Genomic DNA, 54466 nt, shown 5'->3' with positions numbered 1-54466 from the left:
ACAAAGGTACAAATGGTATTTACATAGGAAACTAAGATCCTAATCCATTTTCTTTTTAAATACAAGGTGTGGTGGTAACATTATAAGCCAGTTAGCAACTTCCGGAGAGGAGTGTACACTTTTGTCTAGTGGCTTTGTTACCCGGCTACGAACTCTAACGTTGCGAGTTCGAACCTCAACCTGCACATTGGTGACCCTGGTTCTGAACAACCGCATCCTTGATTCAGCTATCATGGCGCCATCTACCGGCAGCAACCACTCACACACGCTCGCCGTTGCCCGCCATAATTCTTGGCGCAATATCAACGTTCGTCGCTCGCCATAACGCCTGAAGCGATAATTACGTTCGTCGCTCGCCATAACTGGCGCGATAAACTCTACCGACTCACTGGTTGGGGACTGTTGTGGTGGTAACATTATAAGCCAGTTAACAACTTCCGGAGAAGAGTGTACACTTTTGTCTAGTGGCTTTGTTACTCGGCTACGAACCCTAACGTTGCGAGTTCGAACCTCAACCTGCACAAAGGTGTCTCAAGCAAGATGTTTTATTTCTAACTTCTACACCATTTTTAACAGCGGCGTAGTCCCTCGCCCCCCCCCCGATCTCTTGAATCAAGCAACAATTATCTTTCTGGGGACATCCGAAGAATCTTATTTATAAGATTCTAGTTAAGTCAGCTGAAGATCTCGTTGTTCGAATATCAGTAGCAGCTGCTCTAGTGCGAGAAATTCTTGGCATTTTTGGCAGTGTACGCCAATTGCTCCACCGACGCCATCAAACATTTATCGCTGTGGATGGACGCAATTTTGAACAATTGTTGCAATCATTGCACTTATCAACGACACAGCCATTAACTGCTTTCTCTTTCTTTCATTTCTTATTTATGTCATTTGAGCCCATGCATTCAAGTGCAATTAAGGATTGTTTTAATTGTACAATAAATGTACCACTGTTGAAAATTTCATTAAAATATCTTCATTCTTGTAGAGGTTAGAAACAAAACCTCTTATTTCAGTTGAATTGAAACACCCTATATTTATGTATTTATGATTAAAGAAATGAATTGCTATGTGGGTCTTTGACGATCATAATGCTGTGTGAACCAATTTGGATGAAATACATCTTATCAAAATAAAGGAAATATTATTTTAAATTATGAAAGCTTTATAATAGTAGGGTTTACTGTTTAGTTATCTATGTTTGCAAAATGGCGAACTTAACTGGCGACAAAAATGAACAATATCGGCTTGGTTATTAAAGGCACGGTTTTTATTTTTTTAATTTCACAAATATCTTTGAGAAAAAAGAAGAGGAGAAGGTAGACGATTCTTGATAACGTATCTAAAGTCATGAACTTTCACAAGAAACAAAAATTGCAACAGTGGCTGAGGCAGAAGGACTCTGTCATAGTTTTATGTTTTTTTCCCTATAAATAATGTACTATGATACTATATTTTTGAGATTTTTCACAAAATTCTGTTTCATGGATTTTTGATGGCTATTGATGATGCATTTAATTGTCATTACTTTCATATAAAATAAAACAATTGACGAAATCAGCGAAATGTTTGAGGCTGGGGGACTTTTATTTCAGCTATTTTAAATATATAGATGTTGGTCGAACAGCTGATCTCCTAAAAGGGGTTAGCTAGAAAAAGTCTTAAAAATAATTAAGATGTCAAGCACCTTTCCTAACTCGGCTACGAACCCCAAGAATCACGTGATACTTTTGAGATCACTACGTGATTCCTGATTGCTTCGCTGGCTCGCCGTGTGGTTAGTAATGGGAAATTATAAGTATATTAATAATTTAAAGTAAATATACATTATTTTAAATTGCATAAAAGGCTATCATTTGAATCCATGAATAATTAAAAATTAAAAAAGTGACTGGATACTTTTTAACTTTTTCCAAAGTTTTTGTGGTAGATGCCGTTCACTACATTGCAACTTTTACGCAAAGAGTTGTTGTTTATGTAGATGGCCTAGAGAAGTTATCATTTTTCTTATTAATCTTTACTTACTAGTATTGTCTCCTGTTTTGAGTCCAATTTATTATGAAAATAATTTCCTAGATGTTTCCAACCGAATTTAATATTTGCTGATCCTGTAATTTTCTGATATTATTTGAAATGAACGCTTACTCATGTAGGAGATAATACCATACTGGGAACATCCAGACTATCGAAAAAAAAATCTGAAATTTTTTACCAATTCTACCATATAAACAATAGAAATTTGCGAACTGTTTCCAAGTGGCAATTAAAAAATACTTGATTTTGCATCCACATAAAAGTTTTATACCTATACTTTTTCATGATTCCGGTTTCCTGATTTGGTATTTTGCATAATCAGGGAAGAAATAAAATATCTGCTAGGAGAAATTTTATTTCTTCGCCTTCTAGATCAGAAAAAAAAAAAATCTTTGAACTAATCTAGTAAATAATTAATTAAAAATCAATCAATAGAGATATTTTAATTTTTTTGTTTAAAGTTAGAAAGAAATATTCAAATAATGACCTCGAACAATTTGAAAAAGAAAACTGAGTAAGAATGTTGAATGCAACAACTTTGCAAAGATTTCTTTTTTTTTAAAGCCTCAGAAGTCATACTGAGGGAAAATACATCCAAAAAATCTTCCAAAAATTAAAAAAGCATTAAAATTCGAGTTTCGAAATGCATTTAGTGTGGCTTACCATATTCAATGGCTATAAGTTTATTAATGTTGTCTGGATATTGTTGATGCCCACACATATATAAGCACTTCCTTTATAAGTATAAACACTTAAAATCTGCTTAAATAATACTGTGCATTTTCTGATATGGTATTTTAAATCATAGTAAATTGATTAAAATAATGCATTTTCCCAAATTACTAAAATAAAATACATATATACAAAATAAATCATTGATATATTTATTAAATTAAAAATGAATTTAAAAGTGCAGCCAAATTCATCATTTTATTAAACGAAGTGCTTCATAAAATACACTGCTTAGGGGCTCAAAATGCTAAAATACGTCCCTAGTGAACCCTTACAATTTTAGTAATGTCATCCGTTCCTGGTGAATACTAAAATTTAAGTAAGATTGTTATCAATTATTGCTAATTTCTCATTGTAAGTTATTCGATTTTGTCTACACAACAATGAGCATTTTTTCCTCTTTTTTGTAATTATTTAATAAGTTATTCTGGATTTTTACATCCAAGTGATTAAACAAATGATTACATTGCATGCATATATTTACAATATCGATTCAATTCGCGCAGATTCAAAATTACAGTTTCATATCAACATCAGCAGAGAGATGGCGCCATGAGCTAGGTGATTCTCATGTTAAAATAGATTGTTAGGAACAAGTAAGAAAATTACTCAGAAAAATATTATCGTTTATAACGATAGCATTTCATTAGAGTACACAAATAATTCAAAGGATATAATTTTATAAAATCGTTTGAATTAAAAATGCAGCACTTAATAAAACTCATAATCGAACTGACTTTAATTACATTGATTCTTTAACAGTTTGAATGATAAAACTTAAAACAAATTGTAATAAAAGGTATATATATATATATATATATATATATATATATATATATATATATATATATATATTCCTTGTCTTTTTATTCACACTAGTGTTTCAAAGCGTTTTGAAAGGAAATTTCGAATTATTTAATTGTTTGAAATAATACTGATAACTAAGAGCAAAAATATATCTGATCATTGAGACATTCAACCATATTTGCCGCAATACTTTAAGAATAATTAAATACATGATGAAATTATCTCACGTTATTTCAACTATTAAATAATTACCAAAAAACATTTTAGTCTAGTGAAAATTTCAATTTAAGAATAAATATTTCATCATTAACTTCCTTTGATCAGTGCCGAGCCAGTGGCCTGGCATAGAGGTAGCGCGATTTCCTCGTGATCTGGGCGTCCTGGGTGCGAGTCCCGGTTCCGGCATGGTTGTTCTTCATCTGTTCTATCTGCGAGATGTGTGAATGTGCCCCTCTGTAAATAGGGGTTGTGTAAGCGAATGTGATGCGTAAGTAGCTTAGACGTACTCTTGGTCCTAGTTGGCGCTACTAAAACAAGAGACGCTGCCTTGGCTGAAAATCGCTGACGGACTTCGTCAGGGAGCTTGTCCATGGCAAGTGCCATTAAAAACAACAACAATCAGTGCCGGACCGGAATGCCATTGTTGATATCCCCTTTCTTTTCTTAAAACCAAGTTTTTTTTTTATTATTATTATTCATTTAATATTTGTAAAAACAGTTTTTAAGTAAAAAGTCAAACTGAAATTGCAAAACAGTTGATGAGGATAAATGTTAAAATAATTAATTTCAGTACCCTGCGTACAAAAAAATTTAAATTCAAAAATAGTTTTCAACAAAACAATCAGAAATAGCATAATATTTTTAAAACATTCTAAATAATAAAAGTTTACTTTTGTTTGTGACACGAGAATTAGTCAACCGAATGTAAAAAAACTTGGACCACTCTGATCTGCAAATATATTTTAAAATGTGAAGAAAAAATCCTGAAAATAATGTTGAAATTTAAATTACAGTGAATAAGTCGAATATATAGGCCTTACAAGGGAAACTTCAAAAGTAAATTACTCTGAAAAGAATGCGAAAAATCTGAGGGCTCCAGAACCAGATTAAACTCTATAGGGACACAGGCAAAGCAAGCTCCATGCCCCTCCTCATTGCCCCTCCCCAAATTTCGAAACCAGATATTTTTTATTGATTTTAAACCAATATATATGTATATATATACAAATATTGTGATGAACTGAAAAATCGAAGCATCTAAATGTCAGTCACCTTCCTGAAAATCAGTTTTACATCTCGCATTTAAAAAGCATAATAATTTTTAGTTTAGCACAAAATAGAGACAAAAATTAAAAAATATTTCTACCACAATCTAAATATTACAATGTGATGCTCGTAAAGAGAAATAAAAGCCACACTGATTTGGAAGCAAAAAAAAAAAAAAAATGTCAGAAGCATAACATTCTTAAATTTAATAAATACAGGATTATATTTGAAAAAGTTGAAATACGTGGCCCTGATACCGCAAAACGAAAGCACAACATTGAATATCCTGAGGATACTACAAAAAAAAAAAATCTGAAGATCTTTAACAGTTTTCTATTTTTTCCTATTTGATAATCCCACCCTGATTTCAATAAATACCAATTTATTGGTAAAAGATTTCGCGTTTTAGAAACATGATCAACTGACAACACTTGAAGCGTTATCTCCTCTCCCGTCGCTATAAACATCTGCACCAAAACAATCGGACTTCATTCGGCTTAATATGACAAAGTATAACCATAAATGATTGTTATAGCCGTCAGAAAGGCAGAAACTTTGAATTTATTTCGAACTTTACCAAAGTTAATGTTTTATTATTAGTGTTTTACTTCTTTTTCTGATGGGAAAGGGGATTAAAATGCTATAAGAGTCGGCTCTAGTAAAAATCTTTAACGACTTAAAAAAAAATTGTTGTATTTCATACAGACATGTATTTTTACTGTCATATACAGGTGGCCGTAAAATAACTTCCTCTGTTTGGAGGCATCTGCAATTAAAACTAAGGAATGGAATGAAATTAAATTTCAAAACAAATGTAAAAAGCATAAAAAAAATGAAATCCGGATTTTACACTAGAAAAGAAGGATCAACGTATTAAAAATATAACGCTAAGTGATGATTAATAAAAAAAAAAAAACTTTATACGAGTTTTATGATGTACATGCATTTCTTATCATTCGAACATTCATGAAATTTTGCAAACTCCAATTTTTCCTTGTGTTTGTTGCAATCATAGATTCCGTTTTTTTGTTTTGATACTATCCAAATCTCTGTCGGTGATTTTTGCTACGAATTTTCATATTGTGAATTTGTTATCCTCAGCGAAATTCAATGGCAATATGTACATTAAATATGGTTTCCTTTCATACATTAGTTTTAGCTAAAATTGTCACCAAACAAGAAAAGTTATTTTCCTCCTTTCCTTTTAAAGAAACTTCACGATGAAGTTCTAAGAAATAAATGATCAGAAAAATCATATCTAAATAAAACTGCTGTAACAGTACTGAGAAGAAAGTTGTCGAAATTTGAGTAGCTATTCATAACCGTAGCTGTTCAAACCACCATTTTCCAATCTCCACATTCTAAGGGCGTTATTACGTTAGATTATTCTATAATCTCTCAATAAATGATCAAATGCAGTTCATCTGTGAAGGAATAGTTCTCATTGTTAGAATCCTTCTAGGAGATGCCTTGAAATGGAAAATAAATGATACTTCTCGCACATAGTTGCGAAGAATGCATGCGCAGACAACCAGCTGAGGAAAGTAAAATCTTTATTTGAGTAACGCAACAAGTTGATAGTAATCTGATGACCCCTGCTTCAGCATTGGCATCTGCCCTGGCCATAAACAGATTGAACCAGTGCTGTCAACACTGGAGGAGTTCAGCCCCCAAATACTATCAACTATTATACTATATGCTATCATATTATCAATACTATACTATTGAATTCTAATAATTGTGGACTGCAGTTGCAGCTTTTGTTACTTTAATAAGTGAAAATAATTGCCTTGACGATAAGTTTTCAAAAACATAGAATTAATATCATATATTATTTTCAAAATCAACTGACAAATATGTATAAAATTCAGGCTTTCACTATTGCAGTTGAATTCTAATGATGTAGCATTAATTATTTTATAATTAGGAGATGGGCTTATTTAGACGGGTTAAAACTATCTCAGATCTGATTGTCACACATTAGCTAATGAAAATTGCTGAGGAACCATGAACATTGGTAGAATGCTTAAATTTTTTAAGTGTTATTTAAAGCGCACTTTTAGACTTAAATATTTAATAACATTAGAAGTTTTGCTCCCTTCAATAGAATCTTCTCCATCGATAATGCCTATGGACACTTAAATCAAAACACTTACATCACTAAAATCATATTGATACAAATAATGACCCATTAAAAGAAAATTATATAATGTTGAATACAAAATAAAAAATGCTGAAAGGAAATATTAGGAATAACCTTCAATTTGATCAAAGAAGGGAGAATATAATGAATCAACATAAATATAACATAATAAAAATTGCAGACCACATCACATTGGCCTTTGCTATTTATTCAGAGTCAGGTTTTTTAGCACATGGATAAATTAATCAATTTAAACTATAAAAAATACCCATTTTAAGTAATTGAAATAAGTGTTTGTTACGTTTGCATTTATGTTTACCAAAACGGAAGTTGAGATTTCTGGTAATGATACGACCCAAAAGGGCAGGGAGGTTTTTGAACTCCACCTATCGTTGTGAATAGTAGAAGACGATAATATAATACGGAGTTCCTAAAATATTCACTGTTATTGGAGAGAAAAATGACACATCGATGCAACATGGTTAACATTCTGTTATTAGAGAATGTTGTGATTCGTCAAAATAATTATAATTAATTTAGAATTTTAAGAATTAAGCTACAATATTTTTATTAAATATTTTGTTATGTACTGTTATGTTAACTCGGTTGTAAATGTATTAAATATACGCTGTGAGTTTGGCATTCCTCATTAAAAAGAATATCTTGTTTTATCTCTTTCTTATATTCAAAATATGCAAAGGGAATCTATATCATTTTCTGATGAGGCTCCCATGAAACACGTCATTTCATTATAAGATTTGGCAACATATACAGCAATTTTTTTTCTATCAGAATGCAAACGATCATTTCAAAAAAAATGTATTCTAGTAGAATTGTGGTACAATTTAAAATTCTTTTCATCAGAGTAGAATATTCTTTTTTTTTTTAACAGAACGCAGGCGATTATTAATAATTTGTAAATGTATTGTAGGATATTATAAACATCGTCAAAAGTGACTTGAAAATTTCAGCGAATCTCCATATTTTAGGTTTTTTTGGCCAAAAAATTCGCATTTTAAGAGTTGTGTTATTCCGCATGTGAATGCAACAACTTGAAAACGCGGAAATTGAAACCTATGAAAATTGTTTTGTGATAGTAATACCAAAATTGTTATCAAGTTTGTTCATTTTTATCAAATGTTGGACACAATTCGCCAAAGAGGTCTGTCCGATCATGTGTATGTTGCCACGGTAATTCAAAAACGCAAAAAGCTAAAAGGATTAAATTTAGCATTTACTTTTATTATCGTCATTATAGTCTAAACACAACAAATTCATCAAAAGAATTTTGACAAATTTTGAACAAATTCATCAAAGGAATATAGTCTCACAGTAATTCTTTTCTTTTTTTTAAAGCGAATACGTAGTAATTGTAAATCAATTTGAAACAAGCCAATTAAAGGAAATTTGGCTCATTATTTTATCTGTGAAATGGTAAGTCTGTATCAGATTTTTTTTTCCAGTCAAAAGAAAGGAAGATTCCAAAATGTAAAATCATGTGTATTTTATTCTAGTTATCAAGCATGGAACGTGATATGTGTTACAATGTATAGAGTCGAAATGAGAATACCCTTACTAAATTTTCGTCATTCAAAACATTTAAATCCTTTTTTGAAAAAAATGTTAACCAGAATAGTTTTCAATTGCTTTTCTCATGGCGTTCAGCATAAAAATTATCATTTGGATCTTGAACCGATATTTATTTATTTTTTACTTTCTCGTATACGAAGTGTACAAAGCGAAAGTATAGTAATCATTAAAAAATAGTAGTTCGTCAATCGTCGTTCCGTTTCGAAATTTTGTCATTTCATACCTCTCTGAGTCCTAAACCCAGACATTTGGAATTATGCCTATCTATTTGTGAGAACGTTTACTCTAAAACCTCTGTGAGATTGTAAGATGAAATTTGGCATGTGACGTGGCATTAAACTAAATATCTAGATTTCTTTCCGATTTTGAAAAAAGAAATTCATCCATTCACAAAAATTCTGGTTGTCCGAGTGAATACGATTACTACAAAATGTAAAGAGATGGATCCATAAACATTTGGTTCATTGATTTAACATCTGGGTGTAAATCCGTTCAAATTTGGAGCCAAATCATTAAAGTGTCATGCGCCTAGATTTTGAAAATAAAAAATTAGAACTCGTAAAAAACTTTCGCGATCTTACACAAGGACGATCATTTTTACGAGGAGTGTGTGAGATAACGCCTAAATTAGAGACTATACGAGAGAGTTTTGAAGATACCATTTTCATCATGTTACGATTCCATCTGACAGATAAAATAGAATCGTAAGTTTTTAGTAATGAATTGATTAAGACTTAAATGGCGGCCTACTTTCGTCAATGTTTGAACTCTCTTTATTCAACCTGTTATCTCCTATCACCTAAAAATAATCAGATGACAGACACCATGTACTCATTATTCAGAATGTGCCTGTATCTGTTTTCCTGCAAGAATCCATGAAATAATAATAAAAAAAAGGGTTTGAGAATATAAAACAGGCTATTTATATTCTTTGAAACTAACTTGTTATGTTTTTTTTTTTTTTTTTTTTTTTTTTTTCCTATGGGTCGATTTTCCTAAGCTCGTCTGTGTTCACTGTACAATAATTCATAGCTACATGTTTCTTAATGAGCAGCTTGCAATTTATTCCTTAACTTTTGAACATAAGTGTATTTTTGAAATTTAAAAAATAAGACAGGTAATTTTTATTTTAATTTGCCAGTAATAAATTTATTATTTTTTTCTTGCCATTTTTTACCAATAGATTATTGGTAATTAATGCTATTAAAAATTGAAAAATAAGATAGGAACTTAAAATTATTTGCTAATAGTTAGCTTTACAAGTGGAAAAAAACAGAATATTCGAAATGAGGGTTTTATTAAAATTTATTTTACTCTTTGTTAAATTATTAATTACTATTTTTATTAAATTTTTAACATGTTAACTAAATTGAAAATATTTTGAAATGTGAACTTAAATTTCCCAATTGTTAAAAGAAGAGTCTCATAATGTGTACTGCCACAGGCATTAAAACAGCAGTATTTTAAGATAAATTAATCCATTCCCATATTAAAAAGTACTAAGAAATAAAAACAAATGTGAGAACGTCCAAAGAAACAAATCTCAACTTCACACTGGCTAAAGCGTGCGAGAGTCAAATAGGCTAATATTTCAGCGGGAAAAAAAAATATTCTTATAAATTAAATTTAAATAATTTTTTAAAAATTAATTAAAATTAGATAAATAGTCGTACAGAAATGAAATTTATGTAATTGAAAAGCTAATTTTTTAAATTTTAGGTTGGTGTAATTGTTTGCTCAAAAGTTATGGGGGAAATGTAAAATCTTCCAACTCTTCCCCCCCCCTTTTCTTCTTTTAGAAGATTGAAAAAACTTTTGAACAAAGGAGTAAATCCTTCTAGGTGCTAAAAAACATGTATACCATACTCCATCAAGAGATATAGAACTTTATAGTTCAAATGTACAAATAAGCAAATGGATTTCGATTTTATATATATGAATGAATAGACTGAATTATCTGATTAAATATTTTCCACTTTAATTATATTTTAGATTTAAAATTTTCATGAATCCCATTATTAAGAAAATGAAGCATCACTGAATCATTATTAAAAGAAAATTCAATTAAAAACGCCATTATAAATTTCAATAAATTTAAAATCATAATTATTTTGTCAACTGTTTTTGCTTAAAATTATTGTAGGAAATGAAATAAGTCTATTCGATGATTTTCATAGTTTAAGTTGCAGTCGCATTTTAAAGTTTAAGAAACCAAACATTATACTAAATATTAATAATAATAATAAATAAAGGAGATTCGAGCATCTAATTCGAAATTGAAGACTTGACTCTTCTACTTTTATTTTATTTTTGCAATTTACATTTAATTTTGGTTATGATAACTTTCATTAAAAAAAAATGTATTTAATTTTGTTGCCACGCGAATGAGCATAAAATCATTAATTAAAACTTTGGAAAATATTTAGGTAAAATATACTAAAATTTCGATAGTTTGAAAAAAAATTTACTAAAATTTAAAACAAATTTATACAATTTATTATTTTAATTTAAAATATTTTTGAATTAACACCATTGAAACATTTTTTTTAATTTTTAAATAAAGTAAAAATGCTTTTTGAGAATAATAATTTTCGAAGTTTCGAAGTATTAAAATTTCGATTTGCTTTTAATTAAAAATCTAATTAAAATTCCCAAAAAAAAAACTTTTATAATGAGCATCTATTACCCAAGCAGTAGCTTTCTATCAAATTTTGTAATTCTAGATTTAATGATCTTGTCCTATACATATAGCATTTATTCATGTCGAATTTTATAACCAATTAATATTATCATGTTAAAAAATATTTAATATCGTTGCAACCCATGTTTGTGCAAACGCAGTAACTAAAACAAAAGGATGTATAAAACACTAACGTAATTATAATATGAAGTTTTCAAATCGCTTCATTTATTTTTTTATTATTTATTTATTTTACATTTTCGCTTGATTCAATATTTCGCTAGTTAAATCAGCTGCAAAATATTATTAGAAATGCTTTAGAGAGAACTACCATTTCATTAAGTAGAGGAAACAAGATGTAAAAGTAGTAGTCATGAAACAGAAAATTTAACGAGCCCTAAAATAGACTTAACTGTTATTGACTGATGAATAATTGCTACGGCTTAATTATTCCATATCAGTCGTTTAAAAAATAAATCATCTGGGGGAACAAGATGGTCACCAAAGGTGACTAGTACTTAAGAATATTATTTCCATTTTATTAGTTTTTAGAAGAAAATGTAAGGAAATAAAATTATTACATTGTAAAACTAAATTTTTAATTTTTAATGGCCTGAAAAATTTTTTCATTCGATTACATACTTCGACGTTATTGAGGGAAAAATAAGTAAAATTTTCTTTCATTTTTTAATAAAAACTGTTTCAAAATTTGTTAACCTCTTTTCCAATTGAAACTTCTACGCAAGAAATAATTACGCTCCCAGTTTCGTAGTTCCAATTGCAAAGATCTTGAATTATTTATGACTCGGTTTACAGATAATATGCTAGTATATATCTTAATGATATAAATTGTAATCAAAAGCCATATTTAGTAAATTAATTTATTCAAATACCTTGTCATTAAAATAATCCTAATAATATCATGTGAAAAAAATCAAATACATTCGCCAGTGTTTAAATTTAGATATAATTTCCTGGTTTCATCTGACTTTTAAACTAAGGTATTTCCGAAAACTAATGACATGGTCAGATTCGATCGGTGCACTGACCTCGTCCTGACCCACAGCTGCAAAGGTTAAGGATGTTACTAGGGGAATGCAAGGGGAAAAAAGGAGCAGACCCTTCCGTAGCAATGACCCTTCCTGACTCTCATAGAAGAAGAGAAGGGAAAGAAAAAATATTCCTCCTAATCCCCCCTCCAAGTAAACGGCATTGACTTTGGTCATTCGAGACCTTGAAGTCAGCTGTTTCACCTAACTCATCTCCCCTACCTCACAGTCATGATGATAGGGCAGGGGGTAGTTCCCAGGTGTGTGTGTGGTGGGGGTTACCTGAGCTCAGGGGTATTTTCCGTTTACATGCAATACACAGTTGGTGACAGAAGCAATAAATTGCGCATAATTAATTTTATTCTGAGTAGTTATTTTCTGTATTAATATTAGTACGAGTAAGGGGTGAATGAAGTGAAAAAATGGTTTTTCTGAAAAAATACACTTTCCAATACTCTTTTTCTCTATTTCCTTTTTTCCTTTTCTTTAATATTGCAATAAATAAATTATCAGTTAAAACTAGAACCTCCAGTATTTTTCCACATTAATTAATTTCTTAATCATGCATATAAATCTTTTCCTTTAATGAACTTTTTAACAAGTCTCACACAATGAAATCACATTTTTCCAATATGATTTTAATGAGAGTACTAATGAAAAGTGTGAATGCATAATAAATATTATCATTCCGATTCATTGTAAGTTTAAATATAAATAAAGATTTTAAAGGTACCTGAATTCTAAATGTCAGTCATATGATCAACATATGTGGGAAAAAAAAGTTATTATCAGCTATTTTTAGTTTTTAAAAAGGATTGTGACCAGTTCTTAAATATGAAAGAAAACCGACGGGAATGATCCCCATATAACTTTCTTTAATCAAATCTAATAATCGTATATTTTCTATAATTATGTAATAATCGCATATAGCATTAAAATTTTAGACCTTAGGCAGAGCCATGAAAGCCGCTATAAGTCATTTCTTTTTTTAAGGTCTCGCAAACTAGCATTTTGTATTTCATAATACAAGGAAGAAAATAGAATATATATTTGGATGTCACCCAATTGAAATCAAAATTTGGCACAGTGCTGCAATGTTAGTAACAAGATAATAAATCAAATTTCATTCACCTAAATGTTTGGGTTTTTGAGTTACCGCATTTGCATGCCTGCTAAAGTAGACACTAATAGACGGACAGCGCATGGACGGATTTAATTCAAACTTTTATTTTGACTTACACTTTAGATGCTAAAGCTGAGGGTCAAATTTTATTATTCTAGCTTTTATTTATTATCTTAGAAAAATTGTTTTTTTTGTCAATTTTTTACTTTTTTTTTATAATCACAGTGTAATGTCTGTTTCTATCGCATAAGTAACCAGAAAAACTTCATTCAAGTTAATTTTGTTTAAAATTCGGTAGAAATCTGCGAATTTCATATAAAAACAACATACCAGATTTCAACTGTCCAGTGCAAGGCATTTTTCAGTTTTGTTTTCACAGACAAGCAGAATTCTAAAAATGTGTTTTTCAATCACACTTATGTCAGAAATATGGGAACAACTGGACGTTAATATAACTAAACTAAACCAAACTATGTCAGAAATATGAAGATTCACCAAAATCTGGAGTTCGAAATTTCGACCGTTACAAACTTCGTGTACGAGAAAATAAAAAGTGATTAAAATTATGGACTTTCCATGACTTGATAAAGGGTTCCTCATGTATGATTCACTCAATAACCTCAGATAGCATCCCCAAGAGCATTTTCAGACTTTTAAAAATTATTATTATTATTGCTTACTTCGTTGCTTAAATTTCACTTCGCCGTTACTTAACTCAGAAAATAGCATTATAATGTCAGAGAATCCTTTTTCCAATTTTAGAACCAATCATTTTTTCAAGACGCAAAAAGTTCCTAATTTTAATCGAAGTATCTCCTCCAATTTTACAGAAAACTAGAAGAATTTTTTCATGTGTTTTTATTATGATATAGAGTACATTTTTGTAATCGACCTTGTCAGCTACTCCTTTATTGTTTGAGGATTTTTTTAACCTCCTTATTTCACCGCTAGGGGCGCTGTAAAATGTCTGAAGAAATTCAGCATACATATTTTTACATACAAACAAAAATTAAATAAGCGTAAATATTCATTTGCCTATATAATATTTAATTTCAATAAAATATTAAATCCTTAGTTTCTACATATGGATAATAATAATAATTTTAAAAGAAAAAGGTATTGTACAAGAAACCTAGACATAAGTGTTCAATCGGTATTCATTATCAGTAAACTTTCTCAGAAACAAACTCTTAACCCTATTTAATAATGAGGTGATAATTACTTTAAAACATTGAGACAAACTACAATTTTTGTTTCGACACTTGGTACATAATTATGCAATAAAAACAAGCAAATTTTCAAGTAAAATTAAATTTTATTCAGTAAACTTAAGCTAAAAAAATATTTAAAAAATTACACATGATATGCTAACTGGATGCATTAAAAATTTTTAATGTTAAAACATGAAAATGAAGTCAAACAATTAAACAAAAAACTGCAACATTTTTATAAATAGTTTTTAACTCCTACATGTACATATTAATTTTTTTATTTTTACTCAGTGAATTAAAAATAAAAATAAATGATGCAACATTATATAAACTTAACATTAATAATGGCACATTAATAACGGCCCTAACATTAATAATGGCAGGAGTTCGCGGATCGTACATGCAATTAAATAGCAAAATGATTATAGCGAAAATTTCGACAAAAAAAAAAATGGGAACTTGTAGCAGTTTCATTACTCTTATCTTCTCCTTTGGATAATAGATGGCGATGCCTGATTAGGTACGCATCCCATAGTGCATTGAGCTTGTAAATAATGAGATGATATGTTGTTAGGTGCGCGCGCGTTAATATCTTGTCTTGTCTTCGTGTTTTGTGTGAAATGTGATCATTAAAGAATTGTTCCCAAAAACATGTGTCCTCTTGCTTCCACTGCACGGATCATAATGATTACCATTCTACCACAAACTGATAAATATTACTCTTAAACTAGCTTTGAAAAAAAAGATTAAAAATAAAAAAAAATAGCATGACAGTAAAATTAATGCCACAATAAACCCTATTAGTACCAGATATTTGGAGAAGTACAATACTTCTCCAAATATTGTTAGCTTTTCTGAAGGCCAACAAATATCGTGAAGATATCATAGCAGTTTTGTTGGGCATGTTGTCCTAATTTCGAACAATACTGCTATTTTTTGACATTTTTTTTTGCTTTGCTTTTTTGTGTGGTGATTTGTACAGAAGCTATGGTGGAAGAATATATAATTCTCCCCCCCCCCCGAATTATACCTCCTTCAGAGAGTTCTAAAATTTTTTTAATAGCGTAGTTAATTCTTCCTGGTGCTAAGGAACATATTTACCAAATTTCCTATGAACTATGAATGTGGATTTATATCAGATTTAAATAAACAAACAAACAAACTTCCAGTTCTATATTTATAAATTATTAACGCTGATGACGATTTAGAGTGAAAAAATGGTTTTATATGTCTGCCTTTATTTGCCTTCGTTACTTTACAGTTTCCATTTGACATAACTAATATTTTGATTGCATGTGATTATAGGAATCTTATTGCTCCATTGCATCACCTCTTTTCAATTCTTGATTTTTTCTACAATAAAAGTGACTTCTATAATAAGGCAAATTAGCAAGAAAATCCCTTTAATGAAGTAATTATACAATTATTTAATGATTAGATTAATTCATTCTCGGAAATAACAAAAGCTGTCTTCAAAGAATCTGTAGTTATTAAACTTAGTTAAATGTCGAGGAAGAAAGCATTCTTTAAGATAATGTGAGATCCTCAAAGATCAATTCATATGCCTTATCAAAGGTATAATAATAATAAAAACTGTCCTTCAGAAAGGAGTCCCTCTTAGTAAACAATAATTAACAACATTGTATCTATACCAGCATGATATTATCCAGTAGTAGTGTGGAGATATGCATTGTACTAATATGAATAAAACCAACGCTATTAATCACTTCAGGGTCTTTAAAATCATAGAAGTTTGGAGCTCCCATTTCAACTCTCTAACTTCCAAAACGGATTTTTTTATTGATATTAATTCAATTTCCATATACACAAATTAAAATTACAAAAAAAGAGCAAACTTAATTAATAACACATTTAATTGCGGATCTCTTTCCATGTAGTTACTTTCAGTATCAAGCGTACAAAATAAACTTTTAACTTAAATTTAAAAGCATTTTTAAGCAAAATGTTAAAAATATATGACTTTTTAAAGCAATCGAACTACTAGAATGCAAATTTTGCTGTTGATTTGTTGAATCAATCAACTGAAACCGAAAACAACTGGACCACACTGAAGGAAACGAAATGAAATTGAAAGCACGATGAATAATACTTATGGAATAATGCTCTGAAATTTGAATAGTATTTTACTTTTATGAAATTAGAGTTTTAATCATTATATATCAGATGAAGAGATTCAATTAAATTATTCACTTAAATTACTAAAAATCTAATGGTTTGGTTTTTTTGAAATTAAAGGGTTTCTAAGTAACTACCCACTTTAGCTGTGTGATAATCCGATCCTGAGTAGAGAATGTGTTCTGAAATACTGCTAGACCTTCATTTTGGAGCATCTATCGGACGACATATTGAGCTTTATCCCACACAAGGATCATCTAAAATTCAGAGTTCAAAAAGGAAACAGTGCATACATACCAAAATTTTAACTAGTTTGATTTTCGACTTCTCAGCATCCTTTTTAAATGTTTTATTTTTATTGCTGAATAGATGTTTAAAATGAGCTTTAAAATATTAATGAAATCATTTCCAGCAGTTAAAAAAAAATTTTAAATAAAAATCTGTATCAGCTGATATTTTTTATTCGTTTTTAATTCTAATTTCATGAATTCTTTTCAAAACTATGAGAAATTTCAGCATTAATCTCGTTAGTCTCATTTTGTAACAAGTTATAGTAACTAATTCATTATTAATTTCGATTGTAAATTTTCAAATTTAAGATTTATTTCGTCAGTCAATCGCTTGTCAGGTGATGATGATGATGATGATGATTGAAGATGTTTAATGTAGATGTACTTTAAAATATTTTCTTCATCCGGGTACTTCGTGCGCAGAGTATTGCGCAAAAAATCATAACTATAGTTGTTAGACTTGACAAGTGAAGTTGTTTAGTACGCGACTATAAATATATGTGGTAAAGTATAGATTTAATATTTATTACTATTGAAATGTAATTTTTAATATCATAGAAAGTATGTTTTGATTCTTAGATGCCCAATTCTCTTATGATTTGGTAAATCTAGGTTATTTACACAAATATGTATCTATAAGGTTGCCAAGTCAGGACGTTTGCCTTTTTCAATTAGGCCGAATTACTTGTTATTGTTCTGGTTACGGAATTTTAAAATCCTTCTTTTTGATAACATCCTATATCTTAATCTTCAGCGTAGAAATTATAGAATTAAATTTTCGCTCTGTTTTGGAATATAAATTGGTTTTAGCATATGCTAACAGTAGATTTGAAAAGTAAACAGAAACTAAATTTTTTTCCATAATTTCTGACAATCCTGGGTAGTGGTCTAATGAAGGTACTGAAAGTTATCAGTACCAGCTGTTTCTTAGTTGGTTTTTGTTATTTTTTGAGAACTTATTGATATCTAATCTTAATTCCCTACTGAAAAGCTATGCATCTTTTGTACTTATTGCTTTTATTCATTGTTCTTTGATAATTTGTGGATTAAATTTATATTCTTCTTTGGTTTGAGAATATGTTTATTAAATTAAATTTTCAGATCTTAAAATTAACAAATTGAATTCTTTCTGGGACTTTTGTTTTTAATATTCGAATGGTAAACAGTCATGGTTGTCCGTTCTATATTTATTAATTTTGTTTAAAAAATGTTTAATAACATATCATGAGTTATAACGATGTTTAAAATTACATACATTTATTTCAGTTTATTGGCAAATTACAAATTTATTTTGAATTTATTTAATTTTTCATATTAGGCCTAATATAAACAAAAATTTACCACTCAGAGATATTGTTATAGCATAAAATTAGATTTAAACTCTCTGAATCATGCCATATCACTTTCAATGCCAGATCATTATTTAAAATTTTTTTTTTCAATCCTATTGTTTGATGAAAGAAGTATCAAGGATACCTTTGATTTCATTCTCATATATTATAGGATATTAATTTCATTAACTATGTCAGATTTTCAAAATTGTAGTAATAATTTTGATCCATGTTAAACTAAATGGTTAAAAACATAGAGAAATGAAATTCAGATTTTTAAAAATGTTTATTTGCTTTTCTATCTCCAATCATCCAGTATATTTATTTGCATTTTGTAAAATTCAAAATTAAATATAAATTAAGATCTAAAATTGATTACTTCATTTAAAGTATGGGATATATATTATATTAAATTCATTGAGTTAAAATATATAATTTTTCATGCATTCAATTATCTTTATTCTAAATGAATAATGTACAAATTTTTAATAGCATATCTCCCCTAGTAGCAACATATATTGTACAATATTGTGCTACAGGTTGTGCTATCTGGGTCTGTATAAAAATATTATTAAGTATTTGTAGTTAATAATTTAAATATAAGTTAAAATGTAATATTTATAAAGTTACTGTTTTTTTTACTGCCTAAAATTAAATAGAAACTTTAAAATAAGGCAGACAAATTTACATTTATTTTGAATTTCATACAATAAATGAAATGCATTCTGGAATTCAAAATTTCTGTAAACTATAGTATATTAAATATAAATAATTAATTTAGGTAAATAATTTCTTAAAAATGCTTTAAAACATACTTATTTTCTTTTCTTTTCTTTCAGATATCTATTTTGCATGCAAGTGCTCTGTGGTATTTCAATTCTTTGGGTAGTATTGTTTTAATTAAAAAGTCTGGTACTAATTAAGGTAGGTAGCATCAATTTAGGATTGCAGTTATAGAGAAGTATAGTTATTTTAATGAAATAAATAAGACTATTTAGCAAAGTTGACATTTTGTTATATTTAATGTAATTTCATTATTCTTAAGGTTTTTAAATTTTATTTTAGACAAGTATATCTTCAAGTGTGTCTACAATGCTATTTCATGATGAGCAAAATCTTGAAGTAAGTTTTGATCATATAAAATTTTTAAGTACTAGGAAATGTTCTGTATTTTATTTTTTGTATCCATCTCCTTTCTTTTTACATTTTAATCTCTAGAGAATTACAATCTATTAGTTGTTAACAATTCTGATGTGACACTATTCTTGGCTAATCAAACATTGTAGTCCTGTTTTAGTCCCCTTCCTTAATTTTACACTTTTTAATTTGAGTAAAAAGTGTCTCTGTAATTTAAATTATGGTTTGTATGCTAAAATTTTTGTCCTTCAGCTGTTTTCTAAATGTTCTTGAACCTTTAAAACATGTTTTACAATCCTCTCCTTCTAGTCTTGTAAAATTCTTTGCTGATTACTATTCCAGTTTTCCCCTCACTTTTTCTCTTGATACTTCTAGAATACTAGAAGTGCATATTGGATGAGTTATCACTATGCTCCCTTTTCATTCTCTGTAGAATAAAGTGTTTGCTCTTAAACCTTTTAAAATTTCTTGAAGAATTTACAATTTAATGGTTATTTTCCTTCTCTGTTAAATTTTTTTTACTTTATTTTAAGGATGAGTTATATATAAAATTCTGGATAAGTATGATTTTATTATGATTTAGGTTGTATAAGATTTTAAAATTGATTTAATTGCATGCATTTTAATAAATTAGGGAGGAATAATTAGTTCTAGAGAGCCTTAATCACCATATAAATGTTCTTTCAGATGCTCCTGCACTTTTAAAATGTACTTTTAAAGCTTTTTTTATATTTATGGAAAGTTGCAAGTTCTAGATAAATACTTATTATTTAAAATTGTTTCAATAGCTTAAAATATGATTAAAACATTAAAGTTAAAAATTCAGCTGTCTTTATCCACTAGCTCTTCCACTAAAACTTTTAAAATTCATTTCACACCCTTTCTTTCTTCAGTCTTGTCTCTTTAGTGCTTGGTAGACTGCTTCTTTTACTTCTTCTCCCTGTTTTTTTTTTTTTTTTTTTTTCCCTTCCTTTTTCTTTGTACTTCTAGACTTGAAAATGCATTTTTTTAAAAGTTAATTACCTTCCCTTATTCATTCTTCATCTTTTTTCTCTATAAAATCTTAATTGGAAAAGTAATGATTGTTTCCCTAAAGTGTTTTATTTTATTTTAAGAAAGGGATAAATCTTGGATATGTGTGATGTTATTATGATTTTAGTTAAAAATATTATTTAATCTATTTTGGGAAGAAATTTGGCTTGAAGTATGAGCAAGTCATAGTGTACTTATAACTTCTAGCTGTGTTTCTTTTCTTTTTTCTTTTTTTTTTATCCTTAAATGCTGCTGCACATTTAAAATGACTTTTTATCTATGAAGAGAATGATCACAAGTATCTTTGCAGCTTAAAATATGATTAATTCATGAAGTCTGTGTAAGATTTGTTGTCTTCATCTACAAGGATCTTTCTCTTTCCTCTCTCCTCCACCTGGACCTTTAAAATGCATTCTCCCCCTCCCTCCCCCCTTCAGTCTTGTTAATCCCTTTGTAGAGTTCTACCTTCTCCTTTCCCTTCCCTCCTTTTATTGCTTTTAGACACTGGAAATATACAGGAGAGAAATGACATCACACTTCCATGTCCAGGTTTTCTTGATATTCTATCCTTTTAAAAAAGAACTTAAATAGAAAAATCATGATTTTTTTTCTTAAGTTTTTTATTTATTTGGTCTTAAGAAAAAGCTTTAAAATATTGGATAAGTTATTTGGATTGACTGTTATTCTAATTAACACTGTAAAATATTAAATTTTATTTTATAATTGGGCAGAAAACAAGCCTTAATATTAAGTCCTCATGCTTCTAAAATGCCATATAGTTTTCCTTCAGATACATGTACTTTTTTTATTGTTTTTTAAGATAACACCTTTCTTTCTATACATCTGTTTATTGTATTTTATGAAAGTTTACAAAATTATAGATCAAATGCTTTATTTTTTTAATATTAAGTATCATAGTCAGTCAAAAATATGATTAATATTTTAAAGGTAAGAGATAAGCCTTTTTCCGTTGTTTTTATCCATTTGAAATTTTACTGATCTGTGAAATGTACTTACTCCAATGGTGATTAATTATTGTTTTGTTAATTTATTGCAGCCAAAAGAAAAATGAATAGTTTTAAAACTTTGTTATACTTTACTAAAACGGTATAACTTTGGGGAAAGGAATTTTTATTAAACTGTAAATTGTTTATTTTAATGTAGGAAGTTCTGTTATTATTTTGTAATGGTTTTTCTTATTCAGATATTCTTATGGACTTTAAATTGTGTAATTGTAATTATTACACAATTTAAGTAATTGTGTAATTGTTTGATATTATCATTTTTTCTTTTCCCTATAATTTTCCCTAATCTTCTTTCCTTTTTCAAATAGTATTATAAAATCTTAGAAATTTCAATTTAGCCTGTAAAAATTATGAATTTATAACAAATTATGAAGTTTAGTTAATTTCCAGACTTCTTTTAACCAGATATCTTTATTTTACATAATTGTTTTTTTATACCTCATTATTTTAGTAATTAAAAAATATATTATTTTGTTGCAGTTTGGGATAAATTACAGTATATATGATTTTGTTCTAAATAGTCATTTGTAATTATTTAGCTGCCATTGATGAATATTTAGCTTTGATAAAGATAATTAATAATTTGCAAAATAATGTAATTGTTGTAATTGAATTTCTCTTATTGTATTATGGTGAAATTGTCAGTTTTTAAAGATTAGCTTATATTTAGTGCTTGCTGTATGTCATTATTTATTTTCAGATGTATTTTTTATGTTATAATTTATTAATTTGAAATTATATGTTATTTTTTAAAATATTTTTTTTTACTCTGGAAAATGTTATTAAAAATACTTGTTGCTATTAAAATAAACTTTTTAAAAAATAGCAAGAAAAGATCAAGATAAATTTATCATAGGTTGATATATATATATATATATATATATATATAATATAATTTGTTCACTTATAAAATGTTTTCGGCAGATTTTTAAAGTTATACTTTTTTGGAACAATAAAACAGAAAACAATAGTTTTCCTTTGAGCATTTTATTCCCTTATATATGTTTGTTCTGAAAGTGACTGTTTGATATTTTATAATTGTAATAATGTTTTCCCTTACTTATATATCTAATAAATGTATATTTAAGAAATTTATAAATTACAATTGTATTCAACATAATTTCTTTCATAAATATTTATCTTTTAATAATTGACTTTGTTATTTTATGCATGGAAGGAATACATTGAAAGGTGTTTGTCCCAGTTGATTCATTCACTGACTCATCAAACAATACAAATTGTTGACCTAGAAACATGCAATTTAAAGAATGCAATCTTTGTTCTGTACAAGTGCAAAGAATTTTGATACTTAGTTTTTGAGGAAAAATTTACAGAATAAAAATTTTTGAATAATTGAATTGCTATTATTTGTATTACTGAATTTTTAAGCAAACTGGAATCTTCTTTTGTAATATAATAAACATTAAAGATATTTTAAGACATAAAAAATATTTTTGTTATCTTAAAATCCACAGAAGATTTTCTAATGATACTTATGATATTTTAAAATATATCTGAGTTTTAAATTATTTTGAAGAAATACAATTTTAACTTTAATGTTTTTTAACATACCATTAATGGGACCTTCTTGAATGGGATAAGCTATATAGTTGTCTGTAAATCATACCAGATACACTTTCTGATCCCCTTCTTTGAGATTGATAAGAAATATTTTATTATAATATTATACATTGATAAATTGAACTTTAGTAGTATAACATAGAGCTCTAGAGATCATAATTATCTTATAGTTTCTGTCAATTTGGCTGATCATTGGCTTCATTATAAATGGATTAATAAATATTGCCCTTTATGAAATCGTGTATAATTTTCATTTTGCATTTCCTTATTTCAAATTTTATATTTTAATAACTAAGCTTACTTAAAAGTTATATATTTACTAATTATATATCTTTTTTATTTTTGTTTTATTACTAAATAATGCACATTGTGTTTTAAAACAGCTTATAAATTTTTTCAGTTTATAAAAAAATACTTTTTTACCCCTAGTGCCCACTATGCATGGAGCCTTTCGAAATGGACGACTTTACATTCTTTCCATGCACATGTGGCTACCAGGTAAAAATCTTAATCTGTTCAGCTTTGTTATTACTAAATCTTTTGCAGATAATATTTCTTTTCAAATAAAACTTATAAAAGAAAGCTCATTGTTTAAAGGATTGTGTTTATGGAATGATTTAACATAGATAGATTGTCAGATATGCTTATTGTGAGTTTTCCTTTTCACCACTATATCCTATAATTTCAATTTCTATTTGCTTTGTATGTGTATGTTTATTATGTTGAAATAAAGTTATATGAAATACATTGATTATATTCGGCAGAGTGAATTTGTATTTTAATTTAAAAAATGGTTGTTTTAATGGTTCATTATTGGTTTGCTCAAGTTTGCTTATATACTTGGAAAAAATTATAAGTATACAAAATTAATGATTTGCATTTGAAGAAATTAATATCCCTCTTTATTATAGATTTGTCGGTTTTGCTGGCATCGTATTAGAACAGATGAGAATGGACTTTGTCCTGCCTGTCGAAAGGTAAATTATAGATTGCATTGTATAAATATTAAAATACTGAACATATAAGCTCTTATTATTGTTTATGTTTAAAATACATCTTGGTTTAAATTGGTTTAAACATTTCACATGTAGCTTGCATAAATACTACTTCTTTTATTATGGAATACAAGCTTTATTCTAAATCTGGTAGGAGGAGCACATCATGCTGTGCATTTTAAGAAATGCATTCTCCTCATTTTTATTTATGAGCATTACATTGCTTTTTATTTCTGTTTAACTGTGAAGTAGAATCTATGCTTTATTCAACCTCCTGCCTTACCATAACAAAAAAAAAAAAAAAAAAAAAGCATTATTTTATCATTATGAAATTTCTGTGTTTCATAATTTTTTATAACTTTTTTTGTTTAGATGAGTATGGGGGATTATTAATTGTAGTAATGTGAATATTTATTAATTTTAATATTTTTAAATACATTCTGAATTATTAAGAAAGTGTTTTATCATTTGCATGTGATTTAAAGAAGTTTTAACATTTAAAGATGAATCTAAATATTTACATTTAAGATACAATTATTAAACATGTTTTATTATATTAGATGGCTTTTATTTTTCAGAAAATGATTTTTTTATGGTATTTCTAAACCAAGTTTGTATTTTAACATTGTATCAATTGTCTGATTATTTTTTTATTCTTTGATATATATATATATATATATATATATATATATATATATATATATATATATATATATATATATATATATATATATATATATATATATATATATATTGCTTTTAATATTTACTTTCTGTTAACTTTTCAGCAATATCCTGAAGATCCTGCAGATTTCAAACCACTTTCACCAGAAGAGTGAGTTTTATTATTATTATTATTATTACTCGGTTTGTATTCATTATACTGGCTATTTAATTAATTTGATTTTGCATGATGCTGTTTTCATTTCTCATAATTTTATTCAGGTGGCAAAAAATAAAAAATGAAAAACGTCTGAAAGATCAACAAAAGAAACAAAAATTATCAGAATGTAGGAAGCATTTAGCTAATGTTAGGTGAGTCTATTAAATTTTATTTATATATAAATGGAGAAATTAGTCTTCATTTTGTATCTTTTATAAATATTCCTTTCGATTTGTCTATTTAGATTTATTATGTTTTTCTGTGAATTTAGTAAACTTAAAAAAATATTTTTTCAAATTTTGAATTTAAGGTTTTATTGTAAAACAGTATTGAGAACAATTTGTTCCAGGATTTCTACTTATTTCTAGAAAAAAGAGCCTGTCTAAAAAGCTTGTTAACAATATCTTGTATCTAATTGTCTTAGATTAACTAGCAAAAATTATAGTAGAAAATATCATATACATTGGCATAGTGCTTAAGAATTTTAAAAAATTATATTTGTAATACAGTTTATGTATAAATACATGATGACACCAGAAGATCATTTTTCTTTGAATCCTGTCATTTCATTTCCTTTATAGGGTTGTACAGAAAAATCTAGTTTTTGTTGTTGGGTTACCAACAAGATTAGCAGATGCAGAAGTTCTAAAAAAGTTTGACTATTTTGGGAAATTTGGTAAAATTCATAAAGTAGTTGTGAATCAAAGTACTTCGTATGCAGGTTCTCAGGTAAGAGTTATAAATTTGAACATTATATTCTATATATATAACTAGATCATTTAGTAGTTTTTTATGCCTAGAAAAGTATCCAAAGTTTGATTGAATAAGGAAGTTCAGCAAGCTTGAATTCTATAAATGAATATTTTGAAAGTTATCACTTTCAACTGCAGCTTCCTTTGCCCTTTGATATTGTTTAAACCTGTGAAACCTAAGCCATTCTTTCAAGTTAAAGCAAAAGTAGAATCCTGTGTAGAAATATAATTAACTCTTTCCCTCCTTTCTTTGGATTTTTTTTTTTTTTAAGTTTTAATGTATTAAATGTTGTTTACTGGGTATAGTTTGATTATATAACAAATGTATATTTCTCAATGATTTTCATTCTCTTTATTTGATTTTTAAAAATTCTGATTATTCTTGCATCCTTCATGTTAATTAAGACAATTAAACTCTTTACATTCTTTCAGAATGTTTTTTTGGTAATATTGCTGGTTTTATTTCAGGGCCCTAGTGCGAGTGCCTATGTAACATATTGTAAACCTGAAGATGCGTTAAGAGCTATAAAATGTGTAAATAATGTTCAAGTTGATGGTAGGACCTTAAAAGCATCTTTGGGAACCACAAAATATTGTAGTCATTTTCTGAAAAATCAACAGTGTCCCAAAACGGTAAGTTTTGGATTTATCAATTCCACATCACACTAAAAATAAACTTGATAAAATATAAGTTTGAATATTTTTAAATTGGTTTTTAAGATGCTATAACATTTTAAAGTTCTCAATTTTTATTATTTTATACCCTTTTAGGATTGTATGTATTTACATGAACTTGGTGACGAAGCTGCTAGTTTCACAAAAGAAGATATGCAGCAAGGGTAAATATTAATTATTAGTTTTTATTTGTTATCTGTGTGAATGCAATATCTATATTAATGATTTTGTATTTGCAAAATAAACTTCAGTTTCATTTTCAGGAAACATCAAGAATATGAAAAGAAACTACAAGAACAAGTATTAGGCAATAATAATAATAGGTGTGTATATTATATTTTGTATTTATTGTAATAGGTTTTTCATTTGACAGTTTCTTCTTTATTTCTTTGAATTTCGTTGTGAACTATTCATTTTTCCCAAATGTTTTATAAAATATTTTCAGGTTTCATTTATTTTTTATAAAAAAAATAATGCAAGTAATTAGAAATGATATAACATGGTAAATTAAACATTGGATGATGTCAAGAATTTCCCCATTCCTTTTTATTTAGAGGATCTGCTTTAGAGTCAGTGTTAATTGTGAAGAAATAGAAATTCTCAGAAATAGTGTACTATCATAAATGTAATATATGCAGCAATAGATTTCTTAGGATATAATATAAACTAACCCTTATGAATTTTTCAGTGTTATGAATTTTAACTTGCAAAAAATGTTAAGGCATTAAAAAAAAATGAAATTTTTGAATATACACTTTAATCAGTGACCTCGAGATTATTTTAATTTCTCTTTATCTTTTTTTAAAAATTTCTAGGAAACAAGCAGCATCTCCGACACCCCCACAGACTACCACAAGTTCTGCCAAAGAATCTTGGCCATGTCCTGTACAGAATGTTAAAGAATCTCGATCGAACAGAACGAAAGATTCTACACAAAGCCAGAGAACAGAAGGAAAGAACAATCGTTCCAAAAATAAACATACATCAGAAGGACAAAAAAGGTAAATTATTTTCTTTGTTTTTCTTTGTACTGAATATTTATAAAACTTCTGAATTGAGTTGAAAGAAAATGTCCAATTTTCCATACCATTCATATTAACCCTTTAAGCATTTTTTTTTTTTTATGTTCAATTTAAAAATGCACAATTTATCTAAAATTGTTTTTAAAAAAATTCTACATGTAAAATATCAGTAATTTCATTATGTACTTAAGAGTTCAGTTCATTCTTAGGACTGAAAATTCAAAATAATTGAAAACTTAGAGGGTTTAAGAATATTAACATATTACTGGAATAACTTAAAATGGTATTTTAAAGAAATATGAAATTTTCATTAGATATTTGTGTATTCATTTTATATTTTGTATACAAATGTATTTGTTTTGATTTTGAAGGACATTTCATAGCTTAAAATTTACTTTTCATCATCCTTTGTCCCATCCATCTTTAATGCATGATTATTTGTTCATCATCTGCTCTAAGCTTCACCATGTATTCTGTCTTGACACAAATTATAATGGATGCATTGGAGGAAAGAGTGAGAGATAAAACATGTCACTTAAGTTATAGGAATGTCCAAATTCAAATAATTCAATATACTAAGCTGGCTTGTAGACAAATTTGAAAATAACATTTTAGGAAGGATATTTACACAAAGTTAATTTATGTATATGCCTAGTAGCTAATCGTTTGGCAATATTTTTCATTAGGAATATTTTTAATAATGTTTAATCTATATTAAAATATTATTTATTTACATGAAGCCATTATATTTTAAGTCTTCTTTATTCCAGGAAGAGTTTGGAAATGTTAATGGAAAGCTTAATTTTGAAAATTAAGTAATAAAGAATCAGAATGCAGAATTGATGGATTTTTTTTTTTTTTTTTTTTTTTTTTTTTTGTATAATGCTAAAAAAAAGGAAGAGCCAAAAATTGGAAAATTAAATGATAAAATAACTTGCTATCTATTGGGGAAAGAAGGGGCAGTACCTATCCTTGCAGGAACTTTTTTTAAATGTTGTTCATGACTTTGAGTTTTCCTAGTGATCTGTTTTCTTTTCTGGTCTATCCTCTGTTCTTGCTTTTCTTTCTTTTTTCATGCTAAATCAGACTGTTTGCTATATATGTGAAGTTGTTGTCTTTTTCTTTGCTTTTGCTGATCATAAACAGCTAAGCACTTTGATTTGGCCAAATGTGGTGATAAAAAGCTGTCTGTGATTTCTGGCAATCAGTCAACTAGTAATTTAATCAGTCTAAGTGATTGCATTAATATTAAGCAAAAATGGTGAACTTCTGGGTCTCAGCATGAAGAGTGTCTTGAAATTTCTTAACATTTAGTTGCTGAATAACATATAGGCCAAGCAAAGGCATCTGCTAGTTCAAGGCTGCTATTTTCATGCCTATAGCAAGCAATAGCCTGCCCTTGTTCCACCCCATGGTGGGCTCTATCTTCATAATCTAAATCTATCCTTTTTGCATGTGTTATTATAATAATTCAGCTATTTCAACTTACACTCTTTTTATTATTTGTGCATGGTAGTCCCTTTAAACATATGTTGTACTGTGATTCCTGGTGAATCAGTAGGCTATGGCATAACCAATATAATAGTTTGCCATCAAAACTGGTGAACTCAGCATTGGAAGTGTCCTGAAATGTATCACTGACATATAGAAGACCTATATAGCTTTTAAGTCAAGAAAAAGCAATTGTTCATTCTGGGTCTATAGCAAACAATAGTCTTCCTTTGTTCCATTTTGTAATGGACAGGGCCTTCAAAAGAATATATCCTTCTGGGATGTATTCTTATAGCAATGCAGCAATTGTGACCTATGCATTTATATAAACATATAGAAAGAGTACTAGTGGTGTACTGGGAATAAAGTTCTGTAGGTGAATTTTTTAAAAATATATTTGTTTACTTTGATATTGTAATGTTTTAATATATTTCTTTTTAAAATAAAATTTTATCTTTTATTAACACTCAAGCTTATCATGGTAGAAAAAGACTTTTTGGATTAAAAAAAATTAAAAATCTTGCAAACTAAAAATTTGTTTTGCAGTTTCTTATTAAATTTCATCTCTATTAAGCATTAAGGGAAGCAATGAAATATTAAATGCTATTTATATGGTTTTCTTTTATAATGGATTGGATGAATTGTTTTTTATAATTTTCTTCTGAATCTTTTGTTGATGTTTTGATTTTTCTTTTTATAATATTTTTATATATTTATTTTTTAATAGCAAAAAAAGCAAAAACAAAACTTCTGAATCTGTACAGCATCATAACTCCTCAAAACACTCTACAAAAGAAGATGGTAGTACCACACAAAAGAAAAGTCAAAAAGGAAAACATAAAGAAACTACAGCAGCACAACCTTCTGGTCATTCCCCTTTGCCATCTCCAAGCAGAGAACTTTCTATTTCAGATGTTCTAGAAATGAACCAAAAAAATGCACAAACCACATATGTCTGCATCACAGAACAGCAGAGCCAATCAAAACCAGTCTCAGCCAGTATCAAGATAGCTCGAAGTGAAAGCCCGGTGTTGCCACCTTCACCTCTATCTTCTTTGAGTTCCTCCTTTACACCTTTTGGGAGCTTATCTAGTAATTTTCTCTCATCATCTTCTCCTTCTCCTCCGCCCAGTAACAGCAACCCCCCTTCCTTCGGGTCTTTGAGTGGTTCTTCAAATGCTAATGAAGAAACATCTCCTGTGAATACATTTGTTTCCTCGCAGCAAATCGGGGAGCAGAAGCGCCAGTCACCACATCCAGTCTTTGTCTCTGTGGAAAATAATGATTCTCTCTTTAGTCAATTGAATTACCACACCACATCAGGCGATGGTAGTTCTTATAATGGCCATATCTTCAATGAAGGTAGGTATAAGCTTATATATATTTGCTATATTTATAAGCTTTTATATAAGTATTTATTTGCTACTTACAATGAACCCTTTGCCCTTGAAGCTGTTTTCATGCAACTCGAGGCGTCTTGTAGCACTTTGAATTTCTTGCCTGAACTTAAAATGATTATACACACAATTTAGCATATAAAACATTCTCACACTTTATTAATCTTAATATCTACATGCGATATTTCAATTGTATACTGAGTTATTTTTAACAGAAATAATAATTTTTGCTGTGCATCGTATTTCCATGCCAAACAAAGTAGTGAGCAAGAGTCGCATCTCGAGTTGTGGCACTAAATCATATGGTGAGTGTCACCTTTTGAGGGCAAAGGGTTAATATTAACTCAAGTTTGCCATTAATCTGGTGCATTGATCCATATCCATAATGAATAGCATGTGATTAGTAATAGAAGTATTGTAGGATGTTGAGCAGCAAACAGTTTAAATATAAAGGCATTTTGCATATCTCAAAAAATCTTGATTTCTTCAGAAAACAGTAAATTATTTTCACGAGGAAGTCATTATTGCAATTGTACTACAACATGTTAAACTCGTGAACCATATATTATTTTAATTGAAGAGGTATACAAGATTGTAATGATGTTGAAATAGAATAGGAGGAGACTTTAGATTTTCATTTAATTCGTATCTGTACCTTTTATTTATAATCATAGAAAAAATTAAATATAAAATTATATAATGTCCATTAGAAACAGATCCTCAAACTGACTATTCATAAAATGCTTTTCTTGTTTTAAAAACATTTGTTGTTAAAAGACAAATCAATCCTTTTCCTAAGCTAATTAAAATATTTGGTTAAAAATAGTTTTTTGTTAAAAATTTGGTATTTCAATAAGTCCCTCCCTTTTAGTTATGTAGAATTCCTTTCTTCTTCTGACAAACTTAGTATAAAAAATTCTGCATGGAATATGTAATTTTTTAATTTTCTTTGTAGATAAATATTTTACCTTTTAGATATTTAGATAAAATTTTATACTTATATAAACATATAAAATTTCATAAGTCTCTTTTCAATTACTATGTAATAGTTTTTGAATCTCTTGCTATATTTTCAGAGCCATGTAACACAGACAGCTCAGACTGGAGTTCAACTTTTTCATTTGAAGAACCCCAGAAACCTGAAGATGATTTGGGTAAGATTCTGAGAATTTCTCAGCTCTTTTTTTGTTTCTCTATAAATATGTTTCTAGATTATCTAATTGTAACAAATATTTATTTACATTTCATGCATTTAAAATTTTCAAAGCTTTGTATTAAGAAAACTTTTGTTAATCTTCTAATTGAACTAGTGCTCTAGAAAAGCATTTTGTGATGAAATTATTATTCTCAATTTAAGATTGCAAAAGTGGCTTTGTTAATTTAATTGTATATTAAATTTTAAAAAATGTTTAAAGTACATTTTAAAAGAATTGTATGATAATTTTGTTTAAGAAAGCCTAGACTTAAGAAGATTTTCAATAATTTAAAAGCTGTATCTGTTTACAAATTTTAGTGTTGCTCTTTCAGAGTAGGTAGTTAGTTACTTAGTGCTTGACAAAATTCAAAAGTTGAAAAGTTTTCTTTTTGATATTGCTGTTTAAAAATGATATGTAAAATGTGAATTTCAATTTATAATTTGATTTTTTTTTTTTAAATTTTTATTAAAGTACCAAAAAGCATTTTAGGAAAAACAAAACTCCTTTGGCATTTCTTAATAAGTTTTCAAATACTTATTCAACCTTGAACTTCTCAAAGTTGACAATGCTGGAAACATTGCGAGAAACTATCTCGCTAGTTAATGATACAATATGTATTTTATTACTATAAAATGTATTTTCAGAAATTTAACAACTTTTTCTTCATAGAACTCCGTTATACAAGATGTCGATTGATAGTACTTGTAATTAGTGTTTAAACAACAAAAATATAGAATTGTTTAAAATCTGGCATCCTGTTCACCAACTTAGTCTAAGCACTCCAAGTTTCCTTTACTTCCAAGTACATTCTGGATATTCAGTCCGTTTAGGATTGTACTTACAGGTATTTTCTAAAATGACAAAGTGAGCAAAAATGCTTTATGGTTATTATTTTCTTTATATTTTGATATGCCCTCACTCTTCTTTTACATTAGAAATACTCTTTAAGATTTGCATTATAATATACTAGTTGCCTCAGATAAGCAGCTGATTCACTGGGAATATTGAGAATTTTTGGTTACAAATAAGTAGTTTAAAACTTCATGCTTATGATTTTGCCAAATTGTCTGACTTTAAACCTGTCATACTTTAATTATCTTGTTTATGCTGTGTTTATTGTGCACATAAACCTTTTTAATTGAGACTGGTCTTATGACAACATGTTATTAAAAACATCAATGGAAGAAAAAAACTATGAAAATGGTTTAAATTTTAGGATAACTATGTTATTTATTATTAGAAATCGGATAAAAAAAATATTTTTAAAAATTCCAAAAATTTAATAATTTGAGATTATTAAATTGGTATCATTAAAACATTTTTAAACTTTGATGAAACAGTGTAAAACTTATTTTTGTGCAATAATATTTTCAGAAATTACAGTGAAAAAATATCAAAATTCTGTTTAATTTTTAATTAAAATTTCAAAATAATCATTTCAAGATGCACATTTTCACTCTCTAAAGTATACATGGGCCAAATTTGATAGTTGCAAATCAATCTGAGAACAGTTAGAGAGCATACATTCTTTTATTTTTAGTTATAGATTTCATATCCTATTTTAATGTTGTGTCATATCTTTTAGGTGCTTATAATTATACATGTAATAATTTCTAATTAAATTGTCTGTAAAATCTTTTCTTTAGACTTTGATCCTTGGAATGAATCATCTAAAGGATTAGCAGCTGTTATTGCTGAAGAAAATTCTGCAATTAATCCAAATTTCTCGGAACTTCCAACACCTCCTGGATTTTTCCAACCCTCAAAAGCCCCGGTGCCAAACCAGCAAAGGATATCTGTTCCCCCACCTGGTTTCTGTAGACAAGTTCCTCAGACAAACACTTTGTCTGGCATGTATGATCCTTCAAATTTAGGTGAGTAAACAGTAAAAATGATTTCTGGTTGCAATTCATTATCAATAGATATTGCTAATTTTTTAAAGAATTTAAACATCTTGAACAAAAAAAAAAAAAAAAGAAAGAAAGAAACGATTCCATTTGTGATGTATGTATATATAAATCTTTCATATCTTAAAATTACTTTCTTTATCGGCCTATGATCTTTGTAAAGGTAGAACTAAAAACATTTTTGCTAGCTACAAGTAAGTCGGAGGGTTTCCTGCATTTGTGGAATTCATTAGGAATCTTAATTTACTTTTTCTCCATTGTAAAAGATCTTGTTAATCAGTCAGTTATTTTTTAAGATAATCTCAAGAAAATGATTCTTAATCTGATTTTATTCCATCACTTTATAAATATTTTTTTTTTTCTTCATAGAATAATATTTTTCAGTTTTTAAGAAATATGTCGAATTATCTTCTGTATCGTGTGTTTGTTTTGCCTTTCAAAGTTTTAAATTTGTGGATTATCTAAATTTATGAAATTTTGATAATCCATGTCTTTCAACAGTATTTACTAGATAAATGTTAAATTTCAATATGTGTTTTGAATTTCTACAACATATACAATATCACAGAAGAACTGTTAAAAGATGAGTGGATAAATAATATAATACATGTTAATTATCATTAATTAGTATTTCCAAGCTTTCCCTTAGAGAACATCCTGCATTCAATTAGCCTCTAATTGTTTGTCATTGAAATTTATAATGTATTTTTTAAAGTATGTAATTTTGCAGCTGGGCATTTCCAATTTTCAAAAGTGCACACACTTTTGAAGCATAGAAAACAGTTCAAACTATGCCTTTATTGTAGAATTGTACAAACTTTCAGTATGAGAGGGAGATTTTGAAAAAAATATTTTCTTAATAAAATATTTTTATTAAGATAATTATTTAATTATTATAATTAAATAATTAATTAATATAATTAATGGCCTTTAATTATTATAATTAAATGGCTATTAATAATTATAACAGCAATTATTAATAATAACCAATTAATTGCATTGACATATAAATTTTTCCTTGACTTTTCTGTAGTTGCAGCATATTATAGAAAAGTCAAGGAACATACAATCAAATTTTAATGACTTTTTGATGGTGAACAAATTTTTATAGACTTGACATAAGTATCTAAGCAGCATCCGTTTTAGTTTTATGTAACTTTTTAATGCCATAAAATGGGTGTTCAGAATATATTCCATTGGGGACATTTCTTTTCACACCCTTAAAATTAACGAAATTTTTCCTAAATGACTATTTATACATTTCTTATTTTTTGTAATCCAGTTCTGAATATTATTATAATGTCCTACATTTACAAAAGTTTATTTTCTATCCCTTAGTTTTGATTATGAAATTTGTTTTTTTACATAGCTTCTATAATTACAAGACATTTTCCTTCATAGAATTCTTACAATTGAAAGCACCACAAACAAGGCAGACTATGAATGGTTGCTCACATTACTATCTTCAAGATCAATTACAGAATCCTATGGAAGTTTCAAACCATTATAAACAACAACAATTCCCCCCAACAAATTCTCGTGATAATAATTATATGGTAAGCGATTTTCGATAATATTTTTCTATATAATTGAATGTTCATGATAATACCTTCATGTTGGAATTATGTATATCTCTCTCTATACATGATCATTTATTTCAGTTGTTTTCCAAAAGTGACTATCCTTTGAATTCACGATATAAAAATTATAATATAAACAACCTATTTGAATTGTTTACCATATACTCTGAGTTTTATTTTGCTGTAATCAGGGCCCCAGAAAAGTACTTAATTTTTCGTTAGGTCCTTGAAAAATAACTTTTTTTTTTTTTTTTTTTTTTTTTTTTTTTGTTTGCGAACTAATAAAAAAAATCCTATTTTTAAAATGTATCTCCTGTGATTTCAGGTGGTATTATAATGGCCAATGTTCAGTGAAACAGAGAAGAAAATTAAATTTCAACTTATTTTGTCACAATTATTAAATCTGAACACATTTTCCAATTACTGTTTTGCGCGGAAGTGCTACTATTCAATATTTTTCAAAAATCAGTTGCTGTTGTACAAGATTCTTTTCTTTTTTAAATTTTATTTTTGCCTCTTTCTGATAATTATATCATCTGAAATTGCAGAACAACAATTTCTGATTAAGAATTTTTTCAGTCCTCATATTCAAATAGATAGAAAAGTACTTCGTCATTTTTCGGCTGTTTCTTTTCAACGAAGGTGAATTTTTCAAAAACTAAGGTATATAGATATCTAAAATCTTTTACTAGTCTTTTCTTTCTGTTTAACACATCTTTAATTGGAATTGCAGAAATTAAACTCAAATCGGGGGGGGTGAAATAATTTGATAAATGTAAGCTCATAAAAAAAAATTATTCCTGATATAATTAAGCTATTTTAAGCTTAATTTTTGATAGTTTATTATAAAAGTTTTTTTTTTAATCTAAAGCTGTTCAGTTTAAAGTCTCTCTTAAATTAAACTTTTATTTAAGGATGAAAAATCAATGTTCCAACTCTCACACTTCCTCAACCACCCTTAATCTAATAACATATTTGGTAGCAAATTTAGAAAGCATGTTTAAACAACCAACTCAGTAACTTAAGCTTGTTATGTAAGTCTGTGCCTGTTACTTATTTTTTCCCACATGTTGACTCTTTTCATAACAATTTGACTGGATTATTAATTCTGGTTTGAGAATTCCACCAACAAATCTCTAATCACCCTCTGTTCAGTTTGAAAGAAAGGAGAAACAGTGAGCAGGACAACTACACAAGGATGGACACACGTAGTAGTTTTCAACACACATAGTAGTTGGAGTTAATATAACACCTAAATACAGAACTGGATGTTCTTTGAAATGCGAGGAGCATTATTATTGTATAGCTTTTGTAAAGGTGCATTTGTATTTGGCACATTCCAAACTTTCAGGGTATTCCATTTATAGGTCCCTTTGATCATAATTTATATAGTCTTAATGTTTAATGAACATTCAATCAATCTTGGAACAAGGTAAATGAATTCACACTTTTTGTTTTGGAAAGGAAAGAAAACAGGGACATTGAAACTATAGAGTAGGGCTTCAGCTTTAATTGAACATTCTTCAGCCAATGATATTTTATGACATTTCTGTATTCTAGGAGAAAAGTTACTTTGAGAAAGATTTTATCATTGGTTAAATAAATCAGTAAATTGAAAAATTTTGATTTATTAGATTTTGAACCTTGTTTTATTTGTGTATTATTTATTCAAAAGTTCAAAGAGAAAATTATACTTAAGATTTTTAGAGAATTAAAAACTGCCTAAGAAGTTTTAGAGAGCAAGGCATCTGGAAAGTGCAGTTACTGGTATTTAGTGAACAATCGAAGTGAGGAACAATTTGATATTAAGACAGTTTGTGTGTGTGTTATTTAGGCTGTTAATTTTTACTGTTAGAAAACTTTCTGTATCATGAAAATTGATATTCTTTAAGGCTTATAAAGTGTAAATAGCTCTTTGCTTTTTTAAAAATAAGAATTTATATATGTGTCAGAAAAATTATTCCTAGAGTCTTTAGGTACAAAGTTATGAAAAAAATCTTAGAAATGTTTATTGGAAACACAGTCAACAAATGAAAAATGCAAATATCAGAACTTAATATGTTCCTTCATTTGGAAAATTTCCTTCTCAACTATGTATTTGCCAGAATTATAAGTGTTCACATCCAAGAAGAGTAATAACTAAACAAGTTTTGTTATAATGGGATGAAACCCATCCTTTGTGTTCTGAATTAAAAGCATGTACGAGAAAATGAAAATGACTTCTATTTTAATCAAATTGAAATCTTTATAAATGATGTGGTTTCCATTACAATTTGAGGAATTTGAAGTATTCAGAAGTATAAGATTCATAAATTTTCATCAAAATATAGAACAGGTAGAATATTTTATTTGAAATTTTCATAAGTAATTAATATACTTATGATACAATCCTATGGCCAAACCATAGTTGTAGGGGCATTTTTCTGAAATATATTAATGTCAAAAAACTTAAGCAAGAAATGTTTTAAAAGCATTTGATTTCTTCTGAATTGATAAAAATGCATTTAAATATTTAATTTTCAAATCGCAAAGGAGGTTGTTTATGTAGAAAAAAATGCCTTCACTCTAAATATGTATGTAGATAAAAAGAAGATGGACCATTGAAGATTATTGTCTGAAAATGTTGAAAAGCACGAGAAGAGAAAACCCATTATAAACTATACGATTTAAAATTAAATAAGGAGAAAAAAAAGTGAAGTGATACTTTTTAAACTGATGGAATTTCTGAATAAATTAGTTGAAAAAGCAGTCGATAATGTAAGCTTTCAGTGCATAACAGAATTAAATAATTTTAGGAATTAAAAGTTTCGACAATGCAATTTAAAATGTAAATTTTAATTATTTTAATGGCATACTATTTTCAGCTAATTTATTTGAATACAAATAAGGATATCTTAATCTGTATTCATCTCTTACGTTTTCTTCTTAATTCTGCCCAACACTTTTCGAAAGTAAGATTAAAATATTCTTATAGAATTAGAATTTCATTTTAATTAAATTGTCCAATAAACTACTAAAATGCAGCACCTTTTAGTTGTTTGTATGAAATTAGCATCTAATATTTGCTACGTGGTAACTATCAGTAAAAGTGTTTACATTATGGTCTCAAAACCCATCTTTAAGCTGCAGGTTTTTTGCTTATGAACTGTGGATTAACGTAAGAGATATTTTTAGTGCTCTTTCCTGAAGCATTTAAAAATAGGTAGAAAGTAATCATGCATTTGAGAATTAATATTTTAAAATAATATTTGAAATTAATATCAATATTTTTACTTGCATTTCTATATCTAAAGTATGTAACTTTATGATCCTTTAATTTTCTAAAGTCCTTAAAAAGTCCAGATTTTTTTTTTTTTTTATTTTTTTTTTTTTTAACATAATCTTTGAAACCTTATTGGAAGTTTGGTTATATATAAATGTTACAAGAATATTGATCAGATTAGGATTGTTTTCCAAAATTATTAATGTATTAGACTTTGATATGCATTAAATTTCAATATTGAATACTTCTCACTATTTTCCTAGTAACTATTTTTTGAGAACCTATTTTTACTAATGTTGCTGATTGAATTATAATTCATATATGCTTCTTTTAGTAAACTGTCAAAATTAATGCTTGTTAAAATTATAAAGTATGTTGTGATTTGGATAAATAATTACTTTAAATTTTGTATTATGACTAAATATAGTTTCTTATATTAAAAAAAGTCAATTTTATCAAGAATTGTGATTCCACTTTGATTTTATCAGTAGAAGCATCAAAACTATGTAAAAGGGAAAGAAACTTGTAATGTTTTGAGTGTCATAAGAAGAAATGATCTACAGTATCGTATGTTACATTTTTGTACTGCAATGAAGGTTAATGTATCTTTTTTTCTTATCAGGAAAATCTTAGACTTAAGAAAAATTTTGAAGATCGAGTGCGCAATCTAATTCAATCCGATGCATTTTACCAATACTCTAGAAGTGTTATGAAAAATCAGAATCAGAATGGTAAGTATATCTGGAATTTCAAGAAACCCTTTTATTTCCATAATAGATTGCTAACATTTTGTGGATGTTTTAAATTAATCCATTTTACAGTTTTCATTCAGAAACACTTTGTTTGCATTTGTATGATTTGCTACATTTAAGTATAACTTTTGTTTACAGAGTTTTTAAGGTACCGATTATTTTTGGAGCTTGTGCTTTTCAGCGAGACTCATTTGTGTTAAATATAATTTTTTTTTCCTTTTAAATTTCACATGATTCATTAGATCCTCTGATGAATTTTTACTGTTATAAATCTTGTACTAAAAAGACCAATATTGCTTTCATGTTATATAACATAGTTTTAAATGAAATTTTGATTCTCTTGCAATTATTGCAGTTTGGCAATTTTGGAAATGAATGTTTCCTAAAATTTGTTAGATTTGTAGAAGTTTAGCAGATCAAAGCATCTTGGAAAGTCTTAAAAACTATTTTAAGTGACTATTTAAAAAATAAAAAAAGATCAATGAAGGAAATCAGGATTTATTGTTAAGTTGAGAAAGAATTCGTTTGGACAAATTATCATGGGTGGAAACAAAGCTTTTAATTATATTCTGTCAGCTTTTACTTTTATTAACATATTGGATGCATTAAAGTTTTTTTTAAAAAAAAAATATCAAAAATGGGTTATTATTTTTTCTTTTTTTCCATATATTCCAATTATTTCCATATGTAACGGCTTATTTATTTTGCTTTCCTTGTAATCATTTGCACTGTTTCTGAAAATATTCCGTTTTGTATTATGAATTTTGCAGTTGATCTTCCATAGTATTTATTTATCACCTTAATATCTTTATAAAATCAGGTTTGTTTATTTATTTTTTACTGTATTCATTAATTTAGGTCCAACATGGAATCATCAACAGGGCAGAGATATTAACTGGTTGGCAAATGAAACTATGTTAAATTCGGGTAATTTGACAGAAGGTAAACATAAATAAAATATTCTCTTCTATTTTATTTCAGCATTTTAAATTGATCTTAATTTTATCAATGAGTATGATTTTTTTTCAATTGCAGGAGTAGTATTAGATTCTGATTAATAAAAATATAATTAAAAAACTAAATTCTTAAAGTCTACTTTTCATTCAAAATTGCATAGTAGTCTTGAGTATTTTCTTTATTAATATCTTTATACATTGATTTATTCGTATTCCGTTTCAGGTCAAAGAACTAATACTGTTTGGTTAAAAGCTCTGCAACAACTTTCAATTGATGAAAATCAAATCCATGGTCATTCTCCCTATGCAAACCCTTTTGCATTAAGAGGTAAATTATTCATATCAAATATTTTTGAAATGCCTTTTTTAATTATTTTTTATTACAATTTTTCTGTTAAAATTGGAATTCATATTTATAATCTATATTTGTTTCAACATTTTCTGAACCTATTTTGATCCCTTTTTATGGAATATATCTTATTTGTCTCCCCCTTCCCCCTCCTTGATTAATAGACACTTGCTGTTATCTATCTTCCATGTTTTTTCCTTCTCAATAATTGTTTAAGTTACCATTACAAGTTCAAAATGTAGCTGCACTTTTAACTAAAAACAAGTTTTTTAATAAACAGTTGTAAACAGGCTGTATTTCTATACTTGCTATAAACAATACTTTTTATTAAAATGGTGGGGGCAGTTGTATCATTTAATTGCAGATAATTATGCTAGTGCCTCTTAATAACTTTTTCATTCTTTGATATGACCCTTATATCTATCAATGAGCAGTTTGAAAGTTATCATGTGTTATCTCTTCTGTTATTTACTTTTAATTCCTATTTGAAAAAGAAAAAAAAAATATTTAGTAGTAACAATGGAAAATAGCAATTTTATATGTAGATCATTCTTTAAACTTTCAAGATTCTTTTTTTTTACAAAATCTTTTTGAAATTTATTTACAGTTTAATTAAAATGTATAATATTTAGTTTAAAAAATTGAAATTATCTAATGGAATTGAATAAAAATTTACTTTAATTTCATCATACTTATGTTGCATTCTCATCTGACTGTCGCCATATTAAAAAATTTCAAAAGATACAAAATAAAATACTTTACGTTTATAATTAAATACATATTTTTTACATTCTTAACTTTTTATAGCTTTTTTTGTTATGGTTAACTTAACTGACATTTTACATTTTTACTAATTCCTCTTTAAGACAGTTTTAATATAAATGCAACTGATATAAAAGATAACCTGCTTCAAAAACATAACCATTTAATTAAACTATTGTAAAAGTTCATGAATCATTTTTGATTAACATGCAGATTGAATTTAAGCGACTGTGTTTAATAATTGTGATCTATTAATTTCCTATTTTATTCTGTGTAAATTCTTTCAATTGTTTTTTCATATCTTGGAATGTTAACATTGTGGCATATATAATAGTTGAATATATATCATAGTTCAAAATCATTTAACATATTTAATTCTAATAATTTTTCCAACAATATTATGAGAGGGGCTTCATTTTTTGAAATTATTTGGTTTCTCATGTTCAATTACATTAATGTCAATATAGCGATTTATGTAATTGGAAATAGTTATGGCAATTAACTTTTTTCATTTCTTGAGCAACAAATGCTTCTGTTGGCTCTCTTTCATTGTGCAATTTTTTTTTTTATTTTTTTTTATCATTTAGCAATTGCATGACTTTTTTTTTTGTTGTTGTTGTTGTGCAGGACAATGGGCAACTGCCCAGTGCCCTCCTCCTGGTTTTGTTGCACCCTCTAGGTCCCCAGTCAACACCCCTTTCCAGCACATGCAAGTTAACCAGAGTGAGTTTGCTTTTCACAATTTTTTAACCCTGTTTTTTGCATCGATTTTCTTTTCCCTGTAGTGCAGTGTAATTTCAATTATCCAGCATGTGCACAAAATTTTGTTTCCAAGTCCATTTTTCTATGGAACTATTAACTATGTTTTAAAATATTAGCAAATCATTAAGTTGTCTTTAATTATAAAATTTTAAATTTTTATTGTTTGCACAAATGATAACAAATTATCTTAATTTTTTACCTCAAATTATCATAATTTTTTTACCGCTGACATATAATGCTGTGTATTTAATTTTTTTGCTAATTTGCTTGATGCTCTTGAAACACATTGATAGAATAATATGTTGCTTATTATTTATTACGATGTTTATTGGTTCTTCACAAGTTTATTGTATTTAGAATGGCAAATATTACATATTTAAATACATTAATCAGTTTCAACATAGTGGAAAATGTAGCAATTTTGAATTAGTGAATATTTTCTTAATTCAAAATTTATGATAAAAATTATTTTAATGATTACTGGACTTTTACTTTGCCACTTTTTCTTTTAGCTCATATATACATTTTTGAATTTTATTAATTCTGCCAATTTTGTTAATTAGAATTTTGCTTGTTCATGTTACAATTTTTTGAAAAATGAATTTAAAACAAAATCTAGGGATGCTGAAAGGAATAGTAGCAGGTTTTATTGAAATGTATTTTTTAACTAATCTTTTGTAGTCAATAGCTCCTTATTGTCCTTAACATATTTTCTTATGCTTATTTTATTATCATAGTTTTAAAAAAATCTACATTATAAAAATTAAATTTGTTGGCCACCTTAAAAACAATTCTTTAAAATTGTAAATTTTAGCAAAATGTATAAAAATTGCACTTGTGACTCAGTTGCTGAAACTTGCAAATCAAGCTTTTTAGGGGAAAAATATATTAAATTTGAAAGACATTTAAAATATTAATTTGTTGGTATTCAAGTATTTCCAAGAAAGTTATAAGTTGCAATTTGCATGAAATCAAGTTTGTCTATCTGTACTGTTCTGTATCTACTGATTTAATCATTTTCCAAATTTTCTTTTCCTTAACTCTAATTATCTAATATCTATGAAAAAAAATAACTCGCTTTCTAATTTTCAGTTTAATACATAACCTGCAAAATTTATTCAAATCAAACTATTTTTATTTGTGAAAGATCCCTGCAGCAACATTCTTATAGTACACTATTTCCTTTCATACATTTATATTTAAACTATTCATTTTACTCATTTAGAACTTCTCTGTGAATGGGATCTTCTAATATTTTTGTTGGCTAATTATTCATAAGAAATTCTTGATTTGCTTGCACTTGTTTTTCATGTCCTGTGCATTAATGTAATTTGCCACTTTGTATATTCTGTGCTTATGAATTAATAAAGGTGCTTAGTATTTCTATTAAGGCAAATGGATATTATTGGCATTCATTATTACTTAATGAAGTAATTTTGCTGTTGGGTTTATATGTATGTAATGATATCACTTAATCTAATTTAAATCTTTTGAATATTACTTTATTTAAAATTTTTATCTTATTTCATGATCCAAATCCAACTTTTCTTCATTTAATTATTTCTGACATATGTGCTCAAAATAGTTTATGACAGTGTAATTCTCACAGTTCCAGGGTAGGGATAAAAATCACTAATCCCTCTGGCATTCTTTCCAAAGATACCTAAGATTCTCTTTCCTGGCATAAATCCCTATAAGAATTTCTCTGTAAAAGTATACAGGAAAAAACTTCCCACATATTTTTGCTTGTGTTCCAGTTTTATTAATTTTTTCCCCCTTGCCTTCTGTTGTATAAGTCGTGCCTTTCTGTGGGAAAAATAAAGTTAAATCCTAAATTTTCTTGTTGGTCTGACCTCTGTATATTCAACAAATAAATGAAAACTAATACAATTTGTGCAATATCTGATGTGGTATAAAAAAATTTTTTTTTCTTCATTTTATTAAAGAATAATGATTTAAAATACAATTATAATCAATAACTAAAGTAAGTTAGAAACATTTTACCCTTATATTTATCTGGAAGGACTTCTTTTGGTTAAAATGCAAATGGTAATTTCCAATGAAGGAAATGAAATTAATCAAATATGATGTAGTTGTAGATTCTCTTTCATGGTTTTTAAGTTTTAAGATAACATCAAAAAAATTCTTTTAAAGAAGATTTAAATCTAGTGATTGTGTGGGAGGATTTATGGGGCCTTCCTATATATATATATATAATATATTTAAGTTTTTAAAAGAATTAAAAAACAATGTGACTGAAGAGCTGAGTGTGTTGGCATCTCATTTTGTTGAAAACAATTCCATTGCAAAATTATTTCTTCCAAATAATCAGATAGTAGGGCAGGATAAAATAACTATAATACGGAGAAATTAAAATATCACCAAAAAATGGCATTATCTCTTATATCCTGCACAAATCATTCACCAATTGCCATTTTTCTATCTATCTGTATGTATTGCGAGAATTTTCTAGTTAAGTGAATGGCATCATAAACACTCCTTCTTTTTAATCTATTCCTTTCAGTCATATTCATGAAATTAGAGGATTTTTATTTTGTTTGTTTAAAAATGACTTGGGCATTCTCTGTTCCTTTATTTAAAGCATGTATAACTGTATTAGTCTCTTCCATACATATAAGTAGATTTAAAGTATTTTCAAATTGCTATAATATCTTATTGCAATTAAGGACTCCGTAAGAGCTCCCTAAGGTGGAAATTGTATTGTATTAAAATAATGAAATACTAGACTTATTATTATTAAAGCTGATTTATAATAATAAATTTTTTTTAACCTAAATGTTTGTGTGATAAGATTATTTTGCAAAATATATTTTAATGGGACTAAGGCTGTAATAAAACTTTAGCTTTTAAGTTTTTTCTGTTCAACTCAAATTTCTTAAAGTATTTTTTTAAAGAAAATAATTGTTTTAGAAATTAGCAATTGGTCTATGATTAAAATTAGCATTCTATATTTCAGGCAGTAAGTTTTATATAGTGATGATGTTGTCAATATATGGAACTGCCATTTTAGTTTCCGTGGATATTTATTACCATTTGTATGTAAAATAAATGGTTTCATGTCTTTCAGGCAGATGGATTTTTTTTACAACTTTCTTAATTTAATTTGTATTTGTAGCTATATATTCCATTTTTCTTGTATTGTATAGTTTTGTTTACTTCAGTTATGTTTTTATTATTATTAAGTTTTTATGTCTCATTACTTTGAAATTACTAAAAATATATCAGTTACTCATGTTAGTAAACTATTTTAAAGTATTTAATTGGAAAAAAATCAATTTGGATATTTCCTATTCTTAATATGAATTAAGATTTGTCTTTTTTTGATAACAGCTAACAGTGTCAGAAATGGAAATTTATTAACCAACTATGGAACTGGTAGTGATTCACATAACTGGACAGCAGCTCAGAGATTTATAAGGGCATAAATGCTTGATTTGTTCTGCACTACTCCTTGGCATGCCTTGGATCAGATCCCTTGTATAAAACTGTAAGCTTAACTGTCCTCCCTGATCCTTTAAAAAGTGCATGAATCCCGGTGAATTTTGTGACACTCGCTTATTAATACTCAAATCTTCCATAAATGCCATATAAGGAGAGTATCGAATAATTTTTTATTTTTGCTTTCACTTTTTTTTGTATGAATTAATTGTAGATAATAATATGTATATTTTATTGTTGAATAATAATTATCTTTGTAGTGTTTAGTGCTGATTTTGAAGTGAAGAAAAAAAAATATGGTTCTTTTGTTTCTTTTACAGAAATATAAATTTGCATTTGCATTCTGGAAATTTGGCCTCGATAAACTGGAACAGATCACGGTGACAAAATTGTCGTTGTTTACAAAAGCTTGTTAAACATTAGTGCTAATAGATATCATTTCCCTTACAAATTTGCTCTAAATATAAATGAATATATATATATATACATAAATAAAAAAATATATAAATATATATGTACACACGTAAGATATTAGTAAAAACTTTTCCTACATCTTTATCTTCTGGATTTATGGGACTTGAATGTTCGTTTTCTTGTTTTTTCCTTCCTTGGCAAATCCTCTGTCAGCACCAAGGTTTCTCACAGAGAAAAAAAAATGTATTTATGTGATATAGGAGCATGTAATAAAGTTTGATGGAGTTTAGCTATATTTTTTTCTAATCTTTTGTCGTCTTTTATGTTAAAAAAACATTTAATAAAAATATTTGATTTGTATTGATATAGCCTGAACTTTCTTTTCAATTTTAAGAAAGTTTGCTTCCAAAACATGTGTTTATAATTGAATAGAGTATTTTCAGTTATTGTGAAAACAAAATTTGTAATGCTGTATCTTTTATTTCCAATGAAATTACAAATAACTAAGTATTTGTCGACTTTGGTTCTTAATCTTAAATCTTTTGCAATCCTTTTGAAATAAGCTGCTTGGTTTTTACAGGAAAACAGCAATTGTTTTTGTATTATTCCATATATTACTTTAATGTTAATGCATTATAAGATACATGTTTGAAATTTGGTAATGAAAAATCAGTCATTAGAAAAATTTTACTTAAATAAATTTCATAATTTGCATCTAGTAAATTATTACTGTTAAAAACTTAAGATAGATAAAAAATTTAAAACCATTTCTAAAGAAAGTAAAGAAAGATTTTTAACAACAATATTGTCTCGTGATTGAATTAAAATAGATTGAGGCATGACATTTTAAAAAAAAAGGTATTTTAGTCCTAAATCATTGAAATTTTCAATTTGATGACATAGATAGGTTCATCTTCTTAATTAATAAGAATTGCTAAAACTTTTTGAGTTTCATTAGGAAATGGATAATTTGCTTCTAGTTTTTTAATTGTATTTTTGTGTTTAAACCCCACCCCCACCTCCCAGAAATAGAAAAAAATTTCTTATGGTAATCTTTTCTGAATACATTATAATCTAAAGAGATTTAGTAAATTACAATCACAGGAAAGAGGGAGGGGGCGGGGTAGCACTATGCAGCTTTATTCTGCTGTTGGCCATTAGAAACGGAAATTAAAATCACTATTTTAAAGGTAGTAGAAATTAAAGACTGTGTACATTTAAGAAGGATTGTCTATATATTTAAAATTGTACAAACTTCAAAATTTCCCGTGACAATGATTTTGTTTGATGTTATGAATCAATTGCTCATGAAAAAAAATTATCTGAACTGTGAATTTTGTTTAATAAACCATGATTACATTGGGAGAAATTTGATGCTTTTTGTTTAGGGAGCCATCCCATATTTAGATTTATAAAATTTGGATATTTTTCAAAATATTGCTAATAATATTTTTATATTTACACACTTGAGAAGCAATGCAAAATATTACTGTGAACATTTCTGGTAAAAATTTGATTGTTTTTCTACAATTTTTTTTTTTTTTTTTGCCTAAATTGCACCTGACTTGAATTGACAATCTGCGCAAAGTACCAAAATGAAAAATTTTGTGGTGTGATCAAAAGAAATATTATATCTTTTATTATTTAGTGAAAGATTAATTTTAGTTTTAAGATTAATATTTTACTGACAAAAAAAATTGCACATTTTTATTTTTTTTATACTTTATTAGTATATAAGGTATCACTACCCTAGAATAACAAGCAATTATTTTCTTAGTTAATGCAATTAAGCATATACTTCCTATAGCAAAGTTTCATCAAAGAAAGTACCGAAATATGCAAGACTAAATTTGGCTTCTTTAGAGATTAAAAACAAAGTTTCACAAATTAAATTTTTATGTGACCCCTACAATGAAAAATGTTTGTTGTATACTTATCTATAAGTTCACAAAGGTTTTCTAGCTGTAAAATTTGCTGGATATTGAAAGGCATATTTATTGTCTAAAATAATTTTTAATACCTCTGACGCAGTAAGTATTTTCAGAGATAATATGTATATTTTGGAGGGTTATTAAAGGGCATGGATTTATTAATGGGTAATTAATAACATTTGTTAAATTTTGGATAATGGATTTATTAACTTTAAATTTTGAAAAATGATCAAATAATGCATTAACTGAAATATGTAAATAAATTCAAAGTGAGCAATGAGCAACTTCGACACCTATACAAATTGCATTTTTCTAACAGTACTTGCATAAACGCGATCTAGTTCATCACTTGTGGCATTCATTCAGAATTCTTGAAAATTCATAAACTACCCCATAAATAAAAGGCAGTAGATCAAATCGGGTGATAAGGAAAATTGTAATCAAGGAATTGAACCCCATTCCTTGATTACACCACCACCAAAGAGACATAATACCTTTCAAAATAAACTCAATATATAGATCTCCAAAGAGTTGGAACAAAATAGGATCAGTCAAAATGTTTCCAAAAGTGCCAAACCATACATTTATAGAAAGTTGATACTAATTATAAGCTTCTTGTAAGAATGATTATTTATTTATTCGTTTGAAAAGTGATTGCTTTGACATTGATGCTTCCATCTCGACTAAAACGATGACTGCCTGTCAAAATGACATTGCAGTGGGAAAAAAAAAAAAAAAGATTTAATTTCACCTGAAGTGGGGCACAATTGGGGAACTAGATGCTGATCATGATTTGATTGTAACTATCCTTGAAGTCTGAAAATATATCGATACCGATAATTAAGTTGTAATATTCTCTGCACTGTTGTTTTTGGAATGATGGATTCTGAACTGATTGTTCATACTCTGACATGACATTATCTTGTAAAGGAAAAACGCCAATTTCTCCACCACTTATATAAAACCTTGCCTATCCTGGGAAAGTAAGAATTTTATAATTCTGAATTTTTCTATAAATGCATTTTTTTGCAGGATACTGAAAACTTAGAAAATGACATTAGTATTCTTCTGCAACTTAATCAGTATAATGGTTATATACAATATAAATCGTTAACATTTCAAAAATCTCCTCATTACTGAAATATATCATTTGATTGGGAAGATTTATATCACACACACACAATTATTAGTAAAAAAAAAAGTTCTTTTTTATTATTCCAGTACTTTTGAGATCTTAAATATATAGTTTTCCAAATTTTGATATAATAAATGCATATATTAAGATTTAAATATAAGCGTTGCATCAAAATTTGTGGTAAGTCCCTCTAAAATTTAAAATAAGAATATCTCTGTACATTTTTTTTTCGATGGTGATGTAAAACTGTGTTTGTGAATGAATGCAAGATAAATACTCGTATTTTACTAATGGATAATTTTACACTATGGGGGCATATAAAAATGAATTTTATAAAGTTTTTAATTTTGATCACAACAGAAGCAAAGTGTTACGTATACACATACACAATTTTTCATTTTTTTTTATAATAATTCAGCTTGACTTTTGGATTTGCCTTGAGAATTCCACCAACAGAAAAGGGGTGTTGGTATGGAAGAGTTGACAGTCTTGAAGAAGGCAAATGAATTTACACTTTCCTTTAAGGGAAGCAAACAAGGAGGTTAGAACTAGACATGTGGCTTCAAATTGATGGTTCATTCGACTGCCAACGACATTTTACGAAGCTTTCGTATTCTATGAAGAAAATCGAATTGAAAATGATTTTCTCTATCTTGGTGATAGTGCATCATTAAATTAGAAATTGAGTGACGATTTTCAGCTTTGTTTATAAATCTGGATACTTGTAGCCTGCATGGGATTTTAAGCTTTTTATCTAATGGGTATGAGGTATTCAAAAGTTTACCAATGAGAAGATAAGATTTTACATCAAATTTTTAGACAAGGGGATCTTCCTAAGAATATTTGGAGAAAGATGTGTAAGGGAATGCCGCTACTGTTGGATGAGCTATCAAAATCAGTTTGGTATTATATATCGAGAAAGGCGAATTATAATAGCAAAATGTAAATGCAACAAATATAGTATATATCAGGCAGAACTTTTTCCTGTCATTGGCCAAAATTAACCAGTTTTCTACATTCTTCTATAAATGCTGCTCATTTTTAGCACAGGATATGAAAAGAATGGTCACTGTCTGTTTGAAAACTTTCATTGCTATAAAAATGTTATGTTCTTAAAGGCCTAAAAACTGTAGATAGCACCGAAAAAATTTGTAACATGTGTTTAACTTATAATAACACTAAGCATGTGCTTTCATTTGTAAAAATTTAGATGATTTTTTTTTTCTCGACTATACTTGGTGGAAGTATGAGTAACCACATCAGAGGAATATAGCTAAACAAACCCTCTATAACAGGTTGAAATTCCTGTTTTAGAGAAATGTAAGTGTTTACAAAAAGAATAAAATAATCTTATGTTTTTCTTTAATAGGATTGAACTACTTCTTAAATGCTGTGGTTTGCAGTTCATTAATATTTGAGGAGTTTGAATTATTCAAAATCGAATTAATAAGTTTTCATTCATTTCAAAAGTCTTATCAAATTATGTGGGGAGTAATTCTGATGGTATAATCCTACAGACAGACCATAGCTCCAAAAGAAATTTTTCTGAGATAAAAAATATAGGGATTGAAAAACTGAAGAAAAAATATCTGTTGTAAAATATTTGGTTTGAGCTGAATTAAAAAAAAAAAAAAATTATAATAATTTTAATTCCAAAACAACTGCTACATGTATTGTGATGAATTTCTTTTTATATGTACGGTATCAAATATAGAGAAAATTCATTAGAGGAAATGCATTCCAGATAAACTAAATGATTTAAAATCAAAAAAGGACAAAAACTGAAGAGACGATTTATAAATGGCAGACATCTGCGAGCGAACTAGTTGAAAAGGCTGAAGATGGTAGATTTTCAGTGCATAGCAGAACCAAATAGTTTTTAAAATTGAAGCTTTAACAGTGTAATTTAAAATGTAATTTTTAATTATTTTAATGACATACTTTCCAGCTTATTTGTTTAAATGTAAATAAAGATTTCTTAAATTGTGTTTGTCTTTTGCTTTTTCCTCATAATTCTGCCAAGCACATCTCGAAAGTAAAGTTAAAATATTCTTATGGAATTGATCAAGTTATTGATTTTGTTTCAAATTTAATTGTTCAATTGAACAATTAGTTACTGAAAGTCAGCACCTTTTAGTAGTTTGTAAGAAATTAGCATCTAGTAGTTGCTCTGTGGTAGCTATCAGAAAAAGCGTTTGCATTTTGATCTCAAAACCCGTCTTTGAGCTGCATGTTTTAACTTATTAACTGTAGATTAGCATAAGAAATCTCCTTAATGCTTTTCTCTTAAGTAGTTAGAAAGTAATCATGCATTTCAAAATTAATTGTGCAAGTATTTTATTTAAATTTACTTCTGTATTTAAAGTATGTAATTTTTTGGTCCTTGGATTTTCTAAAAAAAAGTCTTTGGAAGTCATTGAATGTTTTTCTTCAAGATGAGATGGGGGAATCTTGTTCCATGCTTGACAGGCAACTTAGGTTCTATTCGGATATTTTTTGATTGCGGAGGATTTCATTAATTGATGATATGTATATAAGATAATGCATAGAAGAGGAAAGCAAATAGTACACCATTATAAATGTTTATTTTTCATATCCTTAATTTCTGTTATTATATCATTTCTTAAGTAATCAAACTATTAATTTATCGCATATTTTGCTGCATCAGATATAAGTGGAAATTTGAAAGCAGTTTATATATATATAATCAAATTTTGCTTAACGACTTGTTCGCATAAAGAGCAAAATGAGCAATGTTTTGTAGAATGAGTGGCGAAGAGATGCTGTTATACAATATTGTATTTGTCTGTGATGAACGGTTCTTTGAAAAGAGCCTTTATCTTTACATGGAAGAATTTTTGGTCCTTTAGCGTTGTCAAATTCAACTCCGAGGGGGTGCGAGCAACTGTCTGTGAAGTCTTTAATTGATGAGATTTTGACTCTGGCCCAGATTATGGAAATGGGTAGCGAAGATATCGATGAACTGGTGAGAAAATATAGAATTACTGAAGAACTTATGGAGCTGCATTCCATGTCACAGAAAAAAGCTTTGGAGGAGATTCGGATAGAAGAAATAGTTACTTTCAGTGAAATAAATAAAATGTTGTTCCATGCATAATTTTTAGAATAATTATTCCATGGAATGTCTTTAAGAAGTAACCAGTTAAATAATCAAAAATCTGTATTAAAATTTTTTTGATTAAACCCAGCAAAACGAATTTATTTTAAATCATGAAAAAAATATTTCATTTATCAACCAAATGCATTAAATGGATAATTAATAAGGTAAAAATACATCTAAATACAGTTTACTAGGTTTGATGGCACAAGGGCCAGTTTAGCCATACTACGCCAAACGTTCCTTATCATACATTTTTTTTAAAATAATGCTGTTAAAAGGAGATCATTTTAAAAAGTTGAATTTCACTAAGGAAAGAAAAAACATTGACATTAGAATTGGCTTCAGCGATATGTGCACGATATATAAGTCAACGATATGTGCACAAAAATGGGCTTATCTTTGAATAAAAAATTGTGGGCATGGACTTAAAATATACTTAGCGCTTAAATTGCAATTGCATATAAGAGCTGGATCAGAGCATAAAAGGTGGAGGTGAGTTAAATTTATGTCCTACTCTTAGTCTTGCCAAAATGATGTCATGTTTCTGGGTTGTAAGGTTACCAAAGCCTTTGATTGAAGACATGATTTTGTTTATTGTTTGTCTGTCTGTCCCAGATACTTTGCCATATTCTTTGTTGAAAAAATTCAACAGCTTGTAAAGTATCAACCAAAGGAACAAACGTTTCCTGAGCTCTATTTGTAGTTTTCGCTGCTTAATCCGTGTTCTCCTCTCATGGAATTCCAAGAGGTACGCAATCCAAGAGTACTTGATTTTGGTATTTTTGAGAGCATGGTGGAGATTCAAACATTTCATCACTAAACGATTATTATTATGTTTACCACTTCTTATGGCATTAATTTCACTTCTAGAATCTGTGTAAATGGCTTTCTTAAATTTCAGTGTAGGGAGTATGAAAATACCCAAATAGATAGCGTAGAGTTAAGAAATGTAAACAGAGCTGAAAGGGTGAACTGTCTCGGTAATCGTTATATCCGGGAAAACTATTGCTGAACCGACATGACTCAAATTTCGAGCTGTTTATATAAATAGGAATATAATCAGAGTAACGTTGTCTATGATCATAGAAATATTGCTGAAATACCACTTCTGATGTATTTAAAAAGTGTAAAAATTCATCAATAAAATCAAGGTGGATTTCTTGCCAAGGAGGAGGGCCTTCAATGTGTGAAATTATTGGAAAATCTTCACTTTCAAAGCACTTTAGAATTTCCCCAGTTCTGAAACCGAAAGTTGGGGTGAAATATTTTCGTACTGAAAACAAGGATCCAAAAGTAGGATTTATAACCTTATAATGTCGAGGATGACACTCATCGCTCTTAATCATGTAAAATGTGGATAGAGAGAGGTGTGTTCTCGAAGTTCTAAAGATGACTCATCACTAATGACAAAGACAAGGCATAAGAGTAGTTCTAATCTTCCCAGTGGTTATTCGAATTCCTTGATGATGGAACGAGTCTTAATCTGAATTTAGCAGTTGAACCATATATTGGTGCACCATAGTCCGATTTCGAGCGAACAAGATATCTCATCAACGAAACTTTATCTCACCCCAGAAGGTATTTGATAAGGCTTTCATGATATTGAGTATTGCAGTTTGCTTTTAAAGGAAATTTCATATCAAATATATTTCCTAAAAATTTTGTCTCTTGCACAATAGGAACAATCAGCCCATTTAACTGGAACTGGATGCAATCCACATTTTCTACAAAAATGTATTCAAATTGTTTTTTTGTGGAGAAAAGGGAAATCTGTTATTCGATGCCCAATCAATGTGAATGGATTTTGTAATTGCCTTTGGATGCAGCTCATGTTTGGACCAGCGCTATGTATTTAAATGTCATCTTCAAAAAGCAAGCTTTTTACATATGCAGACAGTTCTGAAAGATTACCATTAATTTTGATGATAAAACACTTCCTTGAGAGACTCCCTACTGTTCATAGAAATTACCTGATAAAATGTGACCAATGCGAGTTTGGAAAACTCTTTCCTGTAAAAAGTAGCAGCTTTCCTTTTAAACCAATTTCAAATATATCTTTTAAAATTTTTCTATTTTTTTGCTGCTCATACTTTTTAAGAGCAATAAAATTATTTGCATAAGAGCATTCACTTGATGTTTCAGACAGCGTTTGTCCTATTACATTTGCTACATCCTTGATATCTAAAGCTATTTGTCCATTGTAGTTTAAAAACGAAATATTCTGGGTATCAGAATAACACCCAAATATTTTTCTCGTTTTGTCCCAAACAATCCCTGAAGAAACCCGTTGAGTTATGGAATTTACATATTGTTACGATTCTGTAATGTTGCTTTCCAGCACAGGTTAGTTCCATCGTAGGAAAGACAGTTTTACGATCAGCTCTATTGGATACTGACACGACCCCCGATAGATCAATCGGGGGTTGTGGTTGTGATACTGATCGGACGCCGAATCAGTGATGCCCGGGCTAGGCGACGAATTTGGCGATAAAATTGAT

At 28.0% G+C, this 54466-nt stretch overlaps 1 protein-coding gene across 5 annotated transcripts; it reads left to right on the top strand.

Annotated features, from left to right (window-relative positions):
- Positions 1–17435: 17435 nt before the first annotated feature.
- Positions 17436–46141, top strand: LOC129983892 (CCR4-NOT transcription complex subunit 4-like). Of its 5 annotated transcripts, none has more exons than XM_056093588.1 (21): positions 17436–17564; positions 19232–19316; positions 19458–19514; positions 23597–23665; positions 24079–24144; positions 24951–24997; positions 25108–25197; positions 25627–25774; positions 26266–26430; positions 26569–26636; positions 26724–26795; positions 27288–27473; positions 29713–30347; positions 31459–31536; positions 33225–33452; positions 34887–35041; positions 38950–39058; positions 39938–40021; positions 40259–40363; positions 41774–41869; positions 45688–46141. In XM_056093588.1, exons 3-21 carry the CDS (start codon positions 19485–19487, stop codon positions 45693–45695), a joined length of 2439 nt encoding a protein of 812 aa, XP_055949563.1. In that variant the 5' UTR covers positions 17436–17564; positions 19232–19316; positions 19458–19484; the 3' UTR covers positions 45696–46141. The 5 variants fall into 5 exon arrangements, with proteins under 5 accessions (XP_055949563.1, XP_055949562.1, XP_055949560.1 ...); XM_056093587.1 differs by having other exon boundaries at positions 26736–26795; positions 45260–45767; XM_056093585.1 differs by having other exon boundaries at positions 45260–45767.
- The last annotated feature ends 8325 nt before the right edge of the window (positions 46142–54466 follow it).

This window comes from Argiope bruennichi, chromosome 9, assembly GCF_947563725.1.
Source record: "Argiope bruennichi chromosome 9, qqArgBrue1.1, whole genome shotgun sequence".
Taxonomy (NCBI): Eukaryota; Metazoa; Arthropoda; class Arachnida; order Araneae; family Araneidae; genus Argiope; species Argiope bruennichi.
The sequence above is the reverse complement of the archived record's forward strand: the minus strand, read 5'-3'. Positions and strand labels throughout refer to the sequence as shown.

Coding starts and splice junctions, on each gene's coding strand:
- LOC129983892 (XM_056093585.1), top strand. CDS start 19,485: ATGCTATTTCATGATGAGCAAAATCTTGAA. Junction 23,666..24,078: donor CATGCACATGTGGCTACCAG/GTAAAAATCTTA, acceptor TCTTTATTATAG/ATTTGTCGGTTTTGCTGGCA. Junction 40,022..40,258: donor TTCGGGTAATTTGACAGAAG/GTAAACATAAAT, acceptor ATTCCGTTTCAG/GTCAAAGAACTAATACTGTT.